Raw genomic sequence first — 71,424 nt, forward strand, 5'->3', positions numbered from 1 at the left:
ATAGCACCTAATCCCAAGATCATGCATAACACATAAAGAATTAGAATTAATACCTTTGAAGCGTGATTCCACGTGCGATCAAACAAGAACAAGGGAGACAAAGAACCTCAAACGTGATTCCTCTACTTGGTCCACAAGCACAAATTAAAACCTCCACTAATGCTAGTTAGTTGCAATTGAACCCTTTAATTGACCTTTTAAGGAGAAGAACGAGCAACGAACAAATCACGAACCACCCCACGCGCCACTAAGAGTGGCCGGCCGTGAGTCTAAAGGGGGGAGGAGAGAGGCGTGGGATAGAGAGAAAGAGAGAGGGTGAGGGTTTTGGGATTTCTGGTTGCTTGATGCACAATCAACTGTTAATTGTGTTGTACTCCCTCCGTCCCCGATTGATAGTCACTTTTATCATTTTTGTTGACTCAAAATGTTAGTCACATTTGCTTTTTTCAATTACTATTAATATTATTTTTTTACTAAAATTCTCTAACATTTGCAAAAATATTTGTGCAAATTTAAATTTCCCATGTAAATTTAAATTTCCCATGTACTTTAATTACTTTCTCACTCTACTTTTTTGCATACCCAATGTAAATTTACTTTTAATGTACTTTCTTTAATTCTCCTTAATTCCCGTGATTTTCTTCAAAAGTGACTATCAATCGGGGACGGAGGGAGTATCATACAACCCTAGGCGTGGACCTTATTTATAGATCTCATCTCTAAATAAGAGTCCATGACTAAGTCCAAAACCTAACTCTAATTTAACTATGCTAGCCCAATCCAATTCATGATTAGTTACTTTACAAATTTTTACATAGACCCTGGTCCACCTATCCTATGTGGACCAGGCATTAAATGCACTATTCTCTTAATTAAACATAACTTCACCTTGTTCTTCAAATCCCGTCATTTTAACTTTTTTTTCCCTTCTTTATAAGATCCCTACTCCCTGTTTAATCTGATTTTTTTTTTACTTCTTTTTCGATCATAATTTAGATCCACAACATTGTCTGGATCAATGAAATCATCAACATTATCTCTTCTTTTTCTTTTTTTCTCCTTAATTTCACTCTTCTGAACTTCCTCTCTCTTCTTCTGAACATTTTCTTGCTTCTTCTGAACCTTCTTCTTTTGAGACTCTTTCTTAGCCTTCTTTTGAGCTTCCTTTTTAGCTTGATTCTCAGTCTCCTTTTAAGTTTCTTTTTTAGCTTGATTCTCAGCCTCCTTTTGAGCTTGATTCTCAGCTTCTTGGATTGGTGTTGGGTGGTGGATTTGGGTTGAAGTTCATATTGGTTGCTGTAATAAAACAAATACTTCTAGGATTAAAAAATAACAATATCAAAATTTGAACAGGAATCACAAATTATATGAACTAAAAACCATAAAACATTTTAACAGTAATAACAAATTATATGAACTAAAACCACAAAATATTTGAACATTAATCACAAATTATATGAACTAGAACCACAATATATTTGAACTGTAATCACGAATTATATGAACTAAAAACACAATATATTTGAACTTATAAAATAATGCTTCTTAGTTTAAAAAATAACAATATCAATTTTTGAACAGTAATCACGAAATACATGAACTAAAACCACAAAATATTTGAACGGTAATCACAAATTATATGAACTAAAACCACAAATCATTTGAACAGCAATCACGAATTATATGAACTAAAAACACAAAATATTTGAACCTATTTACCCGGTTTCTGCATTTTCTGAATGTTGCTTGTCTATCTCTTTTAAAATCTTTGGATCAACAATTTGACTTGTTATATCCAATTTCTTCTTCCTTTTGTTTCGGATTTGAGAAATTGTCCTGTTCAAATAACTTAGGGTTTCAATTCATCATTTAATTTCAAAATTCAACAATTATATAGGGTTTTAATTTACTTACAATTTATCTTCATCACTATTAGAAGAATTTGGGTCCCTAAAAATGTGAAAATTGTTTAGAAATTATACACAATTTATAAAAACTATGAATGAAATTTTAACAAATTATAACAACTACGAACGAGTAATTGCAAATTCAAAGAAATTTAAAGAAAGTATAGGTTCAGATATTTTATTTACCTTCTGCATTGGTTTCTTGCTTTTCATCCATGGCTATGCTCGAATTTGTAGAGAGAGAAATGAGAATTTTTCAGCCTTTGAAAGAGTGAATGTTCATATTTAATGTTATGTCAATTTTGTTGGAGTGGAAAGAAAGAAACAAGAGTTTAGGCCGCGTTATTTGTTGTTTTGTTTTTGCTGGTGGATTGTATTTGGGCTGGTGGTCCACTTATTTTAGATGGATCAGGGTCTATCATAGACCTATTGTAGTTACTTGTTCATGAGGCCCATAAAATGGGCTTCTAACTTACTTAACCCAATACCTTTGTGTGTTACCTCATAGGATCCATTCTAGTGGGCTTTGAACTATTTGACTTGCCCAAAGATCATTGATCATAGTCTAGCAACAAATAATGACGACCTAAAAGAACGAACTTATTATCTCCATAATAGTGATCCTTGATATATCTAGTAATTGCACTTATCAAAGATAGAACTCCTTCATAAATCACCTATAATAAATCTTGATTGGAAGAATTTGTCATGTCAACTGCTATGGTCGAATTTTAGGCACGTCCAGACGCACGACAGATCGCACGACAAGACTGGACATCGTACAAGGAGGTAACTGATTCAGCGAAAGATAAGGATTGACCAAGTCTTAGAAATATCTTTGCCCAGCAGTATCTTTAATCCTATTTAAACAGAAATCCGTTCAAGACTATCCTCAACAAAAAGATAAACTCAGGACTAAGTCCAAGCAACTGCCTCCGTGATTTTAGGAGAACGATTGACAACTCCAAACGACTCTCCAGCTAGGTTTAGTTAATTATTTATCTTCAGTATAAATACTTAGCATTTGTATTCAGTAGACACAACTCACTCGCATTCAACTTAGCATCAAAAGTTCTTATACTTATTATAATCATCAGTTTTCCATAGTAAATCGGTGGTCTTGCACCCACCCGCAGTTTTTCCCACATTTGGGTTTTCTGCGTCGCCAAAATACCTTGTCTTTTATAGCTTTTCATTCGTTTCCTTATTCAATTTACATAATTAGTACTCTAGTTGTCGTACGTCCCAATCGTAGGTCGCCTTTAGGCGAAATTTGGCATAAACATCAACAATCCACTAGCACATGTATTAACCAACCAGAATTATTTGACTCTTTAAAACCCAATTAGATTAATTATTCATAGATTATGAAAATTAGCATCCTTAATATTGATCTCCTTATCACTTGTTTTTAGTGACTTTTGTAAACTCTTTTGTAAACCAGGTAGCCCATATGGCCTGGTCATCCTTCGTTAAAAAAAAAAAATTCTTATTTTGTTGTAGACCGACTATATATGCTATCCCCTCTGTGGCTTTGTGTTCAAATAAATGAAACATTTTTACTTTTTATATTACTAGGGCAGTCAACGCGCGCGTTGCGCGCGGAATGGCTAGCCTTTAATTTGCAACTTAATTTTACTTGTCTTGTGTTTGCACTTCACATGGAGGAATAAAAGACCGTCAAATGAATATACTACCTCTGATTCAATTTACTCGCAACAAAGAAATATCTTATGTCTCACAAATAATACCCTTTGTTGCGAATAAATTGAACCGGAGGTAGTATTTTTATTGCTTAGGCATTGTTTGTTTGTAGTCGTGCTAAGTTGAATGTTATGTGTGAAATATCTCGTATATTGAAAAAAAATCTTTATTTTATTATTTGTATATGGTGATTCTTTTAATTGAAATACTATGTAGAGTCACTGTAGAATATAATTCTTAGGTTTTTCAATGATGATATGATGCAGAAAAGGAACAAATGTTAGAATTGTTGTTTGTTTATTTTCGCAGTGTTGATATTAGCATTACTTAATTGTGGTGGTACAATACGAAATAGAGAAAGAATCATCAATGATGAAACCAAAACGACCAATTCATAATCCACCACAGAGGCTAACAATATTAAACAACCGCTATATATTAGTATTGTCAAATTTATTTTGGCCACAATTTGATTTGGAAATTTTGGGAAGGTGGTGAATAAAGATGTGGAATTTAGTACTTGGAAATGGCAATGATAGTGTGGAGAGAGAAAGTTAAAAGCTTTCAAGAGATGGAGTCATGGAGAGGAGGAGAGAAAGCTCAAATGTGTAAGGAAATGTAGACGGGTAAGAACAATTTGAAATTGGACTATTGGAATACAAAATTACAAATAAGGCTACAAAGGTAAAACACATTTTGAAGGGTAAATAGGGGTACAAAGGTAAAATAACAATGTGAAGGGTATAAAAGTCCGTGCACTATTCATAAGAACAACTTTATACTTTTTATAAGGTAGGGATTCATCTTATTTACTTTGACTAATGTTTGTAATTAATGCATAAGAATAAATATTTATAGTTTTGTAGGTACTTGTTAAAATTGTTTCAATGAATAGTTTATTAATATTCAAATAATTTTATTTATTGATAAATAAAGGTATTACTCCCTTCGTTCCCTTTTGTTTTTGACATTTGGAATTATGCGCGGTAATTAAGAAACTGTGTAAAGTTGAGGTGTATTGGAATAATTCAGTGATTGACAGTTCAATTTTAGTTTTAAAAATATTGTACATGTGAGGTGAAGAAAGTACGAAGGAAAAAGAAGAGAGAGGACTCTTTCACCCACAAAAAAAAAAAAAAGAAAAAAAAAAAGAGAAAGTAACAATGAGTACTCCCTCCGTGTTTTTTTTTAAGTGTTACAGTTTGACCCGCACATAGTTTTAGACAATTTAAATGACTTAAATAAAATAAGAAGTAAGTGAGGTAGTTGGAGTATTAAAAAATTGTAAAAGAAATATAGTGGAATTAATAGTTTATTGAAAAGTATTGAATGTGAGAGGAGAGATATAATATAAAAAGTAGTAGTGGATTTGGGTGGGTCCTATGAAAGGAGAGATATATAATATTTTAATGTAATTTTTTGCCAAAAAAGGAAGTGTAACACTTATTAAAACACGGCCGGATTTGGTAAGTGTAACACTTAAAAAAACACGGAGGGAGTATTAGAAAGCCATTAAAATAGTACTAAAGGTACAAATGCAAATTAAAAAGCACGGATATTTGAGTATTTAAATGATAAAGCAAGGGTAATTTTGTCTAAAAAAGAAAAGATGCTAAATGTATATAATAAAAAGGAACATCTAAAATGGAAACGTAAAGAACAAAAGGGAGCGGAGGGAGTAGTAGTCAAAGTATTGCATTGGCATACATGCACAAGGAAAACGTTTAATTTATTTAAATACTAGAGCATGTTATATATTCCTTGGTTAAAAGTTGATGATCTAGCTAATTTGACAATTATACGTTACTTATACTAATAGTACAATATCCTTGATGGATATATTGTCTAATAAAGTTTGACTCACTTAGTAATAGTCTTACCTTATACTCCGTATTTTAGAAATCTAATGTTCGAATCCTATCAAGGTACGAAGTATTTGAAGTCGGAGATCTTATTACCTTGCGTTTTTATTACACATAAAATTAAAAAGTATTAATTGGTGTTTCTCCAAATTTATTTTTATTTTTGTTTTTAAATTACAATGTTTTAACCTCTATATTATTTATATTCCTTAATTTGACCATCATATACAATACATCGGTAAGAAAAAACAAGAGAACAACAAAAGATGAACACAAAATTAGATCTCAAATCTTGAAACTTAAGCAAATATTTGAAAACAAAGACAACAAAATCACAAGATAACAAGAAGATAACATAACCAAGATCACCCAATTAGAAAATGAAATTGTTGATATTGAAATCGTTTATCACGTCCTACAAAAGTACAAGTACTCTACCACCATTCTCGCTCTCCAACTTAGAAACTTAAACACAATTAAATTAGTTTTAAAATAATTAAAAATAAATTAAAAAAAACTAGAAAAAAATACTTTTTTTAGTTGACATCGTTTGATTTTTATACTATTTACCTACTACATTTCTACTCGTTTTTGTGATTTATATATAAGATAAAATATAGTCATGTACGATTTTATTTGAATCATCTCAATGTATATTTTATTAATATCCACCTTTTATAATTTTATAATGTTGATAATTAGATTTATTAAGCATTAAAAATATACGGTAGTAAGTGTGATAATAGAACAGTGTCAATTAAAAAAGACGGGGTTAGTAGTAAAGAATTGGAATACAGAGATGGACGCCTTGTTTGATTTAATCTGCGAGATCCTCGTGCTCTCCTCACTCTCAAGTCCTATAAATCTCTGCCTTTGCCACCCTCTCTTTCTTCCCATACTCTCTCTCTCTTCTTCAAATACTTTGATTTCCTCTCTTTCTTTAAGTAAGTAACTCCATTTTTTGTTTTACACATTTTCAATCAATTCTTCTTGTTTTTCACGCTCTTTTTAATCTGCCATTTCTGGGTTCTCAAAAAAAAAACTGTGATTTCTGTAGTCAATACTATTGTTCATTGACTTTTTTTGTTAGGATGATTAAATGGTAATGTTTCATTTCTCAATTTGTAAAGTTATAATTTTTTTATTTGTCATCGAATTTCTGTGAATTTTGGTTGTTGAAGTAGAATTTTCTGCTGTTTTTTGGGATCATTCATAAAAAATGGTTGAATTTTCTAGTGTTTTATATCTTGTAATTGTGTCAAATTTGGGAATATGACTAATGATTTGTGATTTTTGCTTCTACAGTTATTCGTCGACTTGAATTATGACTCCTGCACTAGATTCCAAGTCAATCAATCCCAAAGGTTAAATCTTTAATTCAATTGATTTGCACTGTTTTGTTCTTGTTTCGATGTGAGATTTGGTATCAGGTCTTGGGTCATGTTCATTCCAAAATGTGTATAATTATTCGATTTAAAATCCAAATAATTCATTTTTTAACTCAAATAAAAATCAATCTAAAATTCTAAAATCAAATTTTTTTACCGTACCCGTTTTTTGGATTTTTTTTTTTTTTTTTTTGCCGTTTCCCATCTCTGTACCCATACCCGTTTTTGTACCCATATCCGTTTCCGTGCAACCTAGCTAAGACGTTGCCACCTAAGTGATCTTTTACATTAATTACATCTATGATTGGCTTGCATTATGGCCTTATGGGTCTTAAATGGATTGTTGTTCTTGCACATTTTAGTTTGTGAAGTGTTTATATAGGTGTTTTTGAAGTGGTTTAGTGATTTATAGCGGTATTTTGCTTGGTGTGACGTAGAAAAAGCTTGATGATCATCTTATAATCTTGAACACACTAGAGTGTACCCGTGCAAATGCAAGGGATGCTATATTATTATTTATTTTATTCCTAGTATTTCAAATGTGGGAAATTGATTTTGATATAGAACTAGACCTTTTTTTTGTAAGGAATTTTTGGTTTTTAATATAATTATTGATTACTATTGATTTTAGAATAATTATTGATCCCATTTATTTTTTAGAATAATAATCATAATTGCTTTTAGAATAATGCAAGGAATTAAACCCCTTTTTTGCCCAAGGAATTATTGATCTTTGAGGAAATTGATTTTGATATAGAATTTAATGTAGTAATGAATGATTTAAAAGGAAAACAATGTTGGAAGTTATCTTTTAAAGGTCGATAATGGAAGCTTAGGAAGAAATTATTGGGTTTCTTTTGTTGTGTTTAGAAATCTGAAGCTTATATTGGCAACAAAAGATCCTTCTAGTATTTCATGAGTTATAGATTCTTGAGATTCGAGATTTATATTGTCCATACAATTGTCTTGTTTTTCTTTATGCAGATGTCTGCATTGTTGGTGTTGCGCGTACACCCATGGGTGGTTTCCTTGGTACATTGTCATCCTTGACGGCCACTAAGCTTGGATCTGTTGCTATTGAGGGTAAGATTATGTCTATTTATTAGATAGTCTTATATTGTACTAGTCTTTTGGTGGTGTTTTACCTTTTTAACATATAAATTAATAAATAAAGTGACTGATTTTCACTTACAAAAAACGTAGGTGCATTGAAAAGGGCAAATATCGATCCATCCCTTGTACAAGAAGTGATTTTCGGAAATGTTCTTAGTGCAAATTTGGGTCAGGCTCCTGCAAGGCAAGCAGCATTAGGGGCAGGAATACCAAATACAGTGGTATGTACCACGGTCAATAAAGTTTGTGCATCAGGGATGAAAGGTATAGTGTGCACTATCATATACCATTAAACATTCTTTGCATGTAATACAATTTTGAAAACATATTTGCCTGTTTTCTTTGTTTACAGCTGTGATGCTTGCGGCACAAAGTATCCAATTGGGCCTCAATGACGTTGTTGTGGCAGGAGGCATGGAAAGCATGTCAAATGCCCCTAAATACATAGCTGAAGCCAGGTTGATGCTACAATCTTATTAATTCTAGTGTTTGTTATCAATTTACTTAATTGGTTTAGTAACTTCATAAAGTGCCCTTAGCCCTTCCTATCAATATAAATATATACCCCATAATGATATAATTAATAAATAAACGATGGAAGTGAATTTATGAGGCAAATAACCAAAACAATGCATAGAAGGGCATTGTTGTATCATTGTCTTATGTTTACCTTTTTAGACCATCCCACAGTACTATCTGAATGATGTATTATTGTCTTATGTTTACCTGTCTAGAGCTGTTCTTCTCACGTCCCATAAACCAGTGCATGTAATATACATCTCACCTTATATGCCAACATTTCAGGAAGGGTTCCCGTCTTGGACATGATACACTTGTCGATGGGATGCTCAAAGATGGGCTGTGGGATGTTTACAATGATTGTGGCATGGGAGTTTGTGCTGAATTATGTGCAGAACATCATGCAGTAACAAGAGAGGATCAGGTAAAGTCTTGACTCCATTTTTAATGCTTGTACTGTCCATATATAGGGTAACTATGTCTTGCACTAACTAATTGTTTTTTGATGCAATTATGCTTAAAGTTGGAGATAAGTCCATATTATCACCACAATTTATAAATAAACCTTTAAATTAAACCTATGTGGTAAAAGCTATTGCATTTCTTCTCTATTTCATGCACTGAATAAATTACTTGTTTTGCATGTCACTACAGGATAACTATGCTTGCCAAAGCTTTGAGCGTGGTGTTGCTGCTCAGGAGGCCGGTGCTTTTTCATGGGAGATAGTTCCCGTAAGGGCATAACTTTGTTGTTATATTTTCATTCTCTTTTCTGTGATTGTTTCATACTGATATATATATGTATCGGTGCAGGTTGAAGTTTCTGGTGGAAGGGGAAAACCAACAACAGTCGTTGATAAAGATGAAGGCCCTACTAAGGTATAATAATGATAACTAACATTGTCAATGACATCTCATGTTGAAAAAGTGATTAATATGTGTACGTTAATGTTTGTTTATCTCTTTGTAATATTGATTTTATTTGATGCTATGTGTCTTTTCATTTATTTTACCAAAAACCTTTTTCCTTTCCTATTCAATTTTTCTTTTATGACTTTCAAAATGCAATGACCTTGTGGAGACTATTGAGTTATTGGCGTGGTCCTGGTGTAGCCAAGAAGTAGCCCTTCTATGTAATTTTCAATATCTTTTATCAAAAAAAAAAAAAAGAATGAAAAAGTTGTTATCTAGTGGCTTATAAGCTCTCTGAACTACTGTTCATGATTTTACATCTGTATTCTGCCAAGATTTTTATTTCTGTTTATGCTATCTTTATCATGGGCTACTTGAGTTCATCTTTTTTCTTCTCTTGTGTGTTGCAGTATGACCCTGCGAAATTAAGAAAACTTAGACCAAGTTTCAAAGCAGATGGAGGCACTGTTACCGCTGGAAATGCTTCTAGCATAAGGTTTGTCATAAGCTTATGTATAATGTTTTTGGAAATACTTTCTTGTGGATATTGTGCTTGTTAGGTGATATATATGTAGGGAAGTCAAATGTTGCAAACTTGCAGTCCATGCACTCTTCTAACAATTTTATTGTTTGATGACAGTGATGGTGCTGCTGCAATTGTTTTAGTGAGTGGACAGAAGGCACTAGAGCTTGGGTTAGAGGTGATTGCTAAGATTAGTGGTTATGGAGATGCCGCTCAGGTATTGCATGGATTTTTTACTTGTAGACAACATACTCTAGAGTTTTATGTAAAAAATTTGGAGGATTATTATTATCTATAACGTAATATGTTTTTTTATTGGCTAATATGCATTTTGAATTGTGCCATCATGGGTATTGTTGTGTTATTGAATCCTAATTAATGGTCAGGCTCCAGAGAATTTCACGACAGCTCCCGCCCTCGCAATACCAAAGGCCATTTCTCATGCAGGCTTGAATGCTTCACAGATTGATTACTATGAGATAAATGAAGCTTTCGCTGTAAGTGCTCTTTTTCTTCGTCATGATTGAAACTATGAGCAACTGTCAATCTGTCATTATTTTTTAATTAATCTTCTTCTGACATGAGCAGGTTGTTTCTGTTGCGAATATGAAATTGCTTGGGCTTTCTGAGGTCAGTCTCTTGGGACCTAAAACTTCTTGCACACTGAAAAAAAAAATATATTTATGCTCAATTATGTTTGCATGAAGCTGTCATGTCCACATCATTGTACTATTATGGTTTCTTCATATGCTAACAAGGTTTTGAGCCTTTCGACTTGATAGTGTTTGTTTACATCTACCCTCAATTCTGCAGGATAAAGTAAATGTGCACGGTGGAGCTGTGTCCTTGGGACACCCTCTTGGGTGCAGTGGAGCACGAATCATCGTTACACTTTTGGGGGTATGGCTCTATTTGCTCTTTTATGGTGTATGTATAGTTTGGCACATTTGACACCGTAACAATTCTGTCATCCTCATACAATAGTGGGTATATTAGGTTAAAACAAGTTATCAAAAGTATCTGAATGCAACCCTTTTTTGGTTGGCTGTATCTTTTGACGGGGTTGTTATTGCCTCTTTCCTGATTGTGATTGCATTGCTTTTACAGGTATTACGACAGAAAAGTGGGAAATATGGTGTTGCTGGTGTTTGTAATGGTGGAGGTGGTGCATCTGCTCTCGTTGTAGAGCTTTTGTAAGACTTGATATTTAAGGTAACCCTAAGCAATAGTCCTACTCATTGCAGTTTTGATTATTAATATTTCGTCAAGCTCTGGGCATCTTCATTCCTCCTTTTGCCCCTTATATGGTTCTACACTTTCTGAAATAGAAATTCCCACAGTATATTTTAGTATTATCATTCAGTGAAGAATACTAAATAAATTTGACTGGGAGCGAATTCTAAAATGTGTTTTATTATACTTTTACATTGCAGGCTTATTGAGGACTTAGCTCATCACAATGTTGGAGGAGCAGTTAGAAATAAGTGTACAACCTGTCATTTATGACATTTTTATGCCCTTAATATGGCTCCAATTGTGCAAGCAATTTTTTTAAAAAAATTAATAGTGGTACAAATGTTTTTGTACTTTGGTAGCTTTTGTTTTTCTTTTTTTTTTTTTTTCCGCGTTTGGAAGTTTAGATGATATGATAGTATTTGTTTTATGTTGTACTAGGACTGACCTATTGAATGGGGCATAAGTTGTATTCTTAGTATCTCATCTTGAAGTTTCTGTCTATTCTTGATTTTAAGTTATAATAAGCCGAATGCTGATTTCGAAAATGGAATTGAATCCATTGCATATTGCAATTAACCTGAATGGTGAGTGCAAGTCCATCAGCTGGATTATTAAACAGTTGGTATTGTGTTATTATCATTGACAGGTGAAAACTGATGGTTTTCAACTTCAAAGTCCATCATCTTGTATTAATTTGTAGGGGCCTAATTGTTCATCTTCACATACTTGTATAATACTTTCATAAATTTTGTTTATCACAAAGGTATGAAAAATGAAATACGATATTCATTGGATAACCCTTTGAAACAGTTCCTAAAATGGTATTAATTTGGAAATATATGTCAAAGTCACACGGTAATCAATGTAGTTAATGTTTATTTCAAGTTAATATGTTCTTGGGGTTTTTTTAGCTTTTGCCATGTTCATTTACTTGCTACTATAGACAATAATAATTATTAACATTAATATATATATATATATATATATATATATATATATATATATATATATATATATTAGGGGTGTTGAAAAATACCTGACCCGCTGACCCGCAAAATACCCGACGGGTACTTTTGAAAATTTTCCCATTTTAGCGGGTCGGGTATAAAATTAAATTCACGGGTCGGGTAATGGGCCGCCCTCTGACAGTAACGGGTACCCGTTAAATACCCGCATTCCTTTTTATCTGGCTGGAATTCCTTTACTCCTCTAGGTTTACTAACACCTTACTCTTATTTGAGTAGCCGCCACACCTCACCTCTCCTCTCTTCTCTATCATCACTCAAACACTCATCACTCTCAAATCTCACTACACATCTCAAGCGACCACTTCACCGCATACACACTAGTTTTCTCCTCCCTATCTCTCTAGATTTGAGATATGATGCTCACTCCACCTCAAACCACCACTCGACTCGACCTCAGACCACACCGGAACCCACCCATGTACTGCTGCTTTGCGTGACCACAGACCTGGAGGCCATCTTTCTCGCTGCTGCTCCGTGCGACCACACACCGTACTCATCTGCTGCTCCAGCTTGACACATCTTACCCATCAGATTTTTCATAATAAGTTGCAAATTTGTTTGTTATTTTAGCTGTTTGCAATTGTAATTATAAGTAGAAATATAAATACTAAAAGTTTGCTCAGATGTGGGGGCTTCATTAAATTACCAAAATGGATTTCTATGTTATTGTCTATGAATTTTGACTGATTTTCTGGAATTTTGTTGTTATATGAGCATGCTCTAAGTTAATTAGTATTATGACAGATTTGTGTTAATATTTTTTTTTTTTTGAAAGAGCAAATTTGTATTTATTAAAGATTTAATTTGAGTTAGTATTAGGTAGATTTTTTTTCAAAAAAAAAATAAAAAAATAACCGGGTACCCTGTGACCCGACCCGCTAAAACGGGTACCTGTTAAAAATAACCGGGTACCCTGTGACCCGACCCGCTAAAACGGGTACCTGTTAACCGGGTACCCGGTTTTACCGGGTCGGGTAATGGGCCGAGTGATTTACTACCCGGAATCCCGGGTACACGCTCTTTGGGGTACCCGGGTTAAAACCCGAGTACCCGGTTATGAGCACCCCTAATATATATATATATATACTTCCTCCGTTCTGTTAATATTGCAACAAGGAGGAAATTACGCATCCCGAAACACCTTTTATATGCTAAATATCTATAATTGTGTAAGAGTAAAAATTATAAAAAGTTGATATTGTGAAAGTATTTTATGAGACGAATCCAACAAGATCTCACTTGATTATATTTTGCTTAACTTATAACTCATTATATAGTCAAACAAGATGTGATGAATAGTGCAAAAAGTCCATTGTTGTAATCTAATATATATATATAAAGGAGAGTTTTTTTCCCGAGTTTTTAGAGCGCCACGTAGGATTTTTATTTTTAAAAATTATTAGAGCGCAACATAGGATTAATATTTTTAAAACACTACAATAGAATTATGCCACCTAAGATTAGTTAACGTGCCACGTAGGATTATAATTTATAGTTATATCTAATAAATAATTCAAGTGCCACATAAGCATAATTGACCAATGAGATTTTAATGGTTATATTAATTAAATACAAAATATTAATTAAATACGAAATATTATCTTTTGAGATTAGAAATTTTATCTAATATTTTAAAACAAATACGGAAAAAATGATATATTACATACAGCTAATAAAATAACAAATGTAATCACATAAAGTCATAAATTAATAGAACGGAGGAAGTATATATATATATATAATGAAAGCAACAGGAAACAAGATCTATTTTTTTTTTAAACATGGGCTAGGTTGCTTGCTATATGAAACAATATAAATAAATATAAACTAGAAATGGCATAACATCAATTGAGTATATATGTAATCAGGAAACACTTTTGTGAGACTTTTCAAGTGCATTTGCACATCCAACTAACAACTAACATCTCAAGAGAGTGCGGATAACCAAATATAAATAGAGATACAAAATATACTTGATACTAGTACAATACATATTACAGACTACACGAAACCGAAACCTAAAAGATAAATAAATTCTCAACATATAGAGGTAATTGCCATTCTCAACATATAGAGGTAATTCTCAACATATAGAGGTAACTACCTACCAAGAAGGAAAAAAAAGGAATGGCAAAAGCACAAAAGTGGGAACTATATGAAGCTGCTCTAAAATTGGGGGCAACAGGTATTCATTCACCAACAAAACATTAAACTCTGGATGTCCCAAGCTTGCGTTCAAAAAGGCGTTTGAGCAAATAGACTTGGAGAACACTCGCCCCAATAAGTGCTGCTGATTCAAAGATTGCCTTATGGATTGCTCTTTTGCTCATTCCTTCGTTAACTGCATCAAAATCAGGCAAATTTCAAGTCATATTTGTCATGCTGTTAACAAATGCACACAAGAACTACATTTTTAAACGATAAGGGAGAATTCTGCATATTTTACAGCTCGTTCTACAACCAGCAAGAGATAATTTTTACTCCAAGTTTCACTCCCTGATGCATAAAACTGATACTTGCCTATCCTTAAAAAAGTTTACAAAGGCACATTATTAGCAATTTTTCTAGTAAAAAACATGCAATTTAGGATGTTATTTGATCATATAACTTCCAAGATAGGGAAGCATATTCTAGGCAAGCGCAAGACGGGGATTACAACAAAAATATCCAATTTCAATTTAATTATGCAAAAGCATAAAGAACAGCTCCCAGCTAAAATTATTCATGAACACATAATCACAAGTTCATGGTATAGTTCACTTAATGTTGAATCAAAATTGGCACCGGACTAAAACAAGTCTGTAAATATCTAGTTCGCAGGGCCTAAAAGATGAACTGATCTAATACTGTCTCCCATGAACAATAATTGTATTCATAGAATAACATCTTCCTGATATTCTAGAGAAGCTTAAATCCTTATAATTGCATACTTTTGGCAAAGGTCTAATTTTGGAAATTTTGATCTAAACCAACTTTTAGTTACTATAAAGTTCACTTTTGGAATACACAGGAAACAGAAATTTTTATAAAGAAAGCATGAATTGAAATAAAAAATGTTCCCAAAGAACGTACTTATTGCTTGACGATCGGTCTCAGCCTCCAACCAGTGCTGTTCAAACTGTATGTTGTAGAGAGCCTCCTCCAATTTATTAATCTGTTCGTACACTGGATTCAAATGCTCTGCAAATTGACACATTGGCCTCATAAGATTTTCCTTAAATGAAACAGTAGAAATTTTTTGTTCAAATAAGGCAATGTATTGAGCTATTACCATCTTTTGCATGATGATCAACATATCCATAGTGACCGGCAAGCACATCAAAATCTATTGTTTCATGATACGGGGACCCATTGGTAAAGCAAAAGTTGTAGACCCCTTTCTTGTGGGCGATAAACTCAAATTTCTCACTAGTTTTGTCACGAGTGTCATGGATTTGTTCACCATCAGGTCCTTTCACCTGGCATCAAGTCAATATGCCAATAAAGAGTAAAGAGAAAAGTTTGCTATATATTTCTAACAATAATCTGTCCAAAGCATGAAGTTCAATTAAAAGATAATTTTGAATCACTATTAAATTGCAGGTTTAAAAATAAAAAATCTTACGGGGCTTTTTAACTAAAAAGCCTTTTAAGGAGGAGTTTGGATTGAAACTGCCATTTCGCTTTTGGTTGCAAATCAAAACCGTAGACCGTTTGTATAGAGCATCGAGTACAAGTTCCATGTGACCAAAGGCTTTGTTTGTGTTGGAGCGGGGGGCACAAGGCTCATATAGATGTAAATCATACAAGTGGGATATCAAGTAGACACATTATGAACTATCACCCCCGCTACATGGGGTATGAGCTTCTATAAGTGCCATCACTCACAGTTATCCTTGATACCACTCCTCCTCCTCCAACCAAAACAAAATATATACCTACGCTTTGACATAAAGATGGCTGCTTTCTCATTAGCCTACTCATAAATGACACCCAATTTTCAAAAAAACTGCTATAAAATTCATTTATGGAATTGCTTCCACCAAGAATGTGACCACTGGGATTTAAGACCTCATCCTCAATTAGGGCAAAAGAATCAAGTGTATCAGTCTCATTGTCCACACTTAAGATACTTTACACATTTATTGTGTTTTCTTCACAAAGTACTTGACTGTGGATGTGGTGGTCTGTCAAGGTGATTTGTTAAGAAAAAAGGACCTCTACTGGTGCAGAGTCAGAAATTAGGCTTGTATGTCGCATTGCTCTATTTTATTATCAAGTTAGCAATTTATTATCATGTATTGCACTAGTGTGGATCATAATTATAATGAGGTTCATATTCTAGCCTGAATTTCTTTTCTATAAAAGAGAGAGAGAGAAAGAAATCAAGTATAAATACTCTAACAAATATCTTCTTTTCAATTATGGAATCCCTGGGTCTTTTTATGTGATTGTATCAAAAGGCCATCCCCTAACATCATATAAACTAAGAGAGAGAGAGAGAGGGGGGGGGGGGGGGGGGGGGGGGGGAGGGTCCAACCGATTCCAACCCATCTATGATTCTAGGAAATAAAAGAGGAATTATCCAAAATTAGCCCCTTCATCTCCCATAGTCCAACTTTTAAAGTTGCCACAAACCTACTCCCAACAGAATTTAGCATCAAACTACTAACAGAAACTTAATCTGAAGTAGCTATATAAGAAGGTTTTTGTCCAAGTTCCCATACTGCTCTAAGTTTCTTTACATGATTGACTTGGAAGTATAGTTAGTATCACATTAGATGAACTAGGCTAATTTAAATAATCAAGTGATATACATATCAAGACAAAAGGAAAAATTTTAAAAACTGTGTACTTATTAAATCTTTGATTTCTCATATGGAAAGAAATGAAGATATATACTTGTATAAAAGATAGGATAAAAAATTCTTGAAAAGTCAACAATAGGTTTTGAAATCAGTCATCAATTACTATTAAGCCATACATTACAGAGGAGAAAGCTACCAACTCTGAAAGATTCTTCAGCAACACATTGCTAAGTCATAATGACTAATACAAAAAAAATCACATCCTAGCATGATTAATGTTCCTAACATTTACTCGCTGGCAAACACAATAAGAGGCTGACCAACTCTAAATTGGATGGTTTATGAGTTCCTCAATCCTCACAGCCAACCATAAACTTGTCCATGAGAGTAAAACTGACAAGAATTTCCTCCTACGCACTCCACCACACCACCTTGACTTCTATTTCCTATGTAGAGGGAATATGAAGCGTGGGGTTTGTCCATACATGAGAATTATATTGGGTCTCGCCTCTCATCAAAAGAAACCATTGTTGTTCTACTCTTCCTTAGGTTTTAATAGATACTAATGGCTAAAGTAGCAACTTTAGTTCAAACAAAATTCACATCAAAAAAAGAGGATAGCACATGGATTTACAATTACACCATCTCCCTTTTCACTATCTACACAATATCCTCTCTATTTTAATAACCAAGCAACACTACACGAAACAAGATTCAAACAATAACACAATTACCTAATCAAAATCCGCCTTCGACAACAATGGTAGTTCACATACCTAATAGAAACTAATTCCAATCCAAACATAAATTCAATGAACTTCCCGTTCATACCATATAAATTTGTGAGAGAACTCTATATGAACAAATAAGCTTAAAATAGCTTTGCTTACACTAAGATTCTCAATTAGATAATCATACAAATTTAGATCTTCTCCAGAAACATTGATCAACAGAATGCAGGTCACTAATCACTATATAGGCAGGATGCTCTGTTCCTTCACTCAGGAAATCAGAAATCACGCAAACTAAAAACAGCAAAATGAACTACCCACCAGAAAAACTAGAAAAAATAATCAAAATAAACCGCTGGATAAACCTCCAAAAACTTATATTGGCATCAGATAGAAAAATCTGGAAAGGGAACCTAAGATAAAACAAGAGCTTTGAGTACACCTTGGAGCAAGTCAATTTACGGCAATAGAAAGCAACAATTACTTCAAAGTTCAGCCATTGGTAGTAATTCAATGAGTCAGAAGGTGAACAAATAATCAATTAACCAACATCTGCTAAACAAAACAGTCTAAAGGGCTATGATTCCTAGTTCCTTCCAAGGGTACGGATGAAATCAAGACAAGAAATTGTATCAGACTCACTTTCCAACTCTTTCACCATCCAATTGCAGCAATTCGATTAATAACGCTCATTATGACTCCGAAAATTTAGAGAATTGCAATAGAAGACAGCCAAAAGTTGAATAGTGGTAGACCGTAGTCCGTATATAGGCCTTTAGGGCATGCCGCCAGACAATTTTATCCTTTTTAATTTTCTATTTCCAGCAATGATGAGCTAAAATTTCATCATTAAAATAAAATAAATCAAGACTAAACAGTCAATTCTTAACAAAACTAAAAAGATGATCGACAAGCTAAGTCCTCGAAAACAAAAAAAAAAAAAAAAAAAAAACTTGCATCCATGTCCTCCGATTAAAAAGAAGACTCAGAACACCAACAATACTGTTGTATACTAGCATCAAACAGATAGATGGCATCATGTGCTCGGAAAAATTAAATAACAAATACCGAACTAGATCAAAAATAAACCTTCACAAACTGATCAATGAAAATAGACCAAAAAAGAGGAAGAGCCGAAGAGGTAACATTCCATGACTAAATCGGCCAAAGCCAAAGAAATAGGTCAGCAAAACTAGACATAATTTAGAATTAATCTAACTGCATTCAGAATAACTATTACTTTTTGCTCTACATAGAAAGCAGAATTTCCTAGATCACTGGTTGCAGCATTTGGTTAAGATTCTTAGAATCAACTGTTTATTGGTCTCCAGTTCAATTATCATTGAATTCATCTTAAGAAAAATCCACGATCAATTTATATCAATTACTACTTTGCTAGGCTATCTTAGCACAAATCATTTTTGTCGGTTAGCTAGACTACATAATTTAATTAACCAGGCATGAACTCTTTGAGTTCCTACACATCAGCAGATCGATTATATCCCAGATTCTACACCTTCCAAGCTCAATTGTTGTTTCCCTAACATAAGTTAAGTAAATCATAATGCAATAACAAAATCACAAATTAAACCAAAACCCATCAACAGAATCAAGTCTTGAGCATAAAATTCCAAAAAATAAAAGGCAAATTCAACAAAACCTATATAAAAAATAAAATAATAAGGAGATAAAGAAGAAGAAAATACCACAAGATCAACGCCACCTTCATTGTCACGATGCCAAGGAGTATCAGCTTTTATAACAACAAAGGAAAAATGAAGAGTATCACCTTCATATTCAACCTTATGAGAAAAGCATTCTTCTCTATCAATCACAAATCTTAACCCATTTACTCCTTTTAATATTCTTATACTCCATAACATTATTATTATAATACCCATCAAATTTTTCTTAAGACCCATCTTTTTCTTCTTATTCTGCATCATTGTAACATGAATTAATGAATAATTGAACAAAAAAATATACAAAAATAAGTCAAAAGATAGAAAATTTGAAGATTTTAGAATCTGGGCAATGCAGAATTGAGCAAATTACCTCTTAAATTAAACCAACAAAGGTGCTTGAATTTGGAATAATTAGGTTTTTTTTTTTGTTTAGTTTTATTGGTCTGCAAGATTATGAATTTGATTGAAGTTAAAGTTTCTGGCTTTTTGAGGTTGGAAACTTAGAACATCCCAATTCCCAACCCCTCTTTTTTTTTTCTTTTTTTTCTTTTTTTAATTTTTTTGGTTTTCTAAATTATGAGAGGAAGAGGAAGAAAAGGGCATGTGAGGGGCGGTACTTTTGAAGGGTTTGAGTTATACGTATTTTTTGTGATGTGGCGAATTCTCATTGGTTTTTATGAACAAACAAGGGACAATATTAGTTAACTCAATGTTTTACTTTAAACTTCAAATGCTAATTGGAATCGAATTGGAATTCCTTTATTCAGTAACTACCCAAAGTAACCAATTTTACATCAAATATTTGTGTGGGTAAATTGATTTTATTTAAGTAGCCCAAGTAGGAGCCTAAAGGAGAATTTGCCCCATATAAATCTGGCAAAGTTTCATCCTAAAAGCAATTGGTGATAGGTGGAATAGTCTCACCATTTTTATATGTTAGCTATTCTCTTCATTTTTTCAATACGAGATCATTTTTTTTTGACGGGTTCAATGTGAAATTACTAGTTTCAACTCCATTGTAATTTTTTTTTTAATGTTTTCCTATACATAGGGATGTCAATGGGGTGGGTCGGGGCGGATGTTGGCCTTCCCATCCCCATCCCCACCTAAAATTTTCATCCCCATCCTCGTCCTCATCCCCGTGGCGGGTCCAAAACTCATCCCTATCCCCGCCCCACCCCCCACTTGGATATCCATCCCCACTTAATCCCCACCTAAGAGCCGCCTAATCCCCACCTAAGACCCACCTCCCAATACATAATCCAACGTATTTAATACTACGTATAACTTACAACAAATCGTACATTGTATCTTAAGATATCATGCTCCTAATATATTGATTATATTTAGGGATGTCAATGGGGGCAAGTCGAGTAGGAGACTCGCCTCTTCTCCGCTATAGAAATACGGATAAAAACATACCCGCCTAGATGATGGGGCAGCATGAATTTTAGATTTTACTCGCCCCACTTCGTAAGCGTCCCATACCCGCATGGGCCGCATCCATATATTTTAAAATAAAATTATTCACTTTTATTTACTATCTCATAAAATAATAAGATTAAGTAAAATGAAGTAATAAATATAAATATATAATACTTTGTAATAGACTTATAAAAAAACGTGTAATATTAACGGTGATTTTTTCTCTCATTGTAATTTTTTTTCTTTTATTGTAATCTATATTATGTAGGTGTGGATATCTAAGTGGATGGTGGGGTGCATGGGGATGGTTTTGGAATTATACTCGCCGGTGTAGGGATAGGGATGAAATTTGGACCCGCCGTAGGGATTGAGATGGGGATGAAAATGTTAGGTGAGGATAGGGATAAGAAGGTCAACATCCGCCCTGCCCTGCCCCATTGACATCCCTAATTATATCTCATGCCTCTAATATTGTCCACATATCAATACAACAAAATGATGTTCTTTTTCAAAGCTTCTCTTATCAAATATTAGCTTTTGGAAGTAAAATCAAACTCAATTCCATTAAACATTAACAGTTCACTTTAATCATGATTAAGATTTTTAAAGCAAAGCTAAACTCAAATTCGTTTTTTTATCCCTATCTTAGGGCACAAGGAGAACTAACATTGTCTCATGACACAAGAAGAGCCAATAAATCGTCATTATATTTTTCATTTTCAAAGAAGATTAAGAGATAACTCAAGTTTATCAAAATGAGAAACAAATGTGACCAACAAGGTTTCACCCTAAACCCAATTGGTTATAGGTAAAGTAACGCACTAGTATTATATGTTAGTCAATCCTTAAAGTGGGACAACTATTTCCAACTCACATGTGAATTATTTTTCCAACACAATAATTTTTTATAACCCCATCACTTAATAATGCTTACTACTTTCCATACATATTTTTAGTTCACTCAGTTGACTTTAAAATGGACAGCCGTTAATATCCTAAATTATTAAGGAAATAGAGGGAGGGAGACCAAAGAAGGATGACTTACAAAAGACAATTAGATGGGTGTGCAAATAGTGTCAAAATGAAATAGGAAAAAAAGAGTTAGTACTGGACGAGTTTAACAAATTTTATAATGAATTATAATATTAGTTCAAAATCTACCAAAAATTAATCCTCATATTTTTAAATGAAATTGAAAAGTAACATGTGTCATTTTTGGTGTCTGTTTTAGTACTATCTTATTGATGATTGATGGTAAACAAAAGTGTTTGTTCTTGTACATGCAGAAGAAAAATCTTTAAACTAGCAAGAGATGCATCAGAGATAACACTAATAAACGAACGAAGAATATACATATACAACTAATAACATAATCACTCGGCCATTAAAACGCCATATGCACATCTACAACTTCAGGTAAGACAATGCTCGATTTAATGTACTATGCAGCTTACGTAATTCACTAGAGGCTTGAGCTGTGTATGTCTACTTCTATAGCGCTATCCGGAATACTGCTGGGCCGTGCTGGCCATGATAACATTAATTACAAACATTACTAAACAGTTTGGTTAAGTTAATATGAACAGTATATCTACGCTTCCATCATAGATACTGCATTCAGTTTGTAAGATTCTACACAATACTCATGTTAGGCATCCAGGATGCGTTGCTCCTCCAAGGCCAACCTTTTGGACAATTGCTGTTGATGGGTAGTGAAAGCTAGATATAAATCCCTTAGCTTCTCCGCCTTGCTGTATTCCTCACTTCCTGACTGAACAACTCTCAATCCATCACCAGCTGACTGCTGCCTTTCGTCCTGTAAATCAGTAAATGGGTAAATGCTCGATGGAATAAATAGGTAAATGCTCGATGGAATAAATAGGTAAATGCTCGATGGAACAAATACATTTCATAGTAGTGATGATATAGAAGGACACGAGTGGTGGAACAAGACCAAAAACTTGAGATCAAAAGAGAGTCTGACCTTGAGATCTGGTTCCAAACACCAAAAAGAAGGCCTCACTGATTCAGTCGCTGAAGTATCCGACACGATCCATGGCCTGAAGCAACAAATTGTCATCAGTTAGAAAAGTAAAGTGAATTCACTGAACTGTAGCTAAAAAAATAAATAAATAAAAATACAGCCACACTCTTTGCAAGTGCCATGGATTCCAAATTATCAGCAAACAGTACTACGAAGTGCTTATTAAAGACAAAAAACAAAACACAGAGCAAAGATCAAATTGTAGTTAAGTGAAGAAATAAATTATGAAGATTATTCCATTGAAATCATGGGCATTCTCGAAATCAAATGAGATTTTTGTATCTACCTTCCCTTTGATGATGTGATCATCTGATCTGGTTTGACTAGAAAATTACACAACCTCTCGAGATCCTCAGCACACTTAACAACAAGGGCTCCTCTGGTATATGGCTCTGCAGACAAACTCAATAAGACAAAGGCTTCAATTTCAAGACCAGTCTCTTCTAATACAAACTCCACAATTGTTGAACTAGATATGTCCTTCTCCAAGTTCTCAATCACAATAAAATAGCGTACTTCTGTATCAACTACTTCAGTCGCTCCATTATCCCTCCCTCCCAAACCGATGCTACACACATCTGCCACCAATTTCTCCAAAGAGTAGAAATAATTATCATCATTTAGCCTTTCCTTAGCATGAACATTATCTCCTCCCCCTCCGAGATCTACATCTTCATTCTTTTCATGGCCAATATTTCCTGTTTGGCAGAGGCAGCACAATCAGAAAGGCAAAACTTCTCTTTGCAAAAGAAATCGACACCACTAATCAAAGCATGAATTCCAAACCTTCATCATATGGCACTATACTTCCCATTTGTCTTTCGTCTTCCAAATTCTACAGAATATTAAGGGAAAATCCATCAAACTCATACCATCAGAAAATTCAGAATAGATCTGTTTCATTTAATTTCTAGCACAGTGAATAATTACAACAGCAAATGAACAACTTGCCTGAATTACATTCCAGCGTTGGCAATTTAAAGAGGTAGGACTTTCTTCATTATATGTTATATCCTCATTGATCAAATTAGAACAAGGTGAAGTTATTCCTTGCTTCCACTTGGCTAACTCCAAAAAGCAAGCAACCCGTGGATCAAGCCGAGGAGGCTGGATTGGGCAAAGATCTTCAACTCTTGCTGTTGTCAGCGTCCCAGCTTTTGGACCATGCAGCCATGAAAGAATAACAGTGCATGAGCAATTCTCTGTTTCATCCACAATAGTATGCTCCTCACGCTTCACCTATTCCAGAATACAGGTAGAAAAAAAAAACACCAAGCAGATTTAAGACACATTTTATCTTGATAAGACCAAGCACAAGTTGAATAGAAGCATTAAAAATTGTGAGTGGAGCAGCAGAATAGCACCTCTTCAACTCATATGAAGAAAGGCTACCTACTTAAATTACCCTCTCTGCCTAACGAAGGCATCTAATTCTCCAGTTTAAGATGTTAAAAAATTTATTGTTATCTGGCCAATGTGTTGCTAGCTAACAACTTTAATAGATACAAAGTAACAAACATATGAGAAGTGAGATGTTTAGCGTAAGAAAATGAAGTACACTGCATCATTGCCTCACTAGAAACAGAAAATCCTACAAAAAGCCTGTATATCTTTCATTGGTTAATAATCTTAATATTGTCCTTGATTCTTGATGATAATTACCTCTTTAAATTCACTTTCCTTCTCTTGGGACAGCTTTTAAATTAATTGAACCTAACAAGTTAGGAAGTTTAAAATCTTAAATTGATAGCAATGATATTACAATGAAGATTGACATCAGCCACCATCCCACATGTACATATGATGCATTAATCTCAGCATCTATGGTAAAATCTAGAGAAATCTAACTACCAAAGTTAGATATCATCTATTATTTGGTGTGAAGAGAATTTCTTTGTAATTTATTCCTCCTTGAATATAACAATTAAACTCATTTTGTTTAATCTGTAGAAACCAAGTAAAATAGAAGCAGAACAGTTGATTTGTACATTGTCCGTACGACCATACAAATACTCCTTTTTAACAATTGGGAAAAAAAACACGTAAATATTATGGCAGTACAGAGTACATTTTATGACCCATTCAGTAAGTGCTAATATAGGTAGGTTTTACTCATGATTTTAAAAGTTACTTAGCGAAGAAAATATCATGCTAAATTGCCAAAATCTACATAAATGCTAGTAGTTCATTCTTAATTTTCTTCTTAAATTGTCATTATCATCCATCAAAACCCTATATGAGCTATTGATAGTTGGTGGAAATTTATGAAGACTTCTAGAGTTCTGGGGGTGTTCTATCTCCAATCCTCCATGATTCTATGAACAAAAGCTTTCCTTGTAAAATTGTACACGAACACAAATTTATTATCGTTCTCATGATTTAAACTAACCAAACCAGCCATTAGTATAATAATCTCCTTGTCAAAACCACCTTCAACACTAAAATAGTACAATAAGATCTTCAAATACCATGAATAGTTCCAATTCCTAAAGGTCACCAACATATATGGAAGACATCGAAATCAAACACGACCTAACACGAACCCAAACACCGTCGACAAAACCTCCCTACACAAGCAATTTTATAACCTTGTTACTCATTCCAAGGTAAAACATAGTCTAAACCACAAACAACCCACAATTTCAGGACAAACCAAACCCTTAATCAAAACAACCTCTTTAATTAAATTAATCCGCTATTATTATATTTCTCTTATACAGTAATTAACTTTATTAACATTATTATAAACACATAATCAAATAAGATAATGTCATATATATATATATATACTACCATAAAAGTAAAAAAAACGCTTAACATCAAAAAGACTAAAACTTTGAACAAATTTAAGAGAGAGAGAAAAACCCCTTCAACAATGGCGTCATAAAACCGGCGATCATCACGGCAAATAACGGAATTCATCAAAGCACACACCCTCATACCAAGTTTGACCTTTACACAATCCGACGGTTCAAACTGCAAAGTCAACGGCCGGAATCGTCGCCGGAAGTCGGAAATCTCGCCGGAAGATGAGAATTCAGTGGTGTGGAATTCCAAGTCGTGATCATCAGGAAATTCGATGAATTTGACGAGTAAAGTTTGGTTTTGAAGAAGGAGTTGAATGTTGTACCAGGCGTCGTCTTCGAGGTTGCGGAATTCGATACCGGGGCCTACTGGCGGTGTTTCTCCGGCGGCGGTGGTGGTGGGTTGTTTGGGTGTTTTGCGTTTTTTGACGCCCATTTTTGGTTGTACAGTTCAGAAGTGAGTGAGTGAGTGGAAGACTGGAAGTAGGAGTGTAGAGTGCTACTGTGGTATGAGTGGTATCATACTATCATGGAAGAATGGAAGATGAATGGGGTTTTGACTGTTTTTTGGTACGTGTCCACAATTCCACAAATCACAATGTAGTGTACATTTTTTTTTTCACACAACGCCATGTTTTCATTTTTTATACTTCCAAAAGAACGATCCATTTGGCCTAATTTTACTCTAAAAAAAAATAACTCATTAATATTAAAATACCTACCAATTTGCAATAATATTTGTGTAAAATTAAATTCTCCATATGAAATTTTGTTTTATTACTTTTATTACTATCTCTCCTTACTTTTTTGTAAACCCTATGTAAATTTATCTTTTATTTTTTTTATTTAACTTTATTAATACTCGCGAAATCAACCTAAAAGGATCGTTCTTTCGAGGATGGAGGGAGTAGGATTAAGGTTCTACTTATCTGATTTTTAAATTTTAATTTATAAAATACATACTTCCTCCGTTTTCTTCTACTTGCAACACTTCCCTAAAAAAGAAATGTCACAATACTTGCAACACACTATAAAAAGAAAGTTACTTTAGGGAAAAAATATATTATATCCCTTATTTAAAGCACATGACCCACTAAATTATACTTCTAACAACCACTCATCCTATTTTAAAGTTTATTATATCATGTAAACCCCACCTTTCTTAATTACCGTGATAAAGGGTGTGTTGCATCTACAAGAAAACGGAGGAAGTAGTAATTAGATTTATGAGTATTTTAAAGGTAATTTGATCAAAGAAAATTATTATCATAGGGGTGGCTTTGCCTCGTATGGTGGTGTAATGTTTTTGTTTTTTTATGAATAAAAGGGTCTCAACCCACATTTGCATCAAAAAAAATAATTTATTTTCACCTAACTCATAAAACTTTTTTTTTTAGAAAACCTAACTCATAAAACTTAAAATGAGTGACAATGAGATGAATAAAAAAATAATTGAGGCAGAGATATAATTGAAAAAAAAGTACTCTAACATTTTATAAAGATTTGAATACCATAGTACAAAGTATTTTAGACTCCCTCGATTTCATAATAGTCAGCACACTTTCCTTTTACATTTGTTTCATAATAATTATAACACTTTTTTTATTTGATAATGACCCATTATTATTTTATAACCCCACACTACTTTTTAACTATGATTCATTTTTAAATTACCACCCAAAAATATAACCATTTTCGAACTAACCACCCGTTTAATTTTTTATTTTAAATTACCACCCCTTAAATTAAATAAATGCTTAGATTAGAGCAACTCCAATGGCAAGCTAATTGTCAAATTAGCTTGCCATGCCACCGAAGATTGCAAAGCTATTATTCCTTCTAGTTAATTCAGACCACAATGGTTAGACTAATTAATATTTAGATTTTTCAGCTTTATTTTTTAAATAATTAGTATTTTATTAGAGACAACTAATTTTTAAGCTAATTAGCTTAGCTTAGCTAATTATTAAATATACTCCGATGGTTGGGCTATTAGCTTGAAAATTATTAAAATTTAATAATTTTCAAGCTAGTCCTTGAAAGCAACCATTGGAGTTGCTCTTACCACCTATTTTAAAAATCCGGTGGATTTTCTGTCTATATGCCTGACCTAACACTTATTTTGGCCCTTTTGATTGATTTTTTCTCCCGATTTTTCTCTTTAAAAATGCTCTCTATACTTTAATTCACATTTCCTTCACCAAATCCTACCAAATTTCAAAGAGAAAAATGTGAATTAAAGTTATGAGAGCATTTTTAAAGCGAAAAATAGGGGACAAATAAGTCAAAAGGGTCAAATAAGCGTTAGGTGGGTCCCACAGACGGAAAATCCACCGTATTTTTTGAAGTGGGTGGTAATCTGAGCATTTATTTAATTTAAGGGGTGATAATTTAAAATAAAAAAACAAACGGGTGGTTAGTTAAAAAATGGTTACATTTTTTTGTGGTAATTTTAAAATTTTCCTTATTTCTATTTCTTAAAAACAATTATTGCCTCTATTTATAATTATATGCAACAAATATTTTAGAAAATAAAGAATATATCCCCATTATCTATACTTTATATTTAAAAAAATTCTCCTTTTGGCGTCCACCCTATAACCTTAAACTTTATGCAACACCTAATGTTGTGATTATTACAAAACGAGTGGAGTATAGAATAAGTGAAAAAAATGACGGAAAAAAATAATGTAACTACTTACCTAGAAGAAGCGAAAAAAAATGTCTATTGGATATAAAATAGAAATACTACGTATATGAACGAGGTACGCTATTTTAAAACACCAAAAAGGAATGTAAGCCTTAGGGTGAGTTTATCCCCAGACTCGGACTCATACTTCAGACTCTGCCACATCAGCTTTCCACTAAAATTAAAATACTTTATATTATTCAGATTCATACGTGACTTTCTCCAAATTTACACATTATCCCAAGATTCACTCCAAACTCATTTAATTCTTTTCAAAATAATTTTATTTTTTGTAAAATATCTTTTTTTATTTTTTTAAAAATTATTGTAAACTTTTGGTTGGTGAGGTGGCTAATTTTCATTGGCCTTGCAAAGTCTTGACATGGGTTTGGATTTTCCAAACTCTATATAAGACTCACATGAGTCTTAGATGAAATTATTGCAAGAATCTTGAGTAAGACTCATATTGAGACTTTGCTGAAGACTTGCAATAAACTTACCCTTATATCATTAGATGGGGTGGGTACCATTCCTATACTACTATATGTCTATTTTTGACTTTATCTATGAACTCATAATTTACTTTGAACTAGAGCATACCCATGCTAACTTACTAAGCCTAGGATATTGTTAATAGGCAGATTTCTTTGTGTCACTGTTGTCTTAAAAAAACAAAGTCCAATTCAATATCTGCATCAACTGAACACCAAACACCAATCGACTAAATTTTGCCAAATCCTCTAACTTTGCCTTAATATACCTCCTTTTGTTTAGCATATACACTTTAACCCTCTAGTATGGGGCATTCATTCAAAGTATTGACGAGATCACTATTCATTTAGTTAGATGACACAAACCAAATGCAAAGCAGCATGAGTCGTAACCGTCATATATCCCCACGAAATAGAAATCTTGTCATTATTAGTTGTCTTTCCTCTCCTAATCTCTTAATCATTTTTTATGTTGTTGCAAATAGTTATTGGGGTCAAATGACCCCTATGCTCTAGCTCTACACAAAAGCTCTGCCCTTGTAAATTCAATGTAGTCTCACAAGATATTGACATACACAAAATCGTTATGCTTGCATTCGGCAGTCTCAGCACAACCTCCCTCATACAGAAAAATGGGAGAAATGATAGCTCGATACTTGAGATTGGCATTGTGCCAAGTCCTATGTATCGGGCTATCATTTCTTGCAAAATAGACATCTAAGTTTTTTATGGCTCAAAAGTGAGATGGTAGTATCAGGAGAAGAAAGAGAATGTATAGACAAGAAAAGCAACTTTAAAGTTTCTATTATCTTCACTTGATCGTTGGGGTGTACAATAATTCACATTACAGGAGAAGAAAGAGACAATACATAGCCAATATAAGCAACTTTAAAAGTTTCTACTATCAGGTGTACAATAATTCACATTACATATAATCAATCCTACCAAAATGGTAAGTTTACTTACCATTGAGATATTTGTACCAAAAAACTTACCATCGAAATATAATCCCAGCTTGTTATCAGGTAATTGCATCAATATGCCAATCTGCTTAAATTTCAAAGACTTTCATTTAAACCAATTCCGGACACCATCAAATAATCTGAGAGCTTTCAGTTCACCAGATCTTATGTCTCTCAATCTCCTCCTAAGTATCTACACCAACATGACAATTGTAATAGTCAGATAAATTCATGAGATGAATGGGGAGGTAGCTTGAAAGAGGGCACAAACTTTCACGAGAAACAAAGAGCAAGATCAAAACTTGCAAAAAAATTCACATTAGGACTCAGTAAGCAAAACTAAGATGAGGAGATTTCATACATATTGGGTGCGGTACAATATCCTCCTTTCACTGTTACACAAGTCCACAGCTAGTTGCTTTAAGAAGAGTCTTCGGTTCAGCTGCTTTGGTGAGGTCACATCCAAATCCATAGATCCACTTGCCTGTCAAAGGAGGAATGATATGGTTTATGGATATTGGCAAATCAAATAAGTGGTGCTAATTTTATAGTGTGCGTGTGTGCATACTTTTTCTGCAAGATCTGCGTGTCATAAATGAATAATTCTAGACAGCTAAAGTTACCTGCAAGAATTTGGTGTATTTTGCAATGCTTGCTTCACAAGTGTCTAAAATGAACTGGAAAGCTTGCTCATCTATTTCAGGGTATCTAATATTCTTCTTGGCCCCTGTTTTATTTGATGCTACAGCAGCCATCTGAAACATAACTCTGTGAGGATCACTAACAAACAACCCAGGAAATCATATCTGCTCTAAGAAAGCTAATCAGCAGATATAGTACCTCGTCAAATTGTTGTAGCATGCTTGGTGGGCTGACTACCAGGTAAGCATAAGCCATCATCTCAACCGGCCAACCAGTCACTTGCAAAGGAAAGCATTGAGATCTAGATAACAATTTTTCAGTTAATTATCAACAAAAACTATCAATCATACTACCCAGTTCAGAAGCAGATGATAATCAAGCAGTGAAATCAATTGCTTAAGACACAGCTAACAATGCAAAGCAAGGGAAGGGCGGGGGGAACTTGAAAATCATCATATAAAAGAATCATCCACAATTCTGTAAGACCTCCTGGATATAGATAGTTTTTTGTTTTCATACTCAATTATGCACCTCATACAAGCATACACCGTAAACTTACCCCGACAGCCCATATTTCTTTAGAGCGTCAAGCTTCTCCTTGTAACATTTGTCGGATTTTTTTAATGACAATGACAATTCAGCAGAATCAGAAGGATTGGTTCCTTCCTTGGGAACAAAACCATATGATAGCAACAACTCCCCGTTAGACTTTTTTCCATATGATATAAACACCTATTCAAAAAAAACAAAAGAAAGAGTCAAAACCTTAAGAAACCCTGCAGCCTTCTATTTTGTATTTTGTATTACCTTCAATTTAATTGCAAACCTTAAGGAGCATCTTTCTATTTTGTAGCACTCTTGAGAAAAAAGGATATTTGCTTCTTGACATCAATTTAATTTTCCTTTATTTTAATAGGGAGGACAACAGCCAAAACAGAGGAAATCTATGCTACAGACAATATAAGAGGTCTGCATCTTATCTTTGTGCCCTTAGGAGCATGGCAAAGTAAGTTTTATCAGGTTTCGATGTTGGTGACTTAAAAACTTACTTAGCAGCTTTTTGATATAGTCTTGTACTGAAATTATTATATAGTTTCGATTTACCTGCTCACCTGGCTGGTATTGGCGGTCAGTTGTGAAGACAATGCCTTCTGAGGACTTGTCATAATCCAAATATGTTTCCACCTACGAAAAATCAAGATATTTGATTAATATACTTAATCTGACCAAACTAGGCCAAGCCCTTTCCCCAGACTTTTTATGCTATCTAAATGTGAAATATCTATCAAGGACAATATTTTTGGCTCTAGCACTAGATCATATACCTCACAACTGTGGTTGAGCATATCCGCCCATGGTACCAATGCTACCTTACCATCCATTGAAGGTAATCTTACCTACATTTTCAGGAAAAAGTAATGCTAGATGTTAGTTTTTAGAAAAATATGCAAATTTCAGTAACTCAAATATGTCTCTACTACCACAGGTAATATGCCATCCATAATATGAAGAGGCCATAAGTGCATCTCTATAATATTGAATCATTCACTGATTTAAGAAGCTGCAGGAAAACTTAGAGCTAATGTTTAAGGGACTTATTGTTGCAATAGAACTCCAAAATCCTATATTGAGGCTAGAGTCTGGGTACATCTAGACATTTAGTGGAGCTCTGGACCAACTTTATAAAGAAGCGTTGATGAGACTATTTTCGCAGCCAAGTAATGAAGTACCACTACAGTGTCATAGGAGAGGTTTGTGTCAAATGGCAGTATTTTTTTTTACCTTCCCATCCCTTACTCCTCAGTTTGTCCTATTTTTTGTTCTTCATTTTTTTTTTTTTTTTTTTTTTTTTTTTGGGCTCTGTCCATATGTTGTCTCCTCCTCAACTGGATGATAGATTTGGATATCTTCTGCTGGAACTATAGAAAATCTTCTTTTTCTCAGATGTCCTATTTGTTAAGCATGTAGCATCTTTTTCATCATCAACAATTCACTAGGTAAAGTGCACAATATTTTACAATATTATAAATCTTAAAGCTAATCAGCATCCAGCATTCACAGTATGGCACAATATTTCAGCGCAGTTCACTGTCATAATCTAAATTCAGATACCGATCGTAGAATCATTACATTGTTATGACTCATAAGCTTTCAAATGACCCTTAAAGCTCTCCAATTTATCACTTTCTTCGGTAGCAAAAACTGTCAGCCCTAATAATGCCTAATCATTTCACTCAAAAGGAGTATCTCCATTAGCATATCCAGCATGATTAAACAATTACCCATGTAAAGATATTTTTTTTATTTTTTTTAAAAAAAAAGGGTCTAAGATGCCTTACATACAAAATCATGCTGAAAATCTTTTAGGAAAAATATTAGAAAATTGACATCTATACTCTTACTAGCTTTATCACCTTGACTACCCAAGTCAACAAAAAAATACAGTACATATTAAAGAATGTAAAGAATGAATTGTAGCATATCTTTTGGGTGTTACTCATAAGCACATAGGACAAATGTTTTGAAACATCCCAAAGACATTTCCAAAATATGTATTAAGGAATGTCAAGAATGAATTGTAGAATCATATTTATAAAAGGCAAACAGAAAAAAAAATATATATATACACTCCATAGTCAATCCTGAGATTACCATAAGTAATCAACATACCAATCGTGAGAAAAGGATGCCAAATGACCATCTAAATGTCTCCATATTGTAAATCTGCATTTTCAATTGCACATGGAAAATCAGTAGAAAAGTGATACACGTATTATATTTGAGTAAGATTTCAGACAGCTCCATATTTTATGAGTTGAAGACAGAAAGTTTAACATAATAGTCAATGCAGTTTAATATGATCAAGAGGATGTGCTGTGCTACAAAATGCAAACAATCATCACATTCACCGGAAGTCTGTTTCAAAAAGGTGACAGAAGGATCTGAAATAAAGATAAAAATAAACTGTTGAGTGGAGATCTATGGCCACTGAGTTCTTGTCAATCCAGAACATATATTCGCACACTAAAAGACTAAGAAATTTTGATAAGTATGATAAAAAAAAATAAAAAATAAAAAATAAATAAAACTTAATCAGTGTCGCAGTAGCAAAACCTGTACATCAATTATTGGCAAGGCCAATGTGACTAGCAGGTGCGAAGAAAAATAAGGAGTCTTGAAAAAAAGGTAAATGAGAAGGAATAACAACACAAATGTGTACCACAATATTATAATTTTCATAACAAACAATACATACTTCTTCAGGGAATAATTCAGGGTGTTTAGAGAATATCCTGAGCTTTAAATCATTGTATCTGCACATAGAGACATTGATATTAATGATTTGATGAATAGTTGTTTCCCATGAAGAAAAAAAAAATCTGCCTTAGCCAGATAAATCAAATTGTCCATTTGACAAGAACAAAGTCTTACGTTCCAATAACATCATTACTCCTTTCAATAGCCCTTTCTCTAATCTGGGATGCTTCCAAATATCTATCCAGCTCTGAACGAGTCCTGAAACGACGTAGAGAAGCTGTAGGGGAAGACATTGAGAGTATACCCTTTCTGCCGAGATATTGTAAAAAGGAACTAAGAGTATCCAACATTTAGCTGGAAGATTAAAGAGCTAGCTTACCAGTACAAAAGGGAATAGGGTTGTCGAGGTAAGGCTGAGATATAATTGCTCCATCTTGATGAACTCATTAGACTTGCTTCACTTATTAGGTATGTCGCAAGCAGTGGCCAATCAGGAACAGAATTCTTTTTCAGAACTTTACCAGCCTCGGGACAGCCCCACTCCTGATATATGAACAAGGAATTGCTTCATGGCAATTAAGACACAAAAAAAAGAAAAAAAAAAGTGTGTCATGCAGTTGTATTCTGTTAAAATTTTATCCACATTTAGACTAGTAATTTACACAAGATGATATAGCCTGAAAAGATTAAAAGTAAAGCAGCTTAAGATTGTTGGGCCTGTTGGCCAACTTCAATCTACCCCTTTTTTTTTGGTAAATAACTTCAACCTTACCCTTGTTACAACAAATAGTGTTTTGTAAGAGACAAGACAATAACTATTGATTGGCCAGACATTATTAGCTGAAGATGCTTCATATTGAATTGATATCTGGTGCAAGCCAAACATATTAGCAGAAGAGACTTCATATGAAATTGATATCTGGTCAACAGTCATTTTCTTGTCTCTTACAAGATTAAAGGAAGCGTATGTAATGCTACTAAAACTGCTAGGGAACGATGAATTTTTTCTTTTCAGTGAATCTGTTACTTTGTAAGTATCCCTTCAATATCTCTCTCAATATGCTTAATGCAATTAAAGGAAGGCAGGTAATCTGAAGCAGTAAAGAACTATGCTGACTAAACCCCAGGTCCTAATCTATTAACTGCTATGGTTGTTTGTCAGGCTGATCAAACTTGGAAAGCAAGTTATAAAATCAGATGAACACTAAACTTAAATATGAAAATCATAGGATTATTAATTTATTATAAGAAACTAGAGATTGTATAACGATCAAATAAGGAAAGCTGAATACAATTCTACAATGTGCAAGCATCGCAGTATCACTACTGATTTTCCGTTCCAAAAGAGTTAACAATTCTTAGTTATTCCCGAGTACACACCTAAGCTAGGTGTATCCATGAGTAATTTTAGCTCATTTTATCAATTTTGCTCATTTAACATTTCCCAAGTGAGCAAAGTTGATAAAATAAGCAAAAATAAACCTTAGGTACACCTAGCTCTACTGCTCTAGGCCTACTCGGGAACAACATAGACATTCCGAAAAGAGTTCATTGTTATACAACAATACATTATTCCTCAAAAACTATATAATCAATCCTACTTTAACAAGCCTCATCCTACTTCGGTATATCCTAAAATAATAGGCCAATCTTAATGTATAGCAAGTCAACTTATAAATTTCCCCAACAGCATTCATTGTTATACAACATAACATCATTAATTCACTATCATTTCATACTATTTTAAGTTTCCACAATGGCTCAATCATCCAAGATAATCATGGCATTTCAATTAACTCTTTTAATAGCTCTTTCGCGATGGCACAACCTTCGCAAAAGTATGAAAGACCAAGGGAATCATGGCTTATCCCATCCCTGATTCCTTGCTTAGCCTGATACACTTTGTAAGTTCATATGACATACTTTTAGCTTACAATTGTTTAAAAGTAGCAATCTTAACAGACCCCAACACAAGCAAACTCGACGATTCAATGCTATAACTAACAATCTTATACAATTGATTAATCACCAACAAAAAGGAAACAACCCTCCAAAGTATTGATCAAATGAACTTGAAATTAAAAAAAGATTCATGAATAAGAATTATACCGAATCAGCAGTAATAACAAGAGAAGGAGGAACAAAGAGAAGCTTCTCTCCTTTCCGAATATTATTATTTGCAACAAGACCTCTCTCACCAACATCCACCTTCTCAATCCTCATCTTTTGAGGGGGTAAACCCAACTTTGTAAGCCAATTCTGCAACGCTTCGGCATTTTCGACCGAATCAGCTTCGCAACCCCATGGAATTCTGTCAACTGCAGAAGCAGTATCTGGGGTTGCAGCAGTGGAAATTGAGCACTGAATTGGGGTTAGAGTGTTGTGGATTTTGGGTGTACGAATGGGCTTTGGAAAGAAGAGGGGATTGTGATTGTAATGGTGGTGGAATTGAGAGGAAAGAGATGGGAGTAGTGTGGTTTGGAATACTATTGTTGAAGCTTCTGCCATTGTTGATGAGAGAGTAGAAAGTAGAGAGTGAAGAAGAAAGCCTTATCTGATGACCTCTTTGGCAACCTTTGGTTGTAGATTGCACCAAAATGTTTCCCAATGGTTTATAGGCTTGACAAATCAATTGATTGGGTCGGGTTTGGGTTCAAGTTGGTCTATCTAGTCTGGTATGAAACTCAATTAAAAACATAGCACCTAAGTGAATCTCGAGCCAATAATCTTTTGGGGTGGTTATTAAGAGGGAATGAGAGAGATGTTACAAAATAATTAATAAAAATGTACTAAGAGATGTTGGAGGAAAAAAGAACTAACCTGGTTGATATGATAAGCGATTCTTGAATAAAATATAGTGTCTGTTAGAAGATAATGTGAATGTCAATTATTGATTTGATGTTATAATGCGCATATGAGTCCAAACCCTTGTGAACTCATATGGCTATATGTATGTAATTATTGTACTCCTAGTTGAACACTCATGACTATATAAAGAGTGTCATGCAAGTGTTAATGACACAAGAAAATTTACCGGAGCAACACTACCAATTTCCCCATCTTCACTTACTCCTTCTTTATTTCTCTAAATAAAACTTTCTATCGGTAAATATTTAACACGTTATTAGCACTGGTTTCTAGCCAAGTATATTTATACCTCCTTCTAAAAATCTATAACAAATAATACTATCTACTTCTAAATGTTTTCAGGAGTATGCTCTATAGTTGCCCATATTTGGAATCCTATATATCGGAAACTCAAACATTTATTGTATTATGTACCTCAAAAACAACGGTGAAAAACAATTCTCTTATTTGTAAAATCATTATATCATCCTTTGTTTTATTTATGTAGTTATTTTTTTATTATTATTTTTTATTTATATATGCATGTTACATGCTCATCAAAGATGCAACCTTTTATACTTATTATTTTTCTTACTTTTACATACTTTTGTGTTTCTTTCCGTTTTCGAACCCATGATCTTTTTTAGATAAAAGGGCTCTCTGACCACTATGACTTGCATTCCCAGTGTGATAACCTTTTACATTATAATTATATACATATTTTGACCATAATTTTTGTCAGTATATTAGATTATTATATGATATTTTACAGTTGTACAGAATAGTTACAGATAAACCTACCTCCATAAAAGGCAGATTTTTCCCTTGATTTTACCACAAATCCCTTATCCCTTCCTATTTTTTATCCAAAAAATCACCTAAATTTTTTTTCACCCCCTTCTTCTCTGATATGTTCCCTGGCGACGGCAACCAAAATACCCAAATCTTCACTTTGTTTAATGAAGATAAAACAATACTTCCTTCTAATTACGGCGCTTGTAGTTTATTAATAGCAATATTAATTTTTGTCATTATGTATAAGTAAAGCTCACTTTTTTTGTCGTTTTAGTAGATTCAAATCTTGTTTTTGTTTTATTATGTTGGCTTGTTGTTATTAATCATCATTGTATAATATTACTGTTATCATTTTAATTATTGTTACGACTGTTATTGTTATCGTTTTGTTGTTGTTGTTTTTTTTTTTTTTTGCAACTTACATGATTAATTTTTGCTTAATCATACAATTACTCACAATAATAAACCAAGGGGGAGAAAAGAACTATATTATTTATGGTTTATTATTGTTAAATTTAATTATTACTTATTTTATTAACCTAACTATAATTATGGAAGGACTAAACATATGTGTTGTACATAAAATTTATTATTACAAACTAATTATCACTGAATTTGTTGTAGCTAAAATTGGAGACCTTATGAAAAGACATTTCAGCATCTTAAATTTATTTGGAAGAAATTTCTGGAATGAAAAGTGGATGTAATGATGAATTTGAAAGCTCAAGGCTTGGAGCACATTGTTAAAGAAAATAAAAGTCCCTCTAGTCAAACAACTGATACTACCACTTCTGCAATGACAGTTGTAAAATCTGTTACTGAACGAGATAAGACAAAAGTCTTAGTGTTGTTAAGACATCATTTACTTGAAGGCCTTAAAACTGAGTACATGATTGTTGAAGATCCCAAAGAATTATAGGATTGCCTTAATGAAGGATTTGGACAACACAAACGAGTGCTCCTTCCTAATGCATTATTGGACTGGACAAATTTGCGATTCCAGGATTTCAAATCTGTAATTGATTAGAATTCAACTATACATGAGATAGTATCTATATTGAGATACTGTGATCATCCAATGAATAGATGATTGAAAAAACACTCACTGCCTTTCATGTAAGCAACATACTATTGCAAGAACAGTATCGTAAAAGAGGTTTCAAAAAGTCTAATGAATTAATGAGTGTATTGCTTGTTACGGAACAAAATAGTGAACTTTTGTTGAAAAATCATAATCTTAAACCAACTAGGTCTTTGGCCACTCATCATGAGGCAAATGCAACAAATTCTTATCCACTCGGGGTCAAATGCTACACGAAGAGCTGGAAGTGGAAATTACAATGGTCAAGGAAGAGGCCGCGGAAATTATCGCTACTGTGGGCGTGGTCGTGGTAGAAACAATTTTCAAAGAAACAATAATTTTAAAAAAATTTGAAAAACAGAATGGACAATCATCTGGAAGCCACAAACAAACTCCTTCGAAAGGAAAAGACACATGTTATAAATGTGGCATGACAGGGCATTGGGGACGTACTTGTGACAGGGTAAAGTCGTATCCTCTAATCAAAAGTAATTCCTAAATCCTCTAACTAATGTAGATAGGGAAGTAGGGTCGAATCCACAGAGAAACGAGTCTTTCTATTCCTAATTAACTAATATAATCTAGATTATGAGGTAACCAATATATATATTTGAATATGAAACTAAACTACGAAGATTAAGAATAGGGAGAAAACAATGAATAAAAGGATTTAGGGCATAGGTTCACCAATAAATAATATTCCAGGGTAAAACATAATAATCAATCATCAATGCATACATTAATCAGATCATAAAGGGCTTTCGCTACGTATTATAATCACACAATTAATTTACCGATATTAAATTTCATCTTTCGAATCTCGACTTAACCATTTATAAATTAACCTGCCTATTGAAACTAGACCTAAACATCAATTCTCATCTGTCGAATCTCGAATCAATATTGTCAAACTCATGCATAAAAGATCAGGCCTAATCTAGTCACAGAGCATTAAATCAATCAATAGGAAATTAATCTAGTATTGACAATTAACAACAATAAATTACCCCTTCATATTATTTATGGATCCCATAAACCCTAGAAATAGAACTACTCACACATAATAAAAACTAAACTAATCAAAGAAATAAAACAAGACATGATCAAAGGAATAAAATAAACAACTAGAACTAAGAGAAGAGAAATCGTTACCAAAAAAAATCTGGAATTAAGAGTAAAGTTGAGAACAAAAGTATAAGAGAAAGAATTAATCTAAAAGCTAAGTAGAGAGAGAAAATATAAGAAATAATTAAGAGAGTAAAAGAAGGTTAAAAGAAGAGTAAAGAAAAGGGTACTAAACTCGTTTTACGGAGAAGTATTTATACTCCGTACGAATCCTAAACTAAAATAAACTTAAACAACTCTAATCGTCTCCTAACAATAACACGCCCCCGATCGGGTGAGGCACCGCCCGATCGGGCATGCCTTTTTGCTCATCAGTACGCTTCTCGCGCCCAGCCGGGCGCGTCACCAGGCGCCGACCTTTGCTTCTCTCGCCCGGCCGGGCGCGCCTCCGGGCGCCAACCTTTTTGGCAGGGCGGCTCTCTTGGGCCACTATCTGGACTACAATTGGGCTCCAATTCTTCGGGCCAATCTGGGTTTCCTCTTCGGGTCTTGAATACTCGGTCCAAATGCCCCGGTATCACATATATCGAGCCCTTAATCACCGGTTCGATGGCTCTAACCGGCCCTGGGCTATAAAAACTGGCCGTGCTTCTCCAGTGCTCGTGATTGCTCCAAAATATCTCGGGAAAATACTCCAAAAGTGCAAATCCCTGAAAAAGTCAACCAGATCTACAAAAACACTAGAAAACACCAATTAGTAATAAAAGTGGCTCTAAAGAGCCAAAAACACTACTAATTATGACCAAGGGACGGGGGTAAAACACTATATAAAATAGACACATCATATCAACTTGTCGTACAGCCAAACATTAAGCAAATGTTAACGAAGAAAATGCTCTTTGTCCCACCCTTAGATGTATCTGATTATTTCATGGATAATGCTGAAATTGGAAATAATTTCATCCTTGGAGAAAATAACAATGCTTTGGTTTCTCATCTACTAATGTAACATATATTATGTTTTAATGTATTTTCTTTATGTCCTGTATTTTAAATTTCTAGTCATGTACTTTAAATCCTTATCATCAATAAAACTTTGTACGATATTATTCTAAACTAATCTCAAATTTATTTTATGAAGATATGGATCTGCCTGAAAATCTCAAATAGCTATTACTTATTATTTCTTAATGAATACAGTAATTTTTTGTGGACTTATCCTCTTGCAAAAAAATCTCAAGTTAAACATCTTTTTCAATCTTTTCATAAGATAGTCCAAACTCAATTTGAACGTAACATTAAGACCTTTCAATGTGATAATGGCACAGAATATGTTAATGGTACTCTTCAAAAAAATTTTGAACATCATGACATGCTCTACCGTCTCTCTTGTCCTCACACCTCTCCTCAAAATGGAAAAATTGAACGCCACATAAAATCTATTAATAATATTATTCGGACCCTTCTTGCTCATGCTTCCTTGCCACATTCCTTTTGGCATCATGCTCTAGCCATGGCTACTTACCTCCTAAACATTCTTCCAACCAAAGTCTTAGGTTATAAATCTCCTACTCAAATTTTATACCAACGTGATCCAATTTATTCGGCATTACGTGTCTTTGGTTTCTTATGTTTTGAGAAAAGAAAAAAAAATCTATATGTGTGTGTTTGCAGAAGCATGAAAAATTTGTGTATATCCCGCCGGTGGGTTTAATGTTCTAACCCACCGGCAGGGTGAGAATTTTTGTATATGATCCCAAGATCTAACCTAAGCTCTGATACCATGTTAGATAATATAAATTCCTTTGATTAGAGTGATTTCCATTGATCAATATTTATAGGGTTACAATGAGAAACCTAATCATATTAGGTAACAGAAGATATGTACCGATATCAAAGATAATCTTATACAAAATATATCCTAAACCTAAGATGAGAATATTCTATGGATATTCTCTATCAGTTAGTTCCGAATATCAATGCCTTTTGGACAGAACAAACACATACTATCTTGAAGGATAGAAAATATTTTCACAACTAAAGTTGTTTCAAGCAAATGTAAACACTATTTTCGGGTCAGCTAAATTAATTGAAGGATCTAGAAAGGCTTGTATAATGCTTCCAAATGGAACAAAATTAATAATCAATAATGCTTTATATTCGAGTAAATCTCGAAGAAATCTCATAAGCTTTAAAGATGTACCCCAAAATGGCTATCATCTAGAAACAATGACAACAGATCAAAAAGAGTATATTTGCCTCACGACAGAAAAACATGGCAAGAAACATATATATGAGAAATTGTCAGCATATTCTTCAGGGTTATATCGTATAAACATACAACTTGTGGAAATCAATAGGGTATCTAACCAGAAGTTAGATGACAAAAATTTGATTATTTTATGGCATGATCGTTTGGAACATCCGACAACTGGGATGATGCAAAGAATAATAGCACATTCAGTTGGACATTCAATAAGAAATGTCAAAATTCCTCGATCGGATGAATTAACATGTTCTGCATGTCCACTTGGTCAATTAATAATAAGGCCATCTATGAACAAAATTACTACTAAGGGCCTGTTCTCATACGTTGAAATTCAGTTCAGTTCAGTTGTTCAGTTCAATTCAGTTCAGTTTATGTCTAATGATATTGCTAATGATATAAAGCCAAATTTCATTCTTTTAAGCTCTTATTACAACAACGATAATAATTTCATTCTTTTAAGCTCTTATTACAACGACGATAATAATAATAATAATAATAATAATAATAATAATAATAATAATAATAATAATAATAATAATAATAATAATAATAATAATAATAATAATAATAATAATAATAATAATAATAACAGTAATAATAATAATAATAATAATAATAATGATACAATTCATTGTTCAAATGGTTCTATTTTTTTGATACACATGTCTACTATTAAACTCATTGAGAAAATTAGAGTACTACACAACTTAAACTAATTTTCATAATCGGTTAGTTCTTCTTCTTCTTCTTGTCCACCAAACTCCACCATTACCTCGGCATTCCTCTGAACTGACTCCCATATCTGATCAGTTATTTCTTGTCGTACAATATCCATAACTGCTTTTCTGTTAGGATCGTACATAGTATGATCTTCTCTTCGCTCCATGACTTCAACTTGGTGCATGAATGGAATCCCTAGTTCATGTAAACGAATAAAATTATGTAGAGTACAACAAGCAATGATTATTTGCAACTGAAAACGTAATTTTATAAAAAAAAATTAAAAAAAAAAATTAAACAACAAAGTGTTTTGTGTTCTTTTGTCATAATTATATTTTATTTTTAAATTATATAGTATATATGTTTAAAATATTTTGGGGTTTCATGTTTATAATATATTTTCCATAAATATTATAATTATAGAGTATATTTTTCATAAATATTTTAATATGTACATATGTATATACACATATGTATAGTAATAAATAATCAATAAATAATAAAAAATCACTAATCCGTAGTTAAAAATCACTAATTACTAAGTTCAGTTCAGTTCAGTTCAATTCAGTTCAGTTCAGTTCAGTTCAACATCAATTCCAATTGACATACAATAATCATTAAATGTTTGGGATGTAAATTCAGGGAGATATATGTGGGCCAATTAATCCGGCATGCGGGCCATTTCGATATTTCATGGTTTAAATTGATGCTTCTACACGATGGTCACATGTCAATCCGCTTTCAAGTAGAAATGTTGCCTTTGCAAAATTACTTGCCCAAATTATTAAATTAAGAGAACAATTCCCAGATCATACAATAAAGAAAATAAGACTTGACAATGTTGGGGAATTTACATCCCAAACATTTAATGATTATTTTATGTCAATTGAAATTGATGTTGAACACCCAGTAGCTCATGTTCATACACAAAATGGTCTAGCTGAATCACTAATTAAGATATTACAATTAATTGCAAGACCATTATTAATGAAGTCAAAATTGCCATCATCTACTTGGGGACATGCTATAATACATGAGTAGCGCTAATTAGATTGAGACCTACAACTTATCATAAGTTCTCACCACTACAACTTGTTTGTGGTCGAGAACCAAGTATCTCACATCTAAAAATCTTTGGTCGTGTTGTATATGTTCCCATTGCTCCACCCCAACAAACAAAAATGGGTCCACAAAGAAGGCTGGGAATTTATGTCGGGTTTGAATCCCCCTCTATAATTAAATATCTTGAACCATTAACTGGTGACTTATTTACGACTAGATTTGTCGACTGTCATTTTAATGAAACAGTAGTCCCAGCCTTAGGGGGAGAGAAAGTGGACGCACGTAAGAAAGAAATTGAACTTATTTGAAATGGAACACAACTGTTGATGTTAGACCCACGAACAAATATGTGTGAACAAGAAGTTAAGAAAATTGTTCATTTACAAAGTGTTGCAAATCAATTGTCTGATGCATTTGTAGACACAAAGAAGGTGACAAAATCACATATACCAGCAGAAAATGCCCCTGCACGTATTGAAATCCCAACTGGTAATAAGGCCATAGAAAATGAATCTCAAGCACGCAGAAAACTTGGGAGACCACTTGTTCTAAGCCAAGGAAATTGAAAAGATTGGATGGAAAAGAAAATGAGACTAATGATGTTCCCCCCGTCAGAAGGTCAAGAAAGACCAAATGTGGATGAAAGTAAAGAAAATGATGATAATCCAAAAGTGCAAAAACAAGAAGACAACCTTATGGGGAATGAACAAGACGTTCAAAACATCGATAATAACAAAATTTCAATGAACTACATCTCTACCAAGAGTCGGTGGAGTAGGAAAGATGTTATCATGGATGAAATATTTGCAAATTTCATCGCAATTGACATTGTGTCTAATGAAAATGACACTAGTAGAAAAATTGCAATAGGCAGCCCCCATATGGCACCTGTTTCGGGATTTTCTGATGTCCTGCGGGAGAGTTACAATTCCGAGACTGGAACCGGACGCCTGTACCTGCAAAACAAACGGATGCTCCGGATGGTTGGAGATCCGCCTCCGACGGTCAAGTTAGTACTTGATTAAGGAGTAATTAATGCGGAAATTAAAGTGATTGGGTCTCTCTAGGTGAGAGTGTTTAATGTGTGTAATCTGCGTTTTTAGCGTGTTATTTTCCTTAATGAGGATTAAGGGAGGTATTTATAACCTCGGGAAACGTGTCAATCTAGGTTTAGGTTAACCTTGGGCTGATTGGGCTTCCCTCGGGAGTTGGGCCTAGGTGACCGGTTATCCCAGGTGTCATGGGAAGGACACGTGTCGTGTCGTAATTGGTCCATGGTGGACGGATCATTGCTTGACACGTGGCAGGCTCCTATTGGCCCATGTGACGGACACATGGCGAAACCTGATTGGTCCACTTGTCAGATGGTGATTGGTGGGGAAAAATCCCCTAATCATTTGCCCCTCACAGGTGGCACGTGACTGGTCACGTGTTACCTGTGACAGGTATCGTCCTGTAACAGGCGATGGCCTGCTACAGGTATCACTCGGCGAGAGGCCGAGAGATTCTCCCGCCAAAATTTTGAATTCTGGAAGTGACCCTTCGCCTATATAAAGGAGTGTTGACTTCGGTCATTTTCACACTTGAAAACTTTGTAAGAGAACATTCGGACCCCTGAACTTGCTCTGACATTTTGGACCGTTTCTGCCTACCGCCTGCTCTGACAAGCCGACTGCAAAGGATTTTCAGAACTTCATCAATCGTCACTCTTAATTTTCTCTCTACTTTATTCTTTTTTGAAATGGCACCACGGAAGCACACGACACGACCTAGGTTAGTGATCAGCCGGTCACCGGGGACGGCTGAATCTAGGACTAGGAGTGCCGCCTGCCCTTTTCTGGACCCATCTTTGCCCTTTATACAAAGTCCGACTGTATCTGTGTCTATGCAGAGCATGATGGCCAGAACAAAAAAGACTGTCAGGATCTCAAACTCAGACGACTCCTCCCACAGGGTGCCGATTAGTGAAACATCTGACCAGGCGCCAGATGTGGAAGTGAAACAAAGCGGCTTGAAAGCCGGAAGTTCTGAGGGAGGAGTCAAAGTGACCCCTTCCCATTTTACACTTGACAATTCTTCATTCTCTCCTGCTCCTTTTAAAGGAGAGGAGGCGGGCCTCTCCGGGAGAGGGGAAGAGTCGTCCTCTTCGGACTCGTCAGAGGACGATTCCGAGTCTAGCTCTTCTGGCCATGCTTCCCTGGACACATAAGAGAAAAACAGTCGCCTACAAGAGGCGAGGCTTTCTCACGCAGTTGAGAAGGGGGACGATTGGGCGGAGCCATCCGCCTCTCACCGAGAGCAAAATACCCCCTACTACTGCACGGTACCTCGGGGCCGGATCACGGCCATGCAAGAGAAAGTGGAGAGCTTTATCGCAAACCAGCTTTTTAGTGTTCGTGCCGGATCCAGAAGACACAGTCGTATGGCCGGCTGGTACCAGTTATGATGGCGCCTGCTTTGGCTGCTACGAGGCGGCCATCAAGGCTGGGCTGCGCTTCCCACTACATCCAGCCGTTCAACGGATCTTGGATGGGTATGAGTTGGGGTTATGGCAGTTAGCCCCGAACTCCTGGGTCAACGTACTCGGCTATGTGGCCGGGTGCGAACTGCACGGGGTGGAGCCGAGCTTCGAGGCTTTCGCCCACATGAACTACCTCAGCCGGACCCCTAAGGCAAGCGGTACCGGCTGGTATCAATTGACGAGTCACAGGGGCTACCTCATGACGAGAGGTAAAGCAAACAAATGGAAGGTCTGGCGGAGCACCTTCCTCATCATTGAGAGCTCAGACACAGAGCTGAACAAGCGCTTCAACAGGTGGAACAGGAATCCGCCCCTTCTTGCAGGCGGCCGCAGCATGCCGCCTGTTCCCCCCAAGGCTAAGAAAGAGATCCTAGATAAAGGACTCTTCAAAGTAGAGTCGAAGGTGAACTCTACTTCAGGGGTACGAGAGCAAGTACCCCTGCACTGCGTCCCGAGCTTCAAATGGCTCTACGACGAGTACTTTTTGGCCACCTGTGGCCTCAACAGTCGGTGCTCAAGAGGTAGCCGGCCTTTCGAATACTCTGCTGTTCCGTGCATTTCTTGTTATGACTTTTATTAACTTTGCTATTTGTTTTTGCAGCGGACGCCATGAGCAAAATTACCGCCTCCAAGACTGCGGCGGCCATGTTGCGGGCCTCCATCTTGCAACAGTTTTCAACCGACTCCCCCAACAAGGGGCACCCTTGGTGGGCTTCGAACCTTTCACCCTCTTTTTGGAGTTGTGTTTATGCATATACTGACTCTTTTCTTCTTTGTTAGACGGGCGCTCCAAGAGCTTCTTCTTCCCAACAGCCGGACCCCAAGGCCCGGAGGACGACTGTTGCGAGCTCTCCTGGTTCTGCCAGGAAACATGCGGCGGCTGAGAAACAGTCGGCCACTTCTTCTAAAACTCCAGCTGGGCCACCTAGAAGTATGAAATTATCCTTGTAAATTTTAGACTTGCTCCCTTCTTTACTAGGTCTAATCCGTTTGTTTATGCTTGATGCAGCCGGCCCTCAGGAGCCTAACTTGGTCGAGGTGGCCAAGTCTATGATCAAGGTCGTTCCTCCAGCTGAAAGGGAGGCGGTCAGGGGTGTCGGCACCCTTGACCTAGACGGGATTGCAGGGGTCCTTGCTGAGGTATACTTAGCATATTTTTGAGTATTTGAATTCCAGGACGCCTGTTTTCTTTTTGTTTGGAAACTGACGCCTGTTCCCCTTTGTACTTAGGCCCTGCTCCGAGTGAACGGCCTTCGCAAGCCGCTTGACCGGAAGAACAAAGAGGTAAAGGCTGCAAAAGCTATGGCCGCCTCTGACTGTGATAAGGCAATGTTTCAAATTGCCCAAAATGAAGTTCTGACCATTGATATTCTTTATTATCAGGCGCAGGCTACCGCCGATATCCGGGCTCAGTTAGAGGCGGCCCAGAAAAGGAATAGCGAGCTGGAGGCGACCATCAACAACCTCAAGGCCGAGCTGAGACCTCTTCGCCAAAAGATGTCCTCATACGAAACCTTGGAGAAATCCTTGGCGAGCGTAAAGGTATGCCTGGTGACCCAGGAGAAGAGTCTTACTCAGGAGCTCTCGGAAAAGGCCGAGCAAGAAAAGAAAGAGCTGGTCCGGGAGATGATGGAAGACTCTGCTCAAATCCAGTGGTTGACTTGGGGCCGCCTCTTCCCCAATGCCGACTTTGCCTCATGGGAAAAAACGTACCGCTAGTGTTCTGATAGATATAATCAGGAGATCCTGGCGGCTGCTGAGGAAGAGGCGTTGGCGGCTGCTGAGGAAGAGGCGTTGGAGGAGGAGCAGCCGGTAGTGGCGCTTGTGCCGCTTGGGGGTAATGCATCAAAGAAGGATGCAGCTGAAGCCGAGTCCAGCAAGAAGAGTGCTGACCAGGCGGCAGCTGCTAATATTGAAGATCTGCCCCCTTCTTAAGCTTTATGTCTTCTTTCCACGGCCTGCGTGCCGTTTGTTTGTATTTACCCGGCCAGGGGGCCGGGGCTCTGAATATTTTGCCGGTCTTTAATGACCGGCTTATTTTTAATGAATTTTTTTGTTTTGCTTCAAATTTGTTTAAGTATTGAATATTCTGATATCCAATTGTACACTATACCGACTGTTTTTCATGGCCGATAGTTGCAGACAGGTACGGATAGTTAGTCACGCCGCCTATGCCCCTGGACGACTGGTTGTCTGTTTCCAGGCTAGACGATCAGTCGACCATTTATCCAATCGGTATTCGAACCATTTTAAAGACTGGATCCCCTTTAGGCAGGCGGTCCTGTCATTTGTAAAATTAACCAAGTAGGAAAGTGGTTTGACCAAGTAAACAGTATTGTTACCTAGTCACCAAGTAACTGAGTAGTAGAGGTATCAAGCGGTTGGTACCGGTTGTTCCCCTTTATTCGCCAATGTTTGTTGGCTTTTAACTCATAGGTTGTTAACCTAGCAGGAGTAGTGGTTGAGAGCCCCTGTTTGCTAAAAACAGGCGGACGACTCATACCTTTTAGGCTCCATACTAAGTTTGAGAGAGTGACTATGAGTTAACTTTGGTGTTACTCAGTCGCCGTCATTCCTGCTTGAGTAGTAAAGGTACCAGGCGGCGGAGGCCGGTTGAACCTTTTGATTCGCCAATGTTTGTTGGCTATTAACTCAAGAGGTACCCCCTGCATTTATCCCAAGTAATACAGGCGGTCATCTGACTCAGATGTCAACTGCTACCACTGGTTTGGTTAGTGATAGAGTTATCCTTGTCTCAAAAACGGCTACGTGGTTGCCCTTGGGGACAGTCGTATAGGTGCCGTGTAATTAGTTTATAGAGCAATGTTCCACCCAAAAGGGAGCTGCTCTCTGCGACGAATTTCATCCGGAGGGATGCCGCTGGACGCCTGCTATGATGTTGGGACAAGTCGTATTAGTTTTGAAGATTGGATCAGTTGGCTTGGCGCCTGGTCTGATCATTCGGCCTGTGGCCTTGGTTAGTTCTTGGTGAACGTAGGTGCTAAGTAAAAGGAGGGTAGCTGCCTGTTTAGGCACAGGGTCGGCCAGGCCCTGATCATTTTAAGTATAAGGGGGGTGGCTGTGTGTTTTGGAACCAGTCGGCCCTCTTCTATGGAGAGTAGCCGACTATATGTCCATACGGCGTGCCCCTATGAAGATAGAGTAAAATACTTAATGGAGAGTAGCCGATTGTTAAGGTACAGACGGCATGCCCCTCTGAAGATAGAGTAAAATACTCAATGGAGAGTAGCCGACTGTAAAGGTCCAGACGGCATGCCCCTCTGAAGAGTAAAATACTCAATGGAGAGTAGCCGACTGTAAAGGTACAGACGGCATGCCCCTCTGATGATAAAGTGAAATACTCAATGGAGAGTAGCCGACTGTAAATGTATAGGCGGCCTGCCCCTCTTAAGTAAGAATAAAAATTAAACATGGAGAGTAGCCGACTGTTTGTCAGCAGGCATGCCCCTCTTAAGTAAGAATAAAAATTAAACATGGAGAGTAGCCGACTGTTTGTCAGCAGGCATGCCCCTCTTAAGTAAGAATAAAAATTAAACATGGAGAGTAGCCGACTGTTTGTCAGCAGGCATGCCCCTCTTAAGTAAGAATAAAAACTGAGTATGGAGAGTAGCCGACTGTTTATTAGTAGGCGTGCCCCTCTTAGTACAAAATTGAATATTAAGTGCAAACTTTTATTAAGTAGCCCTTGAATATTTACATCATTCAAAAGAAATATTTCTTAAGATTATCTACATTCCAAGTTCGAGGCAACGGTTGTCCGTCTGGTGTTCCCAGACGGTAGGTACCGTCCCTGACCTCTTCACAGATTCGGTAGGGTCCTTCCCAGTTGGGAGTTAGTTTGCCAGACTCATTAGCCCTACCAACTTCTTCCATTTTTCTAAGTACAAAGTCCCCCACTTTGAGTGGACGCCTGTGTACTTTTTTGTTGTATGATCTAGTCATTCTCAGGCGGTAAATTTCATGGCGCAAGACAGCATTGCCCCTCCTTTCAGGAAGTGAGTCTAATGTCAGGCGCATGGCTTCCCAGTTTGCCTCTTCGTCATATAGCATTACTCGAAGAGTCGGCTCGTAGTGTTCTATTGGAAGAACAGCTTCCGCACCATAAGTTAGGAGGAATGGAGTTTCTCCAGTCGCCCCTTTTTCAGTCGTCCTAATGGCCCAGAGAACATGTGGTAATTCATCCGCCCATAGGCCGCCTGCTCTTTCAATCTTTTTCTTGAGACCGTTTGAGATGATTTTATTAAAGGCTTCTACCTGGCCGTTTGCTTGTGGACGGCCGACAGATGCAAAGTAGTGTGCAATTCCTTGGTCACCCAACCAGCTTTTGAGAACAGACGTCTCAAATTGGGGACCATTATCAAAAACCATAGACATGGGAGCCCCGAACCGAGTGATGACATTTTTCCAAATGAATGAAATTACATCCTTCGTCTTGATTCCCTTTACAGCTTCCGCCTCTACCCATTTAGTGAAGTAGTCGACGGCAACAAGTATGTACCTCCTTCCGCCTGTAGCAGGCGTATATGGACCCAGAATATCCATGCCCTACTTAGAAAACGGTAGTGGGCTATGAATGGTAGTGAGGTCAGTAGCCGGACGGTGAATTAGTTTGCCAAACCTTTGGCACTTGTCACATTTTTTCACCATCACCATCGCATCTGCTTCTAAAGTAGGCCAAAAGTAGCCCTGCCGCCTTGCCCGTTGAGCAACCGTCCTACCGCCTATATGGGAAGCACAGTAACCAGAGTCAAGATCGTCCAGTATCTCTCGCCCCTTTTCTGGAGTAACACACTTTAAGAAGGGTTGAAGGTACCCCCTTTTGTGAAGTTCTCCCTTTATTATTTCAAAACTGGTTGCTCGTTTTTTCAGTGCTGCCGCCTGTTGATGATCATCCGGCAGGGTACCATTTGTCAGATATGCCCTGATTGGATCCATCCAGGTTGAGCTTCTGTCTAAGATTCCAATAGGTTCTTCCTCAATGCTTCTCCTCTCCATTACTTCCCAAAAAACAGTTCGAGGAGTATCACAGGAGGCGGATGATGCTAATTTTGAAAGTGCATCCGCCTGGTTGTTTTCTGATCTCGGCACTTGGGTCAGATGGAAATCCTCAAGGGAGCCGACTGCTTGTCGGACCTCCTGTAAATACTTGATCATGGCCGGATGGGTTGCTTCGTATTCGCCATTGTACTGACTCACTATCAATTGTGAATCGGAACAGGCGTCTATTTTTCTTGCTCTTGCCGCCTTGCACATGCGGATTCCGGCTAGAAAAAGCTTCATATTCTGCCTCATTGTTTGAGGCCTGAAAACTGAAGCGTAAAGCATACTCGTACCTGTCGCCTTCTGGCGACTGACATATGACTCCTACTCCATAACCATTTGAAGTAGAGCTTCCGTCCACATATACCTTCCAGACTTGGTCTGTAACTTGAGAGTCCAGAGGACGAGTCATATCAACAATAAAGTCAGCAAAGGCTTGCCCCTTCACTGCTTTTCTAGGCTCGAAAGTAACTTCGAGGCTCTGTATTTCTATGGCCCATTTGATCATTCGGCCTGACGACTCCGTGATGGTCAGTGGCCGCTTGATAGGTTGGTCTGTATACACGACGACTGCATGTGCCAAAAAGTAGGGCTTCAATTTTTTAACAGCCATGAAGAGTGCAAGACCAAATTTCTCCACTAAGGGATACCTCAACTCGGCATTTTTCAGTACGTGACTGACAAAATAGACCGGGAGCTGACATCCGTCTCTTTCAGCAAGGAGAACAGCGCTTAACGCATGATCAGAGACGGCCAGGTACATGTAGAGTACTTCTTTGGGCAAAGGGCTGACCAGCCTCGGCAAGGAATGCAAGTGAACTTTCAATTTCTGGAAGGCCGCCTCAGCATTCGGCCCCCATTCAAACCTTGCCTTTTTCTTAATTGCCTGGAAAAAGTATAGGCATTTGTCGCCTGATCGGCTTAGAAATCTTCCCAAGGCCGCCAGACAACCTGTTAACTTCTGAACCTCTCGGATGGTACGAGGCGACTGCATGTCGATGACCGCCTGCACCTTCTCAGGGTTCGCCTCTATTCCTCTCTGATTGATAAGGAATCCGAGAAATTTCCCAGACTCAACTCCAAAGACACATTTCTTGGGATTGAGCATGACATGGTGCAGCCTGAGTGTGGCGAAAGTTTCTTGGAGGTCCGACAGATGATCTTTCTGAAGTTTAGACTTGACAATCATATCATCAATATATGCCTCAACATTTCTCCCAATTTGATCAAAGAACACAGTGTTTATCATTCGCTGGAAAGTGGCCGGGGCATTCTTAAGACCAAACGGCATGACCGTGTAACAGTATAACCCCTGATCAGTGACGAAGGTCGTCTTCTCCTGATCTTTCTTCCATAAAGGAATTTGATGGAAACCAGAGTAGGCGTCCATAAAGCTCATCAAAGCATGGCCGGCTGTTGAGTCGACCAGGTTATCAATTTTAGGCAGAGGGTAACTGTCTTAGGGGCACGCCTAGTTTAAGTCTGTGTAGTCTACACACATTCGCCAGGTGCCATTCGGCTTTTTAACAAGCACCACATTTGCAACCCAGTCTGGGAAGTAACATTGCCGAATGAACCCTGCATCAAGTAATTTTTTAACTTCGGCGGCTGCCGCCTGACTTCTTTCTTCGCCATGGTTCCGCTTCTTCTGCCGTACCGGCTTATGTACCGCCAGATCATGACTAACGCCTGGCATTTCATGGACTTCGAATGCAAATATGTCCTTGTATTCTTTCAATAGTTTGTGAAAGTCGTCACCCAGGACTCTCAGAGCAACCGTCCCAACTTTGACTATTCGGCCAGGACGCGAGTCGTCTAAGATCAGGTCCGTATGCTCACCAGCCGGCTGAGGGCGGAATTCATCCGACCGCTCCTCTGCCAATGATTGCTATTTTCTGTCTTTTCTTGCGGCCCCCGTCTGGGCTGCCTTTCTCTTCTTGCCGCTTGCTTCTTGAACAGGCGCACTCTCCTTGACATTGTCAAGGTCTATTTTTCCACCACTCGACCCAGTGGCCATAACAGTGGGCTTGACATCCGAGAGATAGCACTCTCGGGTCATCCTCTGATCTCCCCTTAGGGAACCGACTGTTCCATTATCCCTCTCAAACTTGAGCAACATAAGAGATGGGATTATAACAGCCTTGGAATTATTCAGGGTTGGTCGTCCCAGAATCATGTTGTAGGCCGAGAGTTCTTCTACTACCAGGAACCGGACTACCATGTGTCGTCCTTCCCCTTTTTTGCCCAAGCGGATGGGTAAATCCACTCGTCCTATTGGGTGGATGACTCCTCCTACAAACCCTACTAAAGGGTGGGATGCCGGATGTATGCAATCAGTCTGATATTTTAGTTTCGACAGACATTTGCTACTGATGAGATCTGAGGAGCTTCCGGTATCTATGAGGATTCGGCCAACTCTCTGGTTGGCCACTTTACATTCAATAACGATAGGGTCGTCATGCGGCCCTCTTACCCCTCCTAGATCTTCTGCAGTGATGACAATCTCAGGAAATGAATATTTGGAGGGTCGTTCTTGGTGAACGGAATTTACATCTAACCGTCTGATATTGTCTTTGTTGCCCCTAATAGTGGGGTCGCCTCCTGAGAAGCCGCCTGCAATGGTGTAGACGACTGCATCATCTGTATCGGAGCTGTCGGCCTGTTGATTCTTTTTGGTCGACTGCTTTTTTGAGGAAGTGTTCCCCGTAGATTTCTTGACATATGTGTCAAGATCACCTTGCTCAGCCAGGCGGTCCAGATACCGCATGAGACTGATGCATTCATTGGTGTGATGACCAACATCTTCATGATAAGCACACAATTTTTCTTGGTTCTGGTTGTTTGCAGAACCCTTCATGGGGACCGGCTTCTCAATTGAGATCCGTCCCTTGATTTCCTTTACGATAAACTAGCTATCCTTGTTAAACGCATACTTTGGGGAGTATGGTTTGAATTCTTTTTTCTTTTTCTTAGCCGGCAGTTTAGAGGAATCAGCCGCCCAGACCTCTTTTCTCTTCTCGTCTTTGTTTGACGACTGTTTCTTTCGTCCTTCTCTTTTGTCGGACCTTTTCCCGTCTGACCGTTTTACCGTACTACAAAGATCAGTCGCCTGTATATAGGCTTCCGCTTCAATCAAGGCCTCTTGAAGAGTTGCCACCCTCTTTCGGACCAAATCAAATTTGAAGGTCGACCCGTCTTTGAGACCTCTGAAAAAGTCAGTATAGGCTACTTCATCCGGTAACCCTTGAATCTGTATTCTCATCAGGTTAAACCGCCTGATGTAAGAACGAAGACCCTCCTTCTCGCCCTGCTGAATTGTTCCTAAATCAAGGGTCGTCTTCTTCGCAGGGATGTTCATGGCGAAGTTGGAGGTGAATAAGTAAGCAAGCGTCTTGAAGTTATTTACACAACCAGTCGGCAGGTTGCCGAACCATTGTTGTGCGATTCCTTTGAGAGTCGCTGGGAAACACTTGCACCAAGTGGGATCATCCAACCCTTAAAGGTACATCAGGTTGGTGAATGTCATCAGATGGTCTTCTGGGTTAGTAGTGCCGTCATAGGCGCCTACTAATACATTTTTCACTTTGGCCGGCTGAGCGGCTTCAGTAATTTCCTTGGAGAAGGCCGACGGCTGTTCACCAAGTCTAAGCAACCGTAGCTGCCAGTCCATAGGTTGGACATTTTTTGTTGCATGTCCACCAAACGGAGGTGGCTGTAAAAAATACTGTTGTTGCGGTACAAACGGTAAGTTTGGTACCGCCTGGTCGCTATGAAAGCCGGACTGACGGGAGGTGCCGCCTGACTGACTCTCACGATACGACTGAGTATGCCTCATTGAGGTATTTCGCAGACTGTCTTGGAAGTTTGAAGTAGAAGCCGACTCTGACAATCGGCTACTCTTCTTCTGCTCTAGGAGTAGCCGAGCGTCTGTGTATGTTTTCCTCGACCCGTCCGCCTGAATATGACGAACAGGTTTCCTATTTCCTGGAGTAGGAAAATGGTATTTTGTGAAATCAAGGGCAGGTGGCTCCCACTTCCTAGATTTAGGATGAGGGGTCGCCTCTCGCCCTTGAACTGGTTTCCTCTTCAGTGAAGTGGAGAGTTTCTTAGCCGACTGCTCCTTGTCCAGAGCAGGCGGCTTCTTGTTGATCAACACTTGAATTTCTCCCTTGAAGTCCCTCATGAAGGTCATGAGTTCGTTCCTTGTGATGGGAGCAGACCCATCAGTCGGCTGCTGCCGAACAGGCGGTGCGCTTGCTGGCTCACTTCCAGTTTGAAGATGTTCCCGTTCCCTCCTTTCGGTATGACGGGTACGTCGGGCCCTTAACGTCCCGTCTGAAGCTGTGTGAGCTTCAACTTCAAATTCATTCTCAGTATCGTGGTTCGACTGAACTAGAGGGTCGTCCAGGGGACGTCTCTCTTCAGGAGTCGGTACAGACGTGGATGCCATCTCATAAGTACTCTCCCCACAGACGGCGCCAAATGTTTCGGGGTTTTCTGATGTCCTGCGGGAGAGTTACAATTCCGAGATTGGAACCGGACGCCTGTACTTGCAAAACAAACGGATGCTCCGGATGGTTGAAGATCCGCCTCCGACGGTCAAGTTAGTACTTGATTAAGGAGTAATTGATGCGGAAATTAAAGTGATTGGGTCTCTCTAGGTGAGAGTGTTTAATGTGTGTAATCTGCGTTTTTAGCGTGTTATTTTCCTTAATGAGGATTAAGGGAGGTATTTATAACCTCGGGAAACGTGTCAATCTAGGTTTAGGTTAACCTTGGGCTGATTGGGCTTCCCTCGGGAGTTGGGCCTAGGTGACCGGTTATCCCAGGTGTCATGGGAAGGACACGTGTCGTGTCGTAATTGGTCCATGGTGGACGGATCATTGCTTGACACGTGGCAGGCTCCTATTGGCCCATGTGACGGACACATGGCGGAACCTGATTGGTCCACTTGTCAGATGGTGATTGGTGGGGAAAAATCCCCTAATCAGCACCGGTTCAGGCCAAATTGGTGGCCAAAACTGATCTAGAAATGGGCGGGATTTTATAACAAGAGAAAAGGCACCGGTTTGGCCTGAACCGGTGCCAAAAATTAAAAAGGCACCGGTTTGAACCGGTGCCAAATGAACCGGTGCCTAATTCAAAAAAAAAAACTCGCCTCTTTCCTTCTTCCTTCTCTTTCTCTTTCATTCATTTTCGCTGCTTCAATTCACTGTTCTATTCGTTCTCTTCACTGTTCCATTCCCGAAACCCCTCACCTCACTTGCGAAACCCCTCACCTCACCTGCACTCTTGTCGCAAAAGTCGTTGGCCACCATCACCGCCGCCACCCCTGGCCTTCTCTTTCTCCCCTGGCATTCTTTTTCTCCCCTGTTGTGGTGTTTCTCCCCTCATCTCAACCCCCTCCACGCCGACCTCATTTGTTCGTTTCCTGCGCCACTGCCCTTAAGGTCGCCGCCGCACCACCGCCCTGAAGGTTGCTGTCGCACCACCGCACAACTGACCACGGAAGCTACTCCATCTCTCCTCCCTTCAAGCTACATTAAACTCACCGAATTTGAGTGTTTTAGGTATAATTTTTTTTATTTATTCTCAATAATTTCCCATTTATGAACTTATATTAATTTTTTTTGCATGTTGAAGAATTGTTAGGCAAATTAAAATTTAGGTTAGAATATAATTTTACTTCAATTTGTTTCAATAATTGGTTTTTTTTATTGGGAAATTGTGAAAATATTAGAAATTAGTAACTTTGTTACTCATTTAGTTGGATATTAGTATGTTTTAATGGTTAAATTAATTTGTTTTGATGTGTAATTTTGAATAAAGTAGAGAATATTAGCCTTGTTACTTAATTAGTTGAATTTTGGTTTGGTATAATGGTTAGAGATTAGTAACCTTTTTAGTTTAGCAATTTTGAATAAATAAAATGAAAAAAATTAGAGATTAGTAACCTTTTTAGTTTAGCAATTTTGAATAAAAAAAATAAATTTTGAACAAAGTAGTGAATACATAGTTTAGCAATTGTTAGTTCGATGAATGATGTGTTTTAGCTTAGAAATAAATTAGTGACGTTGCTAATTTTTGTTTTTTTTTAAATATATTCATATGTGAATTGAAGCATGAGTTTAGCTTGAGGACTACATATTGAGCTCAAGTGGGTAGTTGCTATATTGGTATGACTTATAAACTTTACTTAGCTATATTTCTTTCTATTTATCCATTTAATAAAAGTTTATTCATGAAATTTCAACTTGTGTATTGTTTAATTGCAAATAAATACAACAATATATAGAATACTTGCATCATCATATGCCTAGATACCCGTTCAAGGCTTTCTCATTAGGAGAAAGTCTTGAATAGTCCCCGGTTGGGACTGTTCTTGAATGTGTACTCTCACTTAGGTGGTGAATGTATGTTTTCTTTTCGATTTTAAGGAATATCTTGGATTTCCATTTCCTCACTATGTTCTCTGGGTACATATGTGGGTAATTAATTATCTACATCGTGTACTTGGAGAACTAGGGGGAAATGCTGCCGGATTTTCTTTAAAATTGGAAAGTTGACATACATTCACTAGTGAGAGTAGACATTCAAGGATGGGTTAGGTTGGAGTGATAAGGACCCTTTGGAAACATGCATTTTTTCACTATATGAATGGTATATTCACGTTTTGTACTTGAATTTGATTTACATAAAATATGTAGCAATTACACAATATTCATTATATGTTGCTATATATGTTTAGAGACAATTTACTAAATGGAGAAGGATCGTGGTTGGATGTATGGTAGACGTGATACATTGGAATTTTGGAATGGGGTTCAAGAGTTTTGCGAGAGTGCTTTAGATTATCAACGCAAACTGGGTGGCAAAGGCCTTTATTGTCCTTGTGTTGATTGTAATAATGTGAATGTGGTCGATAATGTTGAAATCATTAGAGATCATGTATTATGTCGTGGGTTTAGGAATTTATACCATGTGTGGATTTGGCACGGAGAAAGTGGAGAGTACAGTGGGGATCTCGATCGGAATGATGTGCGTGTTGGAAGCAATGAGATTCATGTGGACGAGGAATACGAGAATGATGAATATATTGTTGATAATGGTGAGGATGGAGCCGATGATGATCAAGCGGATGAGGTCGAGGATGAACAAGCGGATGAGATGTTTCATGGTGTTGAAGGTGGAGTGTTTGAGTTATTATCGGAGGCTTCCAAAAAGCCTTTGTATCCTGGGTGCAAAAAATACTCCAAACTATCGGCCGTGCTAACACTTAAAGTCATATAGGCCATATTCGGGCCATTTTGAGTAAAAAAAAGTGTCATAAACCTTAATAAAATGCTATCCTATACAATTTTAGGGCTTACACACATACAACTACCCAACATTGACATGTTATGAGAAAGAAATAGTTCATTTGATAAGTAATGTAGGAAATGGGCTACATAGAAGTCATATAGGCCCTATTTGGGCCATGTTGAGTAAAATGCGTTGTTAAACTTATTGAAATGCTATATTGATGTGACTTCTAGCCATAAACACCTAATATTACCCAACAATGACATGTTATGAGAAACAAAAAGGTCATTTGACAAGAAAGGTAGAAAATGGGCTGAATAGAAGTCATATGGGCCATATTAGGGCCATTTTGTGTTAATATGCTCTTTTAATGTGATTTCTTTCCTTATACACCTATAACTAGATAATATTGACATGTTATGAGATAAATAAAGATCATTTAATAAGAAATGTAGGAAATGGGCAAAGTAAATTCATATAGGCCATATTCGGGCCATTTTGAGTAAAAAGCGTCATAAACCTTAATAAAATGCTCTCATATACAATTTTAGGGCTTACACACATACAACTACCCAACATTGACATGTTATGAGAAAGAAATAGTTCATTTGATAAATAATGTATGAAATGGGCTACATAAAAGTCATATAGGTAATATTTGATAAAATACATATTGTTTTGCCTAAGCTAATTAATTAATTTTAACATAATGTTTTTGTATTTCAAGTTTTGCAAGGTCTAAAAGGATGGTCCGTTGACAATCAAGGAGCTTAATGAAGTTCGTGACATGTTGGCGTCTTTTATCACCTTCAACATGTAAATGGCATTGTAATTGTAAATTATTTATGTTAACTTTTGAACTATATAACTTATTATTCATTATATATTTACTTACTATTATTTGTACATGTAAGCAACTTTTTTTATTGTATTGCGTTTGGGAATATTTATATCTATATATATAATTGAATTCTTGTTTTTAATATTATTTTTGTATCTTATTGTAATAATTAATAATATTATTATTATTAGTAATTATAATAATAATATTATTAATTATTTTATTTAATATAATTGCTGGAATTACAGGTTATTATTATTGCTGGAAACAGGTTTTTTTTTAAATATTATTGCACGAAAATTGGAAAAAAAAATTTATTGGGTGAATAGGCAGCGGTTAACCGGTGCCTGAAATAGCTACCACCCAAAAATAATGGCGGGAGAGCAGTCAAAGGCACCGGTTAACCGGTGCCTAATTGTGTATATGGCACCGGTTTTGAACCGGTGCTAAAAAGGGGGGTTTTTGGCACCCCCCACATAGGCAGCGGTTCAAACCGGTGCCTTAGACCGGGTTTGAACCGCTGCCAAAGCACTATTTTCACCTAATGTATGTGATATTGAACCAGTAACAATAGAAGAATGTCGACGTAGGAGTGATTGGCTAAAATGGAAGGAGGCAATGCTGGTTGAGTTAAAGTCACTTGAAAAACAAGAAGTTTTTGGAAAAATAACCCTTCCCTTACACCAGCAGGTGTAAAACCCGTTGGATACAAATGGGTATTTGTGAGAAAACCTAATGAGAAAAATGAGACAGTTAGATAAAAGGCAAGACTTGTAGCCCAAGAATTTTCTCAAATTCCAGGGATTGATTATGAAGAAACATATTCTCCAGTAGTTGATGCAACTACATTAAGATTTCTTGTAAGTATAACAGTCACAAAAGAACAACAAATGTGATTAATGGATGTAGTGACTGCGTATTTGTATGGGTCACTCGATATAGATATTTACATGAAAATCCCCGAAGGATTAAAACTACCAGTAAACCACAAGCCTAGACAATTGCTTTCCATAAAACTAAAAAGGTCACTTTATGGATTGAAACAATCTAGAAGGATGTGGCATAACCGTCTCAGTGAATACCTTATGAGAGAAGGATTCAAGGACAACCAAGTTAGTCCCTGTGTTTTCATAAAGCAATCACAATCAGCATTCACTATCATTGTAGTTTATGTTGATGATTTGAATATCATTGGAACCCCAAATGAACTCAAGAAAACTGCAAAATACTTTATGAAAGAATTGAGATGAAAGACCTTGGGAAAACTAAATTTTGCCTAGGACTGCAAATTGAGTACTTGAGTCATGGTATTTTTGTCCATCAATCAAACTCTACAGAATTAGTTTTGAAAATATTCTTCATGGACAAAGCAACTCCAACCAACTTCCCAATGGTTGTGAGTTCTTTTAATATGAAAAATGATCTATTCAGACCCCAAGAAGAAAATGAAATTATTTTGGGTCCAGAAGTACCATGCTTAAGTGAAATTGGAGCCTTAATGTACTTAGCTAGCAACACTAGACCCGACATAGCTTTCTTTGTGAACTTGTTAGCCAAGCAAAGCAATGCACCAACATATAGGCATTGGAAGGGAGTTCGACACTTACTCTGGTACCTATGAAGGAAACAAGACCTTGGTTTATATTATCAACCAAAACAAGATGTTGCTCTCATTGGGTACGCAGACGCTGAATACTTATCGGATTCTCAAAATGCCAAGTCACAAAATGGATATGTGTTCACTTATGGAGTCACGTACTACAATATCATGGAAATCAACAAAACAAACATTGACCGCGACATCCTCAAATCATGTAGAATTGATATCCCTTTATGAAGCAGGACGATAATGTGTATGGCTGAGGTCAATGATCAGTAATATCCAAAAGGAGTGTGGAATGAACGCAGTAACAGAAGACCCAACCATCATATTTGAAGACCATGCAACATGCATTGCTCAAGTAACTGAAGGATATATTAAGGGAGATAAAACAAAACATATTGCCCCAAAACTATTCTTCACACATGATCTGCAAAAGGTCGAGGAAATAGTATCCAGCAAATTCAATCTTGTGACAATCTTGCCACCTGTTCACCAAATCACTTCTGTAGACACCTAAAATTGTCTCCCCAAAACCAAACTCGTTGATGAACACCTTTCACCGCCATTATTAGTCGAGTTGAGTATTTAATCTTTGGAGTGCTTAAATCCATGTTCTATCCTATATATTTCATGAACCAATCCAATTTCTAGTTCATTTCCGTAAACCATAACTTATTTTCCACTTTTCGTGTCCACATCGCAAAACTAAGAGAAACTGATTTTATGGATATAAAATTTTGATCCAATTATTATTTTTTTGGATAGGCCTTTAAATAATTTTTCCAACCATATATCATAAGCCCAATTCCGAGCTATAACGAAAAAGATATGAGCAAAACACTAAACTCGGCCTAAAACCGACACCCTTCCACTAAAACGGCCATATCTTAAAATATACATATTATTTTGACTTCATTCTAATTGTGTTGGAAATTAGACTTGATAAGATTTCCAATGATATATTATATGTATTATTCCGAGTTACGGGTCAAAAGTTATGATTATTTTAAAAACAGGTAAAAAACTGAAATTACCGCGCAGCAGCAAAAATGCCGCGACGCGGCAAAAGCTGACGTGTCACGGGGCTTATTCCCGTGACACGGTGCCCATTTTGTAATTCTGCTCAATTTTCTCCCGTGTCACGGGATTTTGAACCGTGTCATGGTGCAATTTCCCGTGTCACGGTGCCCATTCCGTGACACGGGGATATTCCGTGTACTTTTTACACCGTGACACGGCATATTGCACTGTGTTACGGTGGACAATGCCGTGTCACGACATTTCTTCCCATGTCACGGTGCACATCCCGTGCCACGGGAATGCTCCGTGTTTTCTCCGCGTAATCCCTAAACGCGTTTTCACTTCCCGTAACCTAATTATTTCCCGCGTCACTCAGTTTTTCCTCGTGTCACGGGATCTTCCCCCGTGTGACGGTTCCTGTCACGGTGCTCTTTGCCATGACACGGTATTATTTTTTAGGGTTTTTATCTTTTTAGGGTTCCGCGTGTTCCCTCTGCTCATTTTCCCTATAAATAGGACCCCCCTTTCTGCAATTCGGGGCACCAATAATCATTCTCTCTCACCTTACACCAAAAATCATTCTCTTCTCCCTCTTTAACCTAATTTCTAGCCTCATTATTCTTCCATAATAATTCCCCTAAGCACTCCAAGGAGTCTATACTAAACCCGTGGTTCCGTCCTTAAACCAAGGCGTGAAAGGTATAAATAACTGAGGGTTTGGACCAAATCAACTCTACTTTTTATTTAATTTAATTTCCATTTGATTTATATTTTTATTGAAGTTACTAACAATTTATTCATGATGTAGCAATTTAAAGGAACGCGCGGAATGTAAGTAAATAATTACTCTTATTTTATTTTATATTGCTAGTATCATGATTAGGTTATTTTATATTTGATTTGACTAACGCTATTATTATTAAATTTCTTCCAATATTAATGTTTGTTCTGTTATTTATTTTTATTGATCACCATATTGCATGTTTAAATGGAATATGTAATTGAAAATCACGCCTAATAAGATAATTTGGACAACCGGTTTAGGTTCCTTTTAATCTTGTTGCTTAATTCAAGTGATCACAAATATTTTAGAATTATGTGGTGCATTAATATTAAACCAATTTAGCATAATAATAGTTTGGAGCAAATTGAATATTTTGTTTGTATGCCTTTGAGATCGCAAGAATCACTTTTCACTATAAGAATCGAGTAGAGGCCAATACGGGCGAATGTGACTCCATGACTCACTTCGTACCATCATCCCCGATCCTCCTTTCGTGGTTCCGAACCATATGGAGTTAGTAATCTCATGGATTATGAATGGGGTGTAACCTTCACGGGTCAATCGTTGTTGCATATCGTTGTCCCTTTATTCGTGGTTGCCTTTTATGATCCGTGAACGGTTTACAAGTTCCTCAAAAACTTGTTGGCGGCTCCCTACTTTCCTTGTCCCTAATCGTATTATGTCAATTCCCACTTCCTATGAGTGCCAAGCATATTCACACATGCTTTAACGTAGGCGCACTTCAAACGACGCCTAGAACTTGCTTCGAAGAAATTTGAGCAGTTAGTTCACAAAATCGAAATGCGACATCTTCTCGAACTATGCTGAAATAAGGGGGAGTATTATATGTATTGTACTCTTTTTCCCTTAGATCAGGTTTTTATCCCACTGGGTTTTTCTTGACAAGGTTTTTAACGAGGTAGTATACCAAAGCATATAATACAATATCGTTGTACTCTTTTTCCCTAGCTATGGTTTTTATCCCATAGGGTTTTACCTAGCGAGATTTTTAATGAGGCAACAAATACCATTTTATGTGTAAGTATGGGCATTCAAGGGGGAGCGTTAGAAGATAATGTGAATGCCAATTATTGATTTGATGTTACAATGCTCATATGAGTCCAAACCCTTGTGAACTCATATGGCTATATGTATGTAATTATTGTACTCCTAGTTGAACACTCATGGCTATATAAAGAGTGTCATGCAAGTGTAAATGACACAAGAAAAATTTACCGGAGCAACACTACCAATTTCCCCATCTTCACTTACTCCTTCTTTATTTCTCTTAATAAAACTTTATATTAGTAAATATTCAACAGTGTCAACTTGCCCTGAATTTTTTTCATCATTTATTGTCTGGTGATGTGGCAAAAAGGAGGCTTTGATACACTATGCATTGATCAATGACCAAGATGCATTCAGGAATTATAACCTATTGGTTACTTAATTGATTTGTCATGTTAATCTTCTATTTTTAAGAATGACTTAAGTGGCCTAAACTTGGATGTCTATCATCAGATGGACAACTTTATTTCATCGTATTTTGTTGTGTCATATCATGGTTTTATACTTTTCAATCCAAAAAATAGCTCAAGCATTTCACAAAATGACAAAATAACATCATGTCGTGCCTTGTTTTATTTGTACACAAAACCCTAAATTATTTCCCAAGGCATAGGATTAGTAGCCGCCTCAAAAGTGTATCCAAAATTAGAAATCATAAACATTTTTACTCGACTAGGCACATATATGCTATGTAGGGCACGTCCGTTTTCCTTCCCCGGCTTCGACCGTCCTTTGTAAAAACAACCATAACTTTTACGTTTCTATTAACTAGGGAAGCCAACACGCGCGATGCGCGCATAATGGCTTTCCCTTTCTTCATTACTATATTGGGTTGTGTTTAAACTCTTCATGATATTGGGTTTTTAGGGAAATTAGTTTGATAAATTAATGGAACTTGTATATTAGGTTGCGTTTAAACTTTTCATTTTTTCCTGCACAATTTTTCTAGTTGTTTACAAGTTTTCCTCGGGAAACATCTATGCAATTATTCAACAGTGCAATATTGTTAAAACATCTACAAACTTAATTAGGAATAGATTAAATATAATTCAAAAATCATAGAACACATATTATATATTTACAGAAGTAATTTAACATTGCATATGCATATAGTAATGGAAAATTTTTCCGAAGCATTTACTATTTTGCAAGTGTATACTCTCATCCAACCTAGTAATTACTCTACATAAATTATATGGGATTAAGTATATGAAACTAAAAAGAGAAACAGTTACACCCAACTCGCAAAAACATTAACATTCAGGGGATCATAGAAAATATCAGCTTGCATTGGCAACTTTCTTCCAAAAACGTTGGTTATGAAGTAGAAAAAGCTTCATGCAGCCCCAATCATAGCCTTTGAACTCTTATAATTCCCATGAATTCCTTTTTGCTTTTTTCCTCGTTTCATCGTAGTCATATTGGTTTCCTTTCTTCCTAGTACATCTACTTCAATTGGGCACAATCACCAGATTCATTTCATTGGTCTCAATGTCATTTATTAAACACAATTATGTGCAAGTCGTTAATTCTGACCTTCACAAATAAACAACCTTTTATTTGTCGAGTTGGTAAAGTTGTCATGCAATTAAACTATAACCCCCATTAAATATCAAACATTTTAAATTTTATTATTTCTTTTTATTTTCCATTTAATTTAATTAATTGAGTAGAAAGATCTTTCAAATTCAACTATTTAGCTAATGGAGTCATCTTATTCATTTCAATCATGAGAGGTGAACTTTTAATTTACCTATAATATATTTACCTATAACATAAATAAATAATATAAAACTATAAAAGTGCATAAATGTAAGGAGATAGAAGGTCAAAAATCATTATATATGTACATGTGGAAGGACATAAATGTAAGAAATTACCTATGTAGGTAAAAATGTAAACAAACATTTTAAAAAGCATATAGGTCCGTACACTATTCATAAGCACAATCTCTCACTTTTTATAAGGTATTTTATTAGGTAGGGAAATTGGGCATATAACATATCGTTGAAAAGATCTTGAAACAAGTTATCACCTCCAAGCTCCAACTTAAATGTCAATTTTATTTTGGGTTGGGAAGTTGGGACATGTCGTGCCCCGAGCTAGCCTGGCCCAATTATCTTAAAGAGCGTAGCCGTGTCGCCGGGAGGGAAGGGATAAAATTGAGCGCAAAAAGTGGAGAAGCCAAATGCAGCAAAAATGATAGCAAATTCAAACCTCATCTCCTCCAATTTCCTACGCTTTGGCCCTGTTAAACTTCATCCTAAACCTTGTAACCCAAACTCCTTATTACTAACAAATCCTCCAATTTTGCTCAACTTAATTTACTGCAAAAGGATACCCATTAATCAATATCAAAAGAAGAGAAATACCCAAATTTGTTTAAGTTCAAAATTCAAAGACCCAATTGTGGAAGATAATGATTCCAGTGAAAGTGATGTTGGTGGTGATGAAGATGGTGGTAATGGTGGAGATTGGACTACCTCAATTTTGCTCTTCTTGTTCTATGCTGGACTCATGTACTATGTCTTTAATCTCTCTCCTAACCAAACCCCGGTATGATTTTTATCTTTCTTGATTATCTGTTCGATTTTATGTGATCAAAATAAAATAACTTTGAACGTATTTTATCTTTGTTTATAGTCACTTTCCCAACCAAACCCAGTATGATTTTATCTTTGTTGATTACATAATCTGGTTAATTAGTTAAATTTTCTGAACTTAAGCTATTATAGGACTTATGTACTATGTTATCGGATTGCATTTGACATTGATTTTGAAGTATATGGAAAATTTTGGTACGACTATTCGAGTAATTTTTGTATGAGATGGTTGTATCTACAGTGTTAGACCATAAAAGTGGCATAAGATAGTTGGTTGAATTTTCTTTTTTTTTTCCAAATTAGACTAGATGGGCATAAAATTACTAAATTGTGCATTATTTGTGCAAGTGTCTGTATTCATGTGGCTGGGTCGAGTATCTGACACGGGTACTTGAAGTGAAAATAGGACTACAGGAGTGAAGAGTCTGTAACATAGAATTGCACTAGATTGTTGACGACTTGCCTCTATTTGACTGCAGTCAAGGGACATGTATTTCTTGAAGAAGCTCTCTAACTTGATCGGAGATGATGGATTCGAGATGAATAGATTACTTGTGTCGCTTTGGTACATTATGGGTTTATGGCCAATTGTTTACAGTATGCTACTGATTCCCTCTGGCAGAAGGTGAATTTGTGTGCCTACAAAAGTGACATGTTCTCTTTGGCATCTTAAGCTCCATTGAATAAGAAACCTCTTTTACACCTGAAATTTAGTGTTTCTTATTCTGCAGTTCGAAAAGCAATATTCCTGTGTGGCCATTCGCCACACTTTCGTTTTTTGGAGGTGTTTATGCTCTCATTCCATATTTCATTCTGTGGAGACCACCACCACCACCGGTGAAAGAAGACGAACTAAGTAGCTGGCCTCTGAACTTCTTGGAATCAAAGCTGACAGCTGGGGTAAGAACTGATTTGATTTACATAGGTAAAGAAAGTGATACTTCATATTGAATCACATCTTGTTGCTTTTTGCTGGTTGGAGATGACATGGTTTGTTGAATTAAACTAGTAAGTGGTCTGAGATTAGTTGCAGCCTGTTATGAGTAAAACTTAAGAGGAAATTCAAATATTGTTTTATAAATATGAATCGAAATCTATGAAAAGTAAATCCACCATAATCATTTGTAGAGCCCTTCACTATACCATGATTGCACTTTGCTTGGGTTATTACAAACATTTAAGTTTCATCCCCATCCTAAGAACTTGTCAAGGAAAATCTTATGTTTGCATAGTTGTTAAATGTCTTTGCGTTTGTATGAATGATTTGTATGTATGCTTTTGCAAAAATAACTAACCTTCCTGGTTGTCAGTTCTTGGGTGCTGTAGGACTAGGCCTTATAGTATATGCAGGCTTGGCAATAGATGAGTGGAAGGAGTTCTATCAGTATTTCAGAGAAAGCAAGTTGGTAAGCTACGATCTTGATTGTGCCTTAAATTTATTCTTGCTTACCTATGTCTTATTTATTTGAGAATTGAGATGCACCGTATCTCTTATAAAATCATCTTTTCCTTTGGTAGCTAATTGACTCAATAGATCTGAAATCTTGGTTTGATAGTTAGTGGTTTTGTAATCCCTTGGATCTTTCAATAAAGGTGTCTTCTATAATCTATACCCATTGTTAAACATCCTTCATCAACAAATTCATGATTTGGATTTAAAAAGAAAGTATTTCCAAATGAAATTCGACCATATTCTTAAGTAGATATTTCTCCCCGGAACGCGGCCCCGGGGGGAGGGGGGGGTGTACGTAGTATAACAATTATCTTGAAAGCCTTAGCATAAGGAAATTTTCCATAGAAACATCTCTATCAAGCACCTGTGGACAAAAGCATATTAGGCTGCAAAAGGCCTTATCTTTTCAGTTAGTTACCATGATTTAAATTATTTGGATCTATAGTCCTGATTATGATTGTCTTAGAGTCTCTTTAATCAAGATTTCTTTTATCCTAACTCTAATTTCTTCATATCATAGTTAATGCGCTCAGTTAGCAATTTTTTCCCACTTGCCTCAGGTTCATGCAACCTCACTTGATTTCACTCTTCTATCAGCATTTGCACCTTTCTGGGTTTACAATGATATGACAGCACGAAAATGGTAAGATCCTAAGATTTTTTTTTTTCCTATAATGACATCCTAGGACTCTCGTTAGTGTAACATCAGAAAATTACTAGAACCTATGGTTGAATTCCTCATAATTAGACTTGTGTGCTCAATGTTCTGTTATTTCCATTTTACAGCTATGACAAGACAGCTTGGCTTCTTCCTTTATCGATAATCCCTTTCTTGGGTCCTGCTTTATACCTGTTGTTGCGGCCACCGCTAACAACAATGCCTGTCTCACTTGAAAGTACACTGAAGTCTGATTGATGATTTGCATCATTATGCTGACACAACTGCCATTGGAGTTTCTCATATGACACCAAATATTCTAAGAAGGTTAAACAGGTGAAGATGGCTGCTTTCACATTACCCAACAAATAAGGAAGCAGATATTTGTGGCCAAATCTAGCAGTTTATGGTTTTCAAGATGGTTCCTCTACTTAACATGCAGATGGATATTATTTTTAGACCAAGCTAAACTTGCTAACATGCAAGTTAAGGGCTTTCAACCTGCTTTACTTTCAGGAAAGAAAATTTCAGAGCTACAGAATTTCTCATTAGGGAAATATTTGAGGTTTTTTTTTATATTGGACAAATATTTTTCGCACCCTGAACCTATAAATAATCATACCTTCTGTTTTGCAGCAATAAAAATTTAGTTTGATTCATTGACTTCATTTAGTAGTTATAAAATACTTTCTTTGTATAGAGATTATTAGTGATTAAACTCGTAGGCCGTATGAACCTGCTTATGGAATTTCATTTGCAATAAAAATTTGTTGAGTTTTACTATTATCTCAATATGAGATATAAGATAGGAAAGTATTACATCAACTTTAAACATATTGCCACATTATGTAGAGACTTTGTTGGTAGACATGTTTTTCTACAAGTAGTGCAGAGGATCAAGCTTCTTAGGACTGTGGAGTGTGTGTAAAGGACCGTTGGCTGTCATGGGTGAGTTATATAGGCGGCATATTAGAATGTCTAAACAATGTCCCATTTGTGGCGGTGATGAAGAGTCAATTTTGCACTCTTTTTGAATGCACCTATGCAGTGAAAGTATGGGAGAGGAGTGACTTTGGGGATCTCATTGCTGCTGCCCTGTCGAGTTCTTTTGCTGATAGGCTGGGTTGGATGGCAACCAAGGTGAACAAGGAACAGCTGTGTGTCTTTGCGCCTCTGTCTTGGGCTATTTGGCATTGTAGATATACGCATATTTTTTTATAGTGATGCTGGGCCTGATGCAGTGAGAATGGGTGCTGGTTTTGTGAAGCTGTTTTATTTTTTATTTTATTTTTTATTTTTTTTTATTGTTCTTACAGTGCGAAGGTCTTGCCAACAAAGAATGGGGCTTCTCCAGCACTAAGGGGGTCGTGGTGTCATCCTGAAGGACGTGTAAAGATTAATGTCGATGCTCATGTCTCCCAAGGATGCGGTATATAGTTTGGTTCTATGATAAGAGGTTCGGGGGGACAGCTGTTGGTGGCTGCTGTGAGGCATCATCAGGTTCGCTGGAGCCCTGAGATGGCAGAGGCAGGGGCTGCACGCTTTGGGGTGGAGCTTGGCCAAAGGCTGGGGTATGATGAGGTTATTTTGGAGTGTGACACGTAGCAAGTTTCATTCATGAGGATATCCGGACAAAACAGAAGGGTGCTGCTCCCATTTTTCTTCTTCATGAGGATATTTTCAAAGTTAGTAACTCCTTTATTTTCTTTCAATGTAAGCATGTAAGGCGTGGTGGGAATTCTTTAGCTCATTTAGTTGCGCCGATGGGCTACGGATCCCAACTCGAAACTCATTTGTACGAATTCCTTTCCCAAAGCCTTCAAACTTTCACGGAAATTGATCTAATATAATCATGCTTACTTGGCTTCAAATAAAAAAAAGGTTGACAAAAGATAACAAGAGAATTAGTCTTCTTAGGAAGTGGAAGATGGTGTAGTTTGATTGGCAAAAACTTGGGCTAAACTTCCTCGTATAGTTTCATTCAGAACTCATCACCATTTTACAACTAATAATTACGTCCTAGGCACCTACCAAACAGGGCAAGGGTTCTTTAGCATTTTGATCTAAAAAATGTCACTGGAAACAGAATTTGGCTTAAATCCTCTCTTTTGATCATGTCCATTCCTGTCTTCAACTTTACCTGATAATCTGATATCTGCCTCTGGAAGCTTTCATTGTATATGTTAAAACACATCGAATATTAGTAAAACAAAGATTTCAGAACTGGAGGAGCAAATTATAAAATCTAATTCAGCTGACAGTGCAAAATAGCTTAAAATTTCAGTATTCATCAACAATACCTCATCTCATTCTATCCACAAAAAAAGTAAAAGGTCTTTTGGCTCAGCTAGACATGCTTTTGAACCTTACAATGGAAAAAAAATTATAAGGCCCTGTAAACAATTCAGTCTTTTACCAGCACAAAACCTTAAGCATAGAGCCACAGATTACAAGTCAGGCCAAGCAGGAGTAACCTAGGCCGAAAGTGTGAACTTTGTACCAAGTAAAATTAATTACCCATTTCCATCATGCGTATAATTTTTCAAGGTCATCCTTGAACTTGGTTTTAAGTTGCTCCCTCTTCAACTTAAGGGCGGCTGTGACTAATCCTGAATCGGGAGTCCATGGATCAGGTAACAGCTTAATTTTTGCAGGAATTTCAAACTTATCCAGCTTTGCACCCTTTCCAACCTTTAAACAGGGAAAAAAAAAACAAAAACAAAAAAAGAAGGTTAATCATTCCTGCTACAATGAACACATTTAGATAAGGGCATAGAAATTAAGAAACAATATTAAACGTAAATGCAATTATAAAGAACAAAGAAAAAGTGAGACTAAAGAGGTAATAGAGTGTGTTAGAAAATAGAAACAACAGAAGAAAATGTTTCAACGGAGAAAGAAGACAAACACTGATTAAAAATTTGAATAGGCCTCTATGGTTCTATACTTCTATTACATATA

The 71,424-nt window shown here is 36.4% G+C and overlaps 6 protein-coding genes across 9 annotated transcripts in view; 2 read left to right on the forward strand and 4 right to left on the reverse strand.

Moving 5' to 3' along the window:
- The first annotated feature begins 6,264 nt into the window (after window positions 1-6,264).
- On the forward strand, window positions 6,265-11,719 carry LOC110730839 (acetyl-CoA acetyltransferase, cytosolic 1-like). 2 transcript variants are annotated; one of them, XM_021910665.1, is made up of 15 exons: window positions 6,265-6,417; window positions 6,779-6,837; window positions 7,846-7,944; window positions 8,065-8,238; window positions 8,327-8,432; window positions 8,779-8,917; window positions 9,148-9,225; window positions 9,307-9,372; window positions 9,816-9,901; window positions 10,046-10,145; window positions 10,315-10,425; window positions 10,517-10,558; window positions 10,742-10,828; window positions 11,036-11,140; window positions 11,362-11,719. In XM_021910665.1, exons 2-14 carry the CDS (start codon window positions 6,798-6,800, stop codon window positions 11,123-11,125), a joined length of 1,218 nt encoding a protein of 405 aa, XP_021766357.1. In that variant the 5' UTR covers window positions 6,265-6,417; window positions 6,779-6,797; the 3' UTR covers window positions 11,126-11,140; window positions 11,362-11,719. The 2 variants fall into 2 exon arrangements, with proteins under 2 accessions (XP_021766357.1, XP_021766358.1); XM_021910666.1 differs by lacking the exon at window positions 6,265-6,417 and adding an exon at window positions 6,430-6,575.
- A 2,296-nt stretch (window positions 11,720-14,015) lies between these two features.
- Window positions 14,016-19,988, reverse strand: LOC110730840 (transmembrane emp24 domain-containing protein p24beta2-like). Its single transcript, XM_021910667.1, has 5 exons — window positions 19,766-19,988; window positions 19,417-19,647; window positions 15,464-15,650; window positions 15,265-15,372; window positions 14,016-14,533 (listed from the first exon to the last, which is right to left on the reverse strand). Exons 2-5 carry the CDS (start codon window positions 19,630-19,632, stop codon window positions 14,400-14,402), a joined length of 645 nt encoding a protein of 214 aa, XP_021766359.1. The 5' UTR covers window positions 19,633-19,647; window positions 19,766-19,988; the 3' UTR covers window positions 14,016-14,399.
- A 2,182-nt stretch (window positions 19,989-22,170) lies between these two features.
- On the reverse strand, window positions 22,171-26,342 carry LOC110730841. The gene is made up of 6 exons (XM_021910668.1): window positions 25,730-26,342; window positions 23,816-24,103; window positions 23,651-23,699; window positions 23,151-23,562; window positions 22,805-22,880; window positions 22,171-22,636 (listed from the first exon to the last, which is right to left on the reverse strand). The coding sequence occupies exons 1-6, from the start codon at window positions 26,102-26,104 to the stop codon at window positions 22,469-22,471; spliced, it is 1,368 nt and encodes a 455-aa protein (XP_021766360.1). The 5' UTR covers window positions 26,105-26,342; the 3' UTR covers window positions 22,171-22,468.
- A 3,281-nt stretch (window positions 26,343-29,623) lies between these two features.
- LOC110730842 (ribulose-1,5 bisphosphate carboxylase/oxygenase large subunit N-methyltransferase, chloroplastic-like) lies at window positions 29,624-36,303 on the reverse strand. 2 transcript variants are annotated; one of them, XM_021910669.1, is made up of 12 exons: window positions 35,820-36,303; window positions 34,090-34,253; window positions 33,885-33,968; window positions 33,709-33,766; window positions 33,123-33,176; window positions 31,778-31,849; window positions 31,557-31,637; window positions 31,012-31,184; window positions 30,651-30,753; window positions 30,434-30,565; window positions 30,172-30,294; window positions 29,624-30,003 (listed from the first exon to the last, which is right to left on the reverse strand). In XM_021910669.1, the coding sequence occupies exons 1-12, from the start codon at window positions 36,216-36,218 to the stop codon at window positions 29,917-29,919; spliced, it is 1,530 nt and encodes a 509-aa protein (XP_021766361.1). In that variant the 5' UTR covers window positions 36,219-36,303; the 3' UTR covers window positions 29,624-29,916. The 2 variants fall into 2 exon arrangements, with proteins under 2 accessions (XP_021766361.1, XP_021766362.1); XM_021910670.1 differs by having other exon boundaries at window positions 34,090-34,275; window positions 35,820-36,032.
- Window positions 36,304-65,850: 29,547 nt separating this feature from the next.
- Window positions 65,851-69,249, forward strand: LOC110730845. Its single transcript, XM_021910673.1, has 6 exons — window positions 65,851-66,305; window positions 66,832-66,977; window positions 67,084-67,252; window positions 67,663-67,758; window positions 68,366-68,448; window positions 68,592-69,249. The coding sequence occupies exons 1-6, from the start codon at window positions 65,949-65,951 to the stop codon at window positions 68,719-68,721; spliced, it is 981 nt and encodes a 326-aa protein (XP_021766365.1). The 5' UTR covers window positions 65,851-65,948; the 3' UTR covers window positions 68,722-69,249.
- Window positions 69,250-70,678: 1,429 nt separating this feature from the next.
- The window catches only part of LOC110730844 (long chain acyl-CoA synthetase 8-like), a 7,948-nt gene continuing 7,202 nt past the window's right edge, over window positions 70,679-71,424 (reverse strand). For both annotated transcript variants that reach the window (XM_021910672.1, XM_021910671.1), the window contains one exon: window positions 70,679-71,154. In XM_021910672.1, coding sequence (XP_021766364.1) covers window positions 70,990-71,154 — 165 coding nt within the window. In that variant the 3' untranslated portion in view covers window positions 70,679-70,989. The remainder of the gene's footprint in view (window positions 71,155-71,424) is intronic.

Source organism: Chenopodium quinoa, unplaced genomic scaffold (genome assembly GCF_001683475.1).
Source record: "Chenopodium quinoa cultivar QQ74 unplaced genomic scaffold, ASM168347v1, whole genome shotgun sequence".
Classification (NCBI taxonomy): Eukaryota; Viridiplantae; Streptophyta; class Magnoliopsida; order Caryophyllales; family Amaranthaceae; genus Chenopodium; species Chenopodium quinoa.

Bases quoted from the DNA above. Each gene is read 5' to 3' on its own strand.
- LOC110730840 (XM_021910667.1), bottom strand. From the start codon at position 19,632: ATGGGTCTTAAGAAAAATTTGATGGGTATTATAATAATAATGTTATGG. The intron at 15,373-15,463 runs GTAATAGCTCAA...GTCAATTTGCAG, and splicing joins TGATCATCATGCAAAAGATG to AGCATTTGAATCCAGTGTAC. The intron at 14,534-15,264 runs GTACGTTCTTTG...ATTTTGATGCAG, and splicing joins GACCGATCGTCAAGCAATAA to TTAACGAAGGAATGAGCAAA.
- LOC110730845 (XM_021910673.1), top strand. From the start codon at position 65,949: ATGATAGCAAATTCAAACCTCATCTCCTCCAATTTCCTACGCTTTGGC. The intron at 66,978-67,083 runs GTGAATTTGTGT...CTTATTCTGCAG, and splicing joins CTGATTCCCTCTGGCAGAAG to TTCGAAAAGCAATATTCCTG. The intron at 67,759-68,365 runs GTAAGCTACGAT...CACTTGCCTCAG, and splicing joins ATTTCAGAGAAAGCAAGTTG to GTTCATGCAACCTCACTTGA.
- LOC110730842 (XM_021910669.1), bottom strand. From the start codon at position 36,218: ATGGCAGAAGCTTCAACAATAGTATTCCAAACCACACTACTCCCATCT. The intron at 31,638-31,777 runs GTATATGATCTA...GATTTTTCGTAG, and splicing joins TGCTCAACCACAGTTGTGAG to GTGGAAACATATTTGGATTA. The intron at 31,185-31,556 runs GTAAATCGAAAC...TTTTTTGAATAG, and splicing joins AATACCAGCCAGGTGAGCAG to GTGTTTATATCATATGGAAA.
- LOC110730839 (XM_021910665.1), top strand. From the start codon at position 6,798: ATGACTCCTGCACTAGATTCCAAGTCAATCAATCCCAAAG. The intron at 6,838-7,845 runs GTTAAATCTTTA...TTCTTTATGCAG, and splicing joins CAAGTCAATCAATCCCAAAG to ATGTCTGCATTGTTGGTGTT. The intron at 9,226-9,306 runs GTAAGGGCATAA...GTATCGGTGCAG, and splicing joins TTTCATGGGAGATAGTTCCC to GTTGAAGTTTCTGGTGGAAG.
- LOC110730841 (XM_021910668.1), bottom strand. From the start codon at position 26,104: ATGGGCGTCAAAAAACGCAAAACACCCAAACAACCCACCACCACCGCC. The intron at 22,881-23,150 runs GTAGATACAAAA...TTGTTGCTTCAG, and splicing joins ATCACATCATCAAAGGGAAG to GCCATGGATCGTGTCGGATA. The intron at 22,637-22,804 runs GTCAGACTCTCT...ACTGATTTACAG, and splicing joins GTTTGGAACCAGATCTCAAG to GACGAAAGGCAGCAGTCAGC.